This window comes from Gobio gobio (genome assembly GCF_949357685.1).
Source record: "Gobio gobio genome assembly, chromosome: 9".
NCBI classification, from domain to species: domain Eukaryota; kingdom Metazoa; phylum Chordata; class Actinopteri; order Cypriniformes; family Gobionidae; genus Gobio; species Gobio gobio.
In genome coordinates, this window is record NC_137115.1 from 11,429,515 (window position 1) to 11,501,603 (window position 72,089).

At 38.1% G+C, this 72,089-nt stretch overlaps 2 protein-coding genes across 3 annotated transcripts; one reads left to right on the forward strand and one right to left on the reverse strand.

The window, feature by feature from the left end:
- The first annotated feature begins 24,132 nt into the window (after positions 1 to 24,132).
- On the forward strand, positions 24,133 to 29,670 carry ttc36 (tetratricopeptide repeat domain 36). The gene is made up of 3 exons (XM_079824847.1): positions 24,133 to 24,273; positions 24,549 to 24,737; positions 26,785 to 29,670. The coding sequence occupies exons 1-3, from the start codon at positions 24,168 to 24,170 to the stop codon at positions 27,051 to 27,053; spliced, it is 564 nt and encodes a 187-aa protein (XP_079680973.1). The 5' UTR covers positions 24,133 to 24,167; the 3' UTR covers positions 27,054 to 29,670.
- An 846-nt stretch (positions 29,671 to 30,516) lies between these two features.
- On the reverse strand, positions 30,517 to 36,224 carry LOC307131309 (F-box only protein 40). Of its 2 annotated transcripts, XM_079824889.1 has the most exons (4): positions 36,196 to 36,224; positions 35,727 to 35,763; positions 33,388 to 35,232; positions 30,517 to 30,860 (listed from the first exon to the last, which is right to left on the reverse strand). In XM_079824889.1, the coding sequence occupies exons 2-4, from the start codon at positions 35,727 to 35,729 to the stop codon at positions 30,642 to 30,644; spliced, it is 2,067 nt and encodes a 688-aa protein (XP_079681015.1). In that variant the 5' UTR covers positions 35,730 to 35,763; positions 36,196 to 36,224; the 3' UTR covers positions 30,517 to 30,641. The 2 variants fall into 2 exon arrangements, with proteins under 2 accessions (XP_079681015.1, XP_079681016.1); XM_079824890.1 differs by lacking the exon at positions 36,196 to 36,224 and having other exon boundaries at positions 35,727 to 35,767.
- Between the last annotated feature and the right edge of the window lie 35,865 nt (positions 36,225 to 72,089).

Below are 72,089 nucleotides of genomic sequence, written 5' to 3' on the forward strand. Positions count from 1 at the left end.
ATATTTGCGTAGGCCCTGCGGCCAGCTGTGCGCCACTGCATCCGTGCCGGGAATAAATGCGAACCCCGTGCTGCCTGAGTGGCGCAAGGGCTGCCTCGACAATCTTCGTGAAGACGCGAGGGGACAGAGATAGCCCGAATGGGAGGACCGTGTACTGATATGCCCGCCCCTCGAAAGCAAAACATAGGAACGGTTTGTGTCGAGGAAGTAGGAGACATGGAAGTAGGCGTCCTTCAGGTCGATCGCTGCAAACCAATCGGCTGGACGAACGCATTTGAAAAGGTGTTTCGCTGTCAAAATCCTGAACAGAAGCCTGTGAAGGAATCGTTCAGGATGCGCAGGTCCAGGATTGGCCATAACCCACCGGTTTTCTTGGGTACAATGAAGTAGGGGCTGTAGAAGCTGGACTTCATCTCGGCCGGAGGGACAGGCTCAATCGCACCCTTCGCCAGCAGGGAGGCAACCTCCGCACGCATGACGGGGGCGTTGGCCCCGACCATGGTATGGCAGACTCCCCTGAAGCGGGGAGGAGCCTGCGGGAACTGAATCGCATAGCCGAGTCTGATAGTCTTCGCGACCCAGCGGGACAGTCCCGGAAGCTGAAGCCAGGCTCCCAGGAACTGCACCAGCGGGGTCATTCGGACCACAGACGTACACGCGGTGGGGCAGCGAGGCAGTGTTACCGGCCCGGACATGGGAGGCATAGCCTCCCTGTGTGGGGACACGATTAACGGCTGCGTCCTGACAGAGGAGACCAGGGAAGGATGTCCGTTCCACTGGGGTCTGCTCTGAGAGGAGGCTGGCAACAGAGAGGGATGCGAGTGGCGGGACCCGAGGGTGGCGCACACTGTCATCACCGGTCTCTGGGTGCTCAGGGATGGGGGTGTCAGTTCTTTCTTTAACCACATTGGGGTGCTGCTGACCCGGGGGCCAGCAGCTGAACAAAAGATTCTCCCCCGGCCCTCCACCGGGGGAAGGAGTGGCCCTGCTGCCATCTCCTGGAAAGAACTGCCCATCCCTGAGCTGTCCGCATCAGGAGCGCCGCTTGGCCTGGCGTTTTTCGCGGGCTGCGGGGCTGGAGCGGACTGGGACGCCTTCCTGCGGTTTCCCCTGCATGGCCCGGGTGGAGGCTGCTGCTTGGGTGGTGCAGAGGGAGAGGGAACCGCTGGAGGGCGCCCTCGGCGGCAAGCAGACTGAGGCAACTGCGTGGGCGGTGGGGTGGAAGCAGCAGCTGACCGCCGGGGCAGTATGTGTTTGATAGCCTCAGCCTGCTTCTGGGCGGCTGAGAACTGTTGGGCAAAGCTCTCAACCGTGCCACCGAATAGCCCATCCTGGGATATGGGACCGTCGAGGAAACGGGTTTGCACGCCGTCACGTATATCGGCCAGGGTGAGCCATAGGTGTCTCTCCTGGACCACAGCTGTGGACATCACCTGACCCAGGGAGCGTGCGGTCACCTTCGTCGGCCGGAGAGCGAGGTCGGTGGCGGCACGCAACTCTTCTCTGAGTCCTGTATCAGCTCCACCCTCATGCAGGTCACACAGCAACTTGGCTTGGTAAGCCTGAAGAGTTGCCATGGCGTGCAAAGAAGCGGCGGCCTGCCCCGCAGCTCTATAGGTCTTCACCACCACGGATGACGAAAACCTACAGGCTTTGGAGGGGTGCTTTGGGTCACCGCGCCAGGTCGAAGCACTCTGCGGACACAGTTGCATCGCAACAGAGCGTTCGACTGGGGGGACCCCAGTGTACCCTTTAACCACGGCTCCATCGAGGGCGGAGAAGGCGGAGGAGGTCGCCGAACGGTTGCTGGAAGACAACAGGTTCTTCCAGGGCCGCGTAACCTCCTCATGCACTTCCGAGAAGAAAGGAATTGGAGGGGTGGCCAGACGGGTGTCTGGAGGCGCCGCCCCCAAAAACCAATTGTCCAACCGCGAGCGCTCAGGTCGGGGCGGAGGGTTCCACTCCAACCCAAGCGTCGCGGCTGCCCGGGAGAGCATGGTTGTCAACTCTGGGTCCACACCCGAAGGCGGCAGCACAGCTGAATCCTCATCCTCAGATGACTCCAGCCCACCTTGCGATGCGGCGATCAACATTTCCTCATCCTCCGCAGCGCCAAACGCGACAGTTGGGACGGCAGGAGCCGGCCCTGATGTACATGCCTGAACGCTCGGCGGGTTCGGTGCATGAGGGAGGGGTGAGGGCCGAGGCTTGAGCGTCGGAGCTTGATTCCACACCGTCACCCTCAGGTCACCCTGGCCACCAGCCAAAGTGCCGCCTCTCGTGGAGACCGCAGATTGGGGTGTGGCAGAGGGGACTCTCGCTCCGGCATCAGCACGGAGATCACGGAGTCTCGACCGCAACACCGAGATGATCATTTTACCGCAGTGGGAACATGAATCATCCACGAGTGCTGAAAGCCCAAACATGTCACCCAGCATTCATGCCCATCAGAGGGCGAGAGAAACCGACCGCACTCAGAAGTACACAGGCGAGACATCCTGAAAAGGACGTGCCACGTGTAAGCTCTTTTATGAGAGGAAGCTTTGCAGTCGATGCCGAAGCGCCCAGGGAAACACACACCAGCTGGATGCAGACCACTGCACAGATCAGCAGGCAGGAAGTATGCGATCACTGGAACGCGTCGTCGCACCAACTCCGACTGGAAAGCTGCTTGTCTCGAAGAAGCTGACAGAGTCTCAGAAGGCTTGTGAGGAGTGAAGAGGTAGGTACTCTTGGCTCCGAAGCAGAAACGTAATGCTATTTTGCCAGGTACTTCCTTTTATACCCACGCAGTGGGGCGGAGTTCCGTATACAAATTCTGCATGCCCATGGCATTGGCACTGCCATTGGGCGTTTTCTGATATCTCGAAGATGATAGGCTTCTAAGTGAAACCCCCATTCGTTAGTCACTAACGTTATGTCGAAGTGACTGAACAAAAGGGAACTCAATATTTGCACGCTGTGAGACGTGCGCGCTTTCGGATGAGTGCACATTTTTCACAGTGCGCACGACTTCTCATTCGCGTCTTCTGGCACTACACTCGGGTGATGACGGCGAAAATGGCTGGTCATATTCGAACATACGGCAGCACTCGCATGCATTGAACAAAGTTTACAAAGAGAGAATTATTTGAAAATTTTGAAGAAAAAAAATATATATTTGAAGGACTTTTACACAGTACCCCTGCTCTAGTCGGACGGCACCCCAGAGTGCCGCGGCACCTCGGTTGGGAAACACTGCTCTAAAAGTCTATAGCAACCTCTTCCTGAGTCTCTCGTCTGTGTCCGACTCCGGTTCAAACATATAAGGCTGCACTCCACAACTGGTTATTTCTGACTTTTAGGCTGAGTGAGATTTGTTTTGTTGTCGATGTTGTATCCAAAGTTTGTGTAAAGGAGCTACTGGATAGGGGGAGAGGAGCAGCAGCTCATTTGCATTTAAAAGGACAGACAGCTAGCCTATAGTTCAAGATTGTTTTTCTATGTATAATTTCATCATTTATTTTGTCTTTGAAATATGGTTAAAGTGTACTGTTGGATGTACTAACAATTCAGTATGGTAAACAAAAATACTTTACTAATTCTTTAATGTAATTTCTATTGAAACATTTTTTAAACATAGCTATTGTAATTGTGTGTAATTGTGTCGTTGCAATTTAGTACAATTAAAATATGAACTTTAAATGTAATATCAAATAACAGTTAAAATTATAATCAACATGTACCTACATGTGCTTTTGGGCCAGATTTACTAACAGCTTACGCCAACTAAAAACCCTCTTTTGGCATTAAAAAAACTGCTGTCAGGATTTACTAAAAACACGCAGTGATAAATTAGCACTGAAAAGGCGTGGAAACAGTTATTTTTGTGGCTGACCTTATTGCATATGCATTTGTAGGAGTTTTCCTTTCAGGTGCAAATTTCATGAGAGAAGAGTTTTTAAATGAATCATGCGAAGTGATTTACAAAGGTTTGCGCTTTTCAATTTACTGGTGTCTGTGCCATTATTTACCCTCCAGCAAAAGTGTGTCTTAAACCAGACTCTAATAGGTTGATTGCGCAGGTCATTATAGAAATGATCCAGCTATAGTTCATTAATTTGCCCATCGTCAGTAGATCACATGCAGAACTGTCCACTCCCATCTGTGCTTTTATGGAATTACGCTCTCACGCTAAATTGCCCTGTTTAGTAAATCTGGCCCTTAGTTTGTTATTCAACACATCAAAATATGTTTATGTGACAAGCAGGCTGAGCGAGAGCTGCGAGAGAGCGGTGTGAGGCCGGTGCGTGATTGATGATGAGCGCCAGCTGCGCGTCATACCAGTCTTGGATCTCTCACAGAGGAGTGACGAAAGCATAAAATGAGGAGCGACAACAGTGAAGGACGAGAGAGGACCAGGCCTTGCCTGGCTATCACCAGACCAAACACTGGTCTGGGTAGTCTGCTCTGTATTTTCTACTGCACAAGAGGCAGCAATTGAATAGTCCTTCAACCAATCAGACCAATGATCCATCGCTTCTCTATCTGTCATTGTGTTAAACCCGCCAATAGCATGTCAGGTGGATAAGCCGATTTGTGATTGGTCCCCACAAATTTGTAACAGAAGCAGGATAGAAATATGCATTTCCAGCCTGAGCTGCAGGGCGAAATCAAATCGCAGGCAGATCGGGCTGGGTTTACCCATAGACCGGCCTGGACTTTATGTTTTTTTGTTTACATTTTATTGTGTTTGCGCGGCAGTCGTTTGTGAAGAGGCTGCCATTTTTACATTAATTTTGTGTTTAAGTCTTTTGAACGTTCGCCGGTTCCTGTCTCCTTCTTCCTATATCAACAAACCCTGTTGCAGTGTACTTCTGTACGACAAAAGACTAATTTGGGATTTTTACCAAGTGAACTCTGTAAAAGTGTACTTAAGTGTTTTAAGAAACATAGTCATGAAAGTGTGCTCTCTTTAAGTTCACTTAAGTGGCCGTTATTTCATGAATTGTATGTTACCTGCAAGTACAGTTTGTTAAAAAAAATATACTTTTAAGATTTGAAATACACTGCAAGTGCACACTTATTTTCTTCACAATGGTACTGTATGGAAACATCTGAGTAAAGATTTGTCAAAATTCCACAGAGAATAGACATGTATGTATTTTGAACAACTTGAGGTTGGGTAAATAAAGATAGAACTTTATTATTGTATGAATTATTTGTTTAATCAAACCAAATTCTCTAGCTCAAGCTGGCTTTATCAGGGCCAGTACCTGTTTTGTGTAATTAAATCTGAAACTCAAAATTAAATGATTGATGTTCAGTGACTTATCAGTAATAGTTTGGATGCTTCAAGTATTTGATAAAGTAAATTCATTTTTATCTGTGAAACTTTTTGTGGGATAAAAAAAAGAGCCGGAATAAAACCCAATTTGCACTTTTATCTCAAAGGCTTGTTCTGTTGATACGTGAGAGCAAAAATATGCTGTGTTTTTGACTGTTTTCTTCAGATAGTTCCACTTTAATTCAGCCATTTTTTAGGTGAATCACAAATTGTTCATGCTGTGTAATGACACATCGCTCACCATGCACTTTACAAAAAAAAAACTCAGTCATATTTTCTTACAAAGTGTGTCTGTATGTGTTAAGTGTTGTGGCAAGACAGGGTTTGTTTGCATCTTCATACTTTCTTAACACTTTCTTAACTTTAATGCATTGACTTAATTAATGTCACTCTGAATCACTGCAGAATCGCTGTCATCACTCACAGGAGGACTATAGCAAGAGCTTTTAAAATTTCAGTCAAACAGTGTGCTGTCTGTGAAATCCATGGTAGCTCAACCTACACACTGGCTCTGTTCCAGACAGTGAGCTGCCTAGCTAGACAGTATTCATGATGCGAAGGCTGTTCCAAAAAGTAAGCAGAAAATGCTGGCTTTTTTCAGTGATCTGAGAGCAGACTGAATGAATTTTGAAGTATATGTGACTCCTCCAAATGATCTCAGATGCCTTTAAAGCAATCAGAACTGGGAACATCTTGTTTGGTGTGGATACTTCAAAATATCGTGGACTATAACAGTTTATATTACAGATGAGGGGCATAATATAATATAATATAATATAATATAATATAATATAATATAATATAATATAATATAATATAATATAATAAATATAATATAATATAATATAATATAATATAATATAATATAATATAATATAATTAATATAATATAAAATATAATATAATATAATATAATATAATATAATATAATATTAAACTCAAAATGTGTAAATTGTAAATATTGAATTAATATTTAAATATTTAAAGTAGAAAAAGAAGCCTTCATCATTTCATCAGACTGTCTTTCAATGTCACACAAAAGTGAAGAAATATTGAGGAAAAAAAATATTTTAGGAGATATGTATCATTTTAATAAATAAAAAGCCACAAGACCAGTCTAAATGCAAAGCTTTTTGGTCCACCTAAAAGGGGTCTGGATATGGGTATTTTAGGGTGTGTTCTTTTATTACATGCATTTCATGACGGAACTTACCGAACATCCAAAACAATGCAGTGTGCAGTGCATTGTGTTTACATAATATATATGTGTGTGTACTGTGTATAATTATTATGTATATATACATACACACTCCTTAATGTATATATTTAAGAAATCTTTGAATGTATATACTGTATATATATTTATATAATGTATCTTATATATAAATATAAATATTTGATATATGAATATTTTTTTTTCTTAAATATATACATGCATGTGTGTGTATGTATATATACATAATAATTATACACAGTACGCACACATATCTTATGTAAATACAAACTTGTATTTGAGATGTGATTAATCGTGATTAATCGATTGCCCAGCACAATAAAAAAAAGTTTATTATAAATAAACGTATTATAAAGTGTATTCTGAAAAACTGTACTGTTTATCTATGTGTTTGTTATTAAAACTGTATATCTGATTCACTGTATATACATACAGAAAATGAATAAATTAAATGGAAAAAAAGGAATGAAATGAAAATAAAATAAAATAAAGTTGGGGTCAGTGTTTTGTTAAGTGTACGACAGTCACTTGCATGTTTTAATGAACATACATATACAGTACAAGTATAAAATGTGTCAGTATACCGTTCAAAACATTTGCGGTTGGTAAAATGGCATCAGCTGGTTTTAGTTCTAAGTGGAACCATTATTTTTTAAGTGTGTAGGGTTTGGAACAGAGCCAGTGTTTACTGTTTATCAGCTCAACCTCTGTACATGCGTGCGTTGGTGTGTATATATTTCTCACCGCGTCTTCGTTGAGAGGATTACTCCACTCTAATCCCGCTCAAAGTGCCCCTGCATAGCCAAGTGACGGCCACCCCTCTGCTCCGCACTAGTATCTACAGCTCTGCCGCCCAGGTATCCACACTTCCAAACCTCTGTTCAACTCCATGGGGCAGGCATGGATTAGCTAGTCAAGGCTTTGATGTCAGATTCTCACACAGAGTCAATACACAGCAAGAGCCCCTCAGGATTAAAATGATATCCACACTATGACGTAAGCAACAGAAAATAACAAAGAACAGACACTCTCAGAACTGAGAATGTGAGGGAATAGGAGAGAAACCTGTTAATGTGTTGATGAGTGTGATATATATATTTTTTTAAGTGAGAGATGTATTTATATTGATTCCATTCTTTAGTGTCACATGCTCCTTCAGAGATCATTATATGTTGATTTGATGCTCAAAAATTATTATTACCAATGTTAAAAACAGTTATGCTGCTTAATATTTTTGTGAAAACCATGATACATTTTTTGCAGAGTTTTTTTGATGAAAAGAAAGTAAAAAAACAGCATTTGTTTGAAACTTTTCCCCCACTTTTGATCAATTAAATGAATCATTGCTGAATAAAGAAATAATTAAGGTTACACTTTACAATAACATGACAAGAATAACCATGTACCAATACCTGAATTAGTTTCTTCAACATGAACTCATGATTAGTGAAGATATGAACTAATCATGAACCAATGAAGAGCTATCCATAACTACGACAGGATTCATAAGGATTCATGCATGAATAACAGCAGCCTTGACTAAATGTTTGTACAAGTTTGATAATTAATGCATTAATTAACATTTAGGGGTAAATTAAACCAATCGGGCGGGTTCTGTAAGAATAAATCAGAAGTACTCTGAATTTGAATAAAACGTGATTTAATGTTGTCATCATTTAAACTGTAATATCATAATGTGCCATCTGCAGCTATGTGACAAATAATTGAAATGGCACATGATTATTTAATTATTTTATTACACAAATCTGTCTAATCAAACGTGGAAAATAGACTTTTAACTACCACTAATAAATGTAATTTGATTTAAACCATTTTCTGATTTTTAGAATTTATTTATGTTTAGTCATAGCTTTTCTTCCCGGAACTACATTATGTGGTTTTTGTTTCTGTGGTGGGACACTCATTAGTGGCGCACTCAGTGTTCCTGGCATGTTAGTTGTGTTCCTAAGGTAATGCTGGCATTTTAATCGAATAAATGTTGACCGCTTTGGTAAACCAAAATTAATAATTAAAGACATGTTTGGATGTGTGTTGTATTGAGATTTTTCAGGAGGTTGTACAGTAATTAACGGTATTTTTTATTGTTTAAATATATATGCTTCGCTATTTTACATGTAAATATTTTACATGTAAATGTGCCTTATGTGTGTCTTTACAGGTATGGTTTGGCTTTCTTTTAAAGCTATACACTATGTAACTTTTCCTTCCACTAGAGGTCGCATGTTCAAAACAAAGGCGTAGTTTGATGACGCCACGTTTGAGCGCAGAATCTTGGGACATGTGGTCTTCACCTCACAGCCGGTGGAAAAGAGTCAGGATAGGACTCGGGCAGAAATCATGTTCATGGATGCGATTATTAACATTACTGTAGTATGAAGCAGAAGCAGGACCGAGTGTTGTGGAGCTGAGCAAGGCAGCGGGAGCGATTGAAGAGCGGCACTGTTATTATGGCATAGTCGCCGGCGGGACTTTTATTATGACACAGTCGCCGCGGCCACTTCCTCTTTTCCAGTCATGAGTATGAGGTAATGCAACACTGTCTATCGTATTAGATATATCTGAGTGTGTTGAAAAGGAAGTTATGACGTTCGCTCGGCGGCTGCTATGACACTTTTTCACACTGCAGTGAGAGTACAATATTTCTGCTAAATAAAACCGGAAACCGAGGGTAACGCAGATATGACGCAATCGACAGGCGACTCCCTCAAATGCATAGCTCACACGTCCCGGTTCCTTGGTTAAAATAGCAATTTCTCACAATTTACAAATAGTTGGAAACATTTGGGATATTCTAAGTACTCAACTGAACAAAATATATAACACTGGCCTAGTGGTTTTTGGATATTTTACTGCAAAAATCTTACATAGTTCACCTTTAAGTCCGTATATGTTTAAATATATAAATCAAAATAAAAGTACTGTAAAAAAAAATTAAAATAAAGAAATACTACAAAAATGTATCTTTGATTTGTTGTAAGTGTAAAGGAATAAGGATTTTCGTGTGTTCATATTTTAGTTAATGATTTGTAAGTGTAAGTTACTAGAGGGGGCACATCACAATTAACGCATTATTTAAGGCGTCATGAACTGAGAAATACAATTTTCCATGAGCTTTTGACATATAAGAGGTCATCATTCTATAAGAATATCCTGTACGTTTCAGAACTGAAAACTTCCTTGTTAGTCCAATAAAAGCTTTTATTGACACTAGGCCCAGCAAACAGGTTTTCTAAAGTGGGGATCTATGACGTCAAAGGGAGGCAAGCACCGCCTCTGCAGAAGAATATCAACGCCTACTTCATCACTGCCTGTTTAGCCCCGCCCACCGATTTGCGCATGTAGCATAGGCCTAGTGTTAAACCAGATTGAGATAACAAGCAATAAACATGCCGTTGAGGATTACAAAATATGCCTGAGCTCAACAGTAATGCAACATGTAAGTAACTGTGTTCATTCTTATGCCTGATCTGAAATGTGATGATTCATGTAGTCAGAGGTTCTTTGTCTGTGTGTCAGTAAATCAAACCAGTGACTAAACGTCAACTTGTGTTGTTTCTCTTAGTAGGATGAAAATAATCTGTTATTTAACGGTGATTAAATTCTATAAAGAAAGCTATCAAAGAAAGCTCCCTTTGCAATTGTTGGAGCAGCGTGCGCTGGAGCTGTCAATCAAACAGAGAGAGTTTATCAGTGACTCCCGTTTTATTCAACGAATCTCTTAACTATATCATGTTTGCACTGTTAGTGAAGATGAAAGCATTCGCTAGTGTACAGAAACTGAGTTGCAATGATGAGATCACTGCTTTAATGCGCTCTACGTGTGTGTGATCGGCTATAATGATCATCACTGCAACCTTTCATGCCACGATCTTAATATGATGCCATAGATCTAAATATAATGCCATATATCTAAATGTAATGCAACACTTTTCACGATTAGTTAACCATGAGAGCTGTAATAGTATAAACGCACTAAAAGAGAGAGTAATACTATTTCAAATGGAAAGACGTTAGCCAATCACAGCAGTGGGCGTTTACACTGAAGTCTCACAGTAGTCACACCCCTTAAAGCTACACTGTGTAACTTTTTTAGTTTATTCTTAGCTAAAAACACTTAGTTCTTTCAAAAATATATGTGCTCATTAATGTATATTTATTTCTTTCAAGTAATAAAGTATTCTCGTAAGTTTATAATATGCCAATGAAAATACATACGGGTAAGGGGTTCGAATGTGGGTCGCCATGTTGCCCCCCCCATCTTGAAAGCACATTAGCCAAAGAGGGACATACCCGTAAATTCAAACTTCGCCTTTCGCGTTTTAACACTCGATGGCACCGTGTCGAATGTGGACGAGGTCGAACTGGAAGCCATGTTAATCTTGAACTAAATCGGCCACCGTAGGAGTTCAAACGAAATCGGAATTGAGAGGAACAGATACTATTATTCACTGGATGGTCATATACCCTTTCCACCGCTATATTGGGGAAAATATCACACAGTGTAGCTTTAAAACAGAGTGTTCCGAGCAGAGGGCTAAAATCGGGGTTGGAAAAATGCCTTTTGTTTATAAATTATGACAATGATTGATGTAAAAAGCATTCTAACATTGCACCCAGGGAACATCATAAAACAATAAAACAATGCAGTTCATGACCCCTTTAACTAACCATACACTAACATCAACAAATGGCTTGTAAACGCATTCTTTTGTCATGACCTTACTTGAGAGGGCACATCATAATTAATTCACTGTTAACTACTTACCAAATTCAGCTCATGATTTATCATAAACTTACAATCAAATACACATACTAGTAAAACTAGTATTCAGTTAAGTGATGCTGTGTGGTCAGAGAACGGAGATACTGTATCATCATTGCTGGTGTCTGGCTGGAGAGTGAACTGGACTGATCCCAGCAAACGTTCCCTGACCTGGGAACCGAGGTTTTTTGAGAACCGAATCCTCAGGAACTGTTGTTAAGTTACAGTAGGTTCAGTTTGATGGGAAAGAGAATAGCACACCATAGATTGAGACCTTTTAAGTTATATTATTAGTGGATTTATTATTTTCTAAGTTTGATAAGGAGGACCCTGTGCCTTTCAGTAATGTTTATGACGAAGCTGCTGATGTCAATAGTTTAAATTATGACAATAATAAATTGTTTAAAAATGTATTTCAAAGTCAAAATATTTATTATTCCTTCTTACGGCGCCTGATTGATTTAGTTTACCCCTCAAAGTTATTTAATGCATTCATTATCAAATATGTACTGTACATGTTATGGCTGCTGTTATTCAAGCATGCATCCATACTACTCCAGTCGTCGTTAAGGATTGCTCTCATTGGTTCATATCTTCACCAATCATGAGTTCATGTTGAAGTAACGGTATTAGAACATGATTAGTCATGTCCTGTTATTGTAAAGTGTTACCATAATTGAATAACTTACTGACCTCAACATAATGCTTCAAATAAAGTTCTACCACAGCAGCTCTTCAAACAAGTCCGATAGAGACAGTGTGTTCTCAACCTCCTTTCCATATGACAATTTAGACTCAGCATGTGTGAATCCATACTTGTTTTAATGAGATGTGTGTTTTCTTCACTCCCCAGTAAAAAATAAATGTGAAATTTTCGGTTTGACTCTGGTTTGAATGAACACCAAAGCTAGCATCTGTCTCTAAGGTCAACTTTCCTTTATTCCTTCTTAATTTCCCTCTTGTCCTGCAGCCATGTTCAATCTCCTCTGGCTTGGTTTTATTGTCTGTGAATGCACAGATGTCAGCTGGTATTGACAATCAGTTAAAGTGGCACTGATGCAGTGACATTTGCGGTAATAGCATCCTGCTAATATTCACATTCACACAGTACCACATGGGACAAAGGACAAAACGGTACAAATAAGCACACAGACCATGTATTTGCACACACACACACACACACACACACACACACACACACACACACACACACACACACACACACACACACACACACACACACACACACACACACACACACACACACACACACACACACACAAATACAAGCTCTCTGTTGAATGCTGAGGTTTGAGGGACTGTTTTGTGGCAGTAATGCATTATTCGAAAACTAGCATATACGGCACCATCATAAAATGCACAGAGATCTTACTAGATCTTTATTAGGTACACCTTGCTAGTACCTTGCTTTCCTTAATTCTTCATGGCATAGATTCAACAATGTGCTAGAAACATGTATCTGAGATGTTGGTCCATATTGACTTGATAGCATACTGCAGATTGGTCAGCTGAACATTCATAATATGAATCTCCCATTCCCCAACATCCCAAGGTTGCTCTATTGGATTGAGATGTGGTGACTGTGGAGGCCATTTGAACTCACTGTCATGTTCAAGAAACCAGTTTGAGATTTTCTGAGCTTTGTGACATTGCGTGTTATCCTACTGGAAGCAGCCATTAGAAGATGGGTACACTGTGGTCATAAAGGGATGGCCAGTAACAATACTCAGGAAGGCAGTGGTGTTTAAACAATGCTCAGTTGGTACTAAGGGGCACAAAGTGTACCAAGAAAATATCTCACCAGACGCAGTCTGAACCGTTGATACAAGGCAGGATGGATCCTTGCTTTCATGTTGTTTATGCCCAATTATGACCCTACCATCTGAATGTCGCTGCAGAAATCAAGACTCACCAGACCAGGCAACATTTTTCCAGTCTTGCATTGTTCCTTTTTTCTTGAGCCAAACTGTAGCCTCAGTTTGCTGTTCTTAAAGGTCCATGACATGAAAATGTCATTTGATGAGGTTTTTTAACATTAATATGAGTTCCCCTAGCCTGTATATGGTCCCCAAGTGGCTAGAAATTTTGATAGGTGTAAACCGAGTACTGGGTATCCTGCTCTGCCTTCGAGAAAAGGAAAGCTCAGACAAGCCGATCTGGAATTTTCCCTGTATGTCGTCATATGGGGAAAGGTTACCTCCCATTCCTCTGCTTTGCCCGCCCAGAGAATTTGGAGAAAATGGATTGTTTATTTTAATTGCAATGTCAGCACAGGCTTTACAAACATAGTTTACGATATAGATTCGACAGATCCGCCACAAACAGTGAGTAACAGTGTTCATTAATGCCTGATCTGTGATCAGTGATTTCTGATGTGTAGCTAATTCAAGTTCACACAGACTTTATTTCTAAATCGTTTAATACTGTTTATGCATCAGTGAATCAAGCCAGTGACTAAACGATCAACTTCACATTGTTTCTGTTTGTAGCATGAAACAAATCTGTTATTTAAATTGTGATTAGATGCTAGATTAGCGATCAAAGAACACTCTCTTTATAATATTCGGAGCTGTCAATCACACATGTATCTGCACACTTGCCCAAACTCCCGTTATAATGAATGATGCTGTTATGCTGCATAACAAAGCTCTTACTGTGTTCATGTCGATGACGTGTTTGCTGTTAGTTGTGGTGAAAGCATTTTGTCAGAGAAAACGCGTTGCAATTATGAGATCACTGCATTCACGCGATAAACAGACTGTCTGTGTACTCAATGCTCATCACTGCAGCCTTTCATGTGATGGGAAAAGATCTAAAAATAATGCTATAATCAACACTTTCACGATTCGTTCATCTCAACAGCTGTAATGGTAAAAAAAAACTTAGTAAAAGTATTCGAGAGGGGTTCCACATGTTACTAAGTTCGTAGAATAAGGTGGAAGAAGACAGGGTCCGTGTGAATGGGACTCAAAAAAATAAACAAAATAAACTTGGGCTCACAGCGCTCTCAACAACTCAGTACAATATAACTTTCTCAGCAATCTTTCTCCAGCTCTCCGTCTCTCTCTGGTCCACGAGTGCCCAGTCCGTCTCTCTCTGGCAGTGCGTGCAGACCTCGCTAAACTACGCCCCCTCCGCCACATAATCTAATACTCATTTCATATGCAAATACGTCAGCCAATCACAACAGTGGGCGTTTTCACTGAAGTCTCACAGCAGACACGCCCCTTGAAACAGAGCATTCAAGCCAGAGGGCTTCCATCTGAATGGATCATCAGGATAGAAAAAAAATATTTTATTTCTAAATTATGACATTTTATGATGTAAAAATCATACTAACAATATAAGTATACCTCAGGAAACATTATTAAATAATAAAAAGTGATAAAGTCTGGTGATAAAGTTAACGTGGTAACACTACAATCTGTCAGTGAACTAACGTATACATCAGTAAACACATAGCATTCGTATCTCACTACGCTACCCTGCCAGTACAAAGATAGAACGAAGTGACATTACGTTAACCAACCATTCAGAAACGTTTTAAACGTCAGAAACCTTAATTGTCGATCTTCGTTGGGGCCGTCATCTTGTTCCGGGTCCGACTCCGGTTCAAATTGATACGGTTGCACTCAGAGACTCCTGTTGCCATTCTTAATTCAAAATATTCCCTCAACTGTTGTCAAGGCAACACTCCACTCCACGTGTGTTGTGTCAAAGCCCCACAGAACAGAGGGGCGGGATGAGCAAAGCTCATCATCATTTAAAGTCACATGTACTGAAATGGCTTGCTGAAAGCAGAGCTGTTTTTGACCAGGTAAAATTAATGTTTTCTTACAATACTAATGAGAATTTTAGACACTAAAGAATCATATTAACTTGTACAAAAATGGCATTATATGACCCCTTTAACAAATATTATATTTGTATAATAAACTGGGGGGGACCGACTCATCATAGTGGGCTCGTCAGGCCCGCCCGCTGGCTACGCCCCTGCTGTGTACCTAGTAAAGTGGCTGAGATACAGTAGCTCATATGGATCTGAGCATATGTAGTAACCATATAAAAACATAATTCTCACTTGCTAATACACTGGTTTTAAGTTTCAAGTATCATTTTATATTAAATTCCATTACCATCTATTTGAGTCACAGATGTTTCCAGTTTCACAATTTTCCTGGTTTACACTGTGAATTTCACTCTCTTTCATGTAATTACTTTCTGCTATAATAAGATTGTGTCCTGCCACCAAGCTGTGTTGCATGTTTGGTGCTGCTAATATTATGCAAATTTATAAATTAATCGCCAGCTCGTTTGTATTTTCATTGTGTCATGCTGGGCTGAGAAATGCAGGAGATTAAAGACTGACATCTTTAATCATTATGTATATAGGGTATATAGTACAGGGGAGACCAGAGCTAGTTATCACACTTTTTATGTGGACATTTCATAAGCATATATCTTTAAAGTCTTTTACAATTGAAAATTTCCACCATTATTGCAGGAAAAAATATATTTTATTTGAGTTTTTTCAACACACAGCATGTGACATAATTTAGGTTATTATATATGGAGTCATTTAATGCATTTCGATCCTGCCAATAGGCTTTTCGGCTCAATTTCAACAGAAAACTAATTATAGCATTCACAAATGTAAAAGGTAACATAAAAAATACAAAATAAAAATATCAAACAACTTGTATACTTAAATACTTTTGTTCTGAGAACATAAAGTGACAAAAAACTGTTGCATACTTTTAAAACAAATAGGCCTACTTATTTGTTGCATGGCCACATAAGGGGAAGCATATTTATAGTAGATCGACTAATAAGAGTGATTAGTTGGTCATTTGTTTTAAATGCTTTCTCCTGTGATCTGCATTTCTCCCTAATGTGTCTGTGTTGTTGAGCTGTATATCCCATCTCGCGAGATGCATTCGGGGCGGGACTTAGTGTCACGTGATGACACGTCACCCAAACAGGAACTGGGGATGGTGTTTTTAAATATATAGGACCGGTGTCATGAGAAATCCTGTCCCCCTTTGAAATAGTGTCCGCTTAGGATCCCAGAGCAATTCTATTGGCTGAAATAACTTTTAATGGGTAATCTGTTCAGAGCCTGATTACAATTCTTACAAAATCACGTTTTGATTCTTGTCGTTTAAATTGTGTTAAAATAGTCTTTACCGTCTTGCAAATCGTTTCATATACTAGTATATAACCGAAGCTATAAGTTGTGAAATCAAGCATATCTCGTTCTTAATGTTTTTTAGTTAGCGTACGTTCTAGCATAGCATACAGCTACTTGATTAGCTTAGTTTATTCACCACGGTTGCACTTACCCTACATCTTAAAAGTCCCGCTTTAATGTTTATACAATAAAAAAGAAAAATCCTGTTGTATTTATTTTGTGCAGCTGTTCTGTATATTATTGTTTTATTATTTACATTATAGGTACTTTACTATGTTATGATTTTGTATTGGTATTATTACTTAGTTGATCAATTTAAATAATTTACAATATGTTAGGCATGTTATTGCTCCCATTATAGCAATCAATTAAATATTTCAAATAAATGTTGTTTGTGTGTACTTAGTATGACAATGAATTCATAGTTTATTTTTAAACAATTGCTTGACCAGAACCATGTATTATGAATTACTGTATTATATTCTGAATCGATTTCTATTTAAACAAAACATTGCGATAACAGTGTAAGAGTGGACTCCTCCAGGTGTTCAGGCTGGAGGGTTGCCGAACGACTAAAGAAACGTTATCAGAAAGATGGAAGAAAACTGTAAATTTCTCGTCTATTTCCACCAACTGCAATTTATACCAACGACGGAAATAAGTGCAGTTACAATAGCAAAATGTGTGGGAGAACGTTGCTATAATGTGACTATATTGTATTGTCACAGGGAGCAATTCAAAGTCAATACCAAATCAAAACTAGTTAGCACAGTATTTGTAATAGAAATGATTTAATGACAATTTCTAGTTACTAGTTATGTAAGGAATAATTGATGACGGCCCATTCAATTATTAGAATCTCCGCTTTGCGTCGTGACCGCATCACCACCTCGGGTGTGCATTGTTATTCTAATAATTCAACGGCCCGGAGTCAATTATTACGCTTATACTACGGTTACCACACCACAAGACATCGATCCGATTATATATTTAAAGGGATTCGTCCGTTTTTTGTACTTAAATCGCTATTGTGAGTAGGACTATTTCTTCCACATCTCATCCAACGGCTCTTTTGCTAGTTCCGAAACGCCATTTTAAAGCTGTTAACGGAGGCTTGAGCAGTTGATAGCATTGTACTGCAGTTATTAATGAAGTTTTTAGAAAGAGAGCGAGAGCGAAACTTTAGTACAGGATATGGAACTGTAATGCGGTCAAGAGAGCTGCCTGGAACTACGCTCGCTGTGCGTTTCCCAGAAAATAATTGCACACCTCAGAACGTTCATCAGCCAATCAGATTCAAGCATTCAACGGCGTAGTATAATAAAAAATAACTAGTTACACTTTAAATAGTTACAAAATAGATGTATGAGATGATAAAAAATATACCATTAATCATACCCAGCATGAATAGAATGTTACCTGAGGGATAGAGAGATAGAGAGAGAGAGAGAGAGAGAGAGAGAGAGAGGGAGGGAGAGAGAGAGAGAGAGAGAGGGGATGGGAGAAGAAGAGAGCAAGGGAGAAGGCCCAAAGACCTCAAGAGCCAGAGAATAAAAGAGAAAGGGCAACAGTTACAACTTATTTTTATCTCTCCTTGACCATATGACTGAAACCAAATGTGAGACATTCAAAACTGACCAATCAGACCAAACTTCCCCCACTCTAAAGGTTTGACACACATTTGGCCTGCAGGCCTTCAGCATCCTTTGTCTTCAGGAATTCCAAATGGCCCTTCTGATAAGAAAGAGGGGGGTTGACAACAGTAAAGCAAATATCTTTGTTCAATTTCATATATTAAATATCTTTGATTATTTTCAATTCCTTCAACAGCTTTTGATCAGGCATTTAAAACAGCTACCATGTTGGGTCCTAAGCGGCCACTATTTCACAGGGGGACAGGATTTCTCAGGGGGACAGGATTTCCGGCTATCGGAAGCGCGCTCTCTCATTTATATATATATATATATATAGTTTGAGCTGTTTGAGCTCTCACAGACCTGTTAACCTTCTGGGGTACTTCGGGTCAAAAATGACCGAAGCGTTTTATATATTTTTTCTTTAATTGTAGCTTCATCAGAATGGTCCGAAATTTGGTGACTGTATTGGTACTTGGTATATGAACACCCCAAAAAATTGGAGACAGGATTTGAAAAGTCTAAGTGGTCGTAAAAAAAATTGTTACACTCAGGACCTTCGGGTCAAAAATGACCCCCATAGGAAATTAATGGGAAATTGGCAAACATGTGAAAATACAGAGTTTTTTTGTGCATACAATTTACAAATCAGCCCGGATGCAGAAAAAAAGGACTCAAAGGTGAAGGGGTGAATCTCTAAAACATCAAGAGTGCAAAACAGACAAAAAAACTCACACACACACACAACAACACAATTAGCTTTTGGAATGGCACGCGTTCATTTGTGTGTGTGTGTGTGTTTTTGTGTGTATAAGTGTGTGTGTGAGTTTTTTTGTCTGTTTTGCACTCTTGATGTTTTAGAGATTCACCCCTTCACTGTTGAGTCCTTTTTTCTGCATCCTGGCTGATTTTTTGGGTGTTCATATACCAAGTACCAATGAAGTCACCAAGTTTCGGACCATTCCGATGAAGCTACGATTTGAATTTTTTTTTTAATAAAATGCAAGATCCACTATAGTGGTAAAAATGTGCGTGATAAAATGTGCGTGGTAAAAAATTGCATGATAAAAATGCTCAATGTGTCAACCGGATGGCACCGATCTCATTTAAAAAATTGCTTTTGTGAGGCCTAGGCTTGACTCTAAAAAGAAATACAGCTTTAATAAAAAAAAAATTAAAAATTATATATATATATATATATTTTTTTATTATATTCAATGGGAAAAAAGGGGTCATAATTATTGCATAAATATTAATTATAAATCATAAAATTATCTCAAAACACAAAAAAAGAAAAGAAAAAATATTATTGAACAAAAATATATATTTCATTGATTTTACTCAAATCTTTTTTATCTTAATTTTTCTTTATCTTTCTTCCATAAATTGAATTCGGAAGACGATCGGCCGAAACTTTACTTTATAAAGTTTTAAATATGGATATTTTTCTTACACAAACGCATTGATCCGCTTAAGGCCTTTATTAACCCCCAGAGCCACGTGGAGCATGCTATTTGACGGACAGATGCATTTTTATGGACTTCAAAAGCAGAGCAACAATTACTGCTAATTTAAAGCTTGGATTAGCCAGGACTTTTTAAATATAACTCTGATTTTATTTGTCTGAAAGAATAATGTCATATACACCTAGGATGACTTGAGCGTGAGTAAATCATGGGCTAATTTAAATTTTTGGGTGAACTATCCCTTTAAACTGTCATCTTGAGATTTGAATCTGTGGCGGAGAGAAGTAGTTCTGCATATATATATGCTCGCTAAAGATGAAAAATCATATTTTATTTAGCCTATAAGCGCCTCACTGTTGAAAACTGAGGTATGTCATGGACAGTCTCTGCTTCTAATAGGCAGAAGCTAGTCTACTTTGAATAAGAGATTTAATCTACCAGGTTTGCTATGTAAATGCATGCTAATTTATGCGCGAGTGATGTGCAGATGTTGGGCAGATCAGATGTAGAGGGGCAAAGGGACGTGATTTGTGTTCCATGTTCATTTGTCATCATCAGTGTTTTTCACAAGGTGTCCAGGGAGTGATCTGATCCAACGATCCCTTGGAAAGAGAATAGGGGTATAACAGCTTACATATACATGCTGAGCTCAAATATTTCCATTGAACTACACTTGAGAAATCACATTGTGTGTCCTCCAGTGTAAATACTAATTTGGTTGTTGTTAATCGAAGATTTATGACTATATACCTGTATGGAGAGTATAAATACAGAAAAAGTCATGATGATTTAATGTCCATAACACAAATGCTTTCAGATTAGCATGGCTTTTTGCTGACAGTTGCATTTTGTGCTTGACTTATTACCTCAGCTATTTCATATTATTTATTTGTAGGATGCAGCAAATGGTTCGGAAACTCAGGCCTTTTGCAAAGATGCATTTACATAAATAGGATCATGTTTTTTTTATTTTTTTATCTGATGACTAAACTGAAGTGTGCCTTGTGTAATCCTGCTCCTGCAATATGTGTTCATGTTTTTATTTTTAAACACATGGCAAATAGAGTTTAAAAACACTGAAAAATGTCCTTATCAGCAATTTAGTTTATATACTGAAGGCGATTGGCATTTTGAGTTATATGTCAGGAGAGAAGGTAATGCACTATTAGACACTTTACAGCATTGTTTATTAAAATATTCCCCTTTTTCTTGCAGTTCAGTATTTGTATTATTAAAATCAGTCAAACCGTAAAATTTTTTGTATCTATTAAAATATATATCCATATAAAGGAGTATTAATTGTGATAAGGCAATCCCACCAGACTCCTGTGGGAATGTACAGTCCTGTCCAAATATTAAAAGGGCTCTGCTGCCCTCATGTGGCTATGGGAGAAAATGCAGCACTTTCCCACCAGCCACTCCTGGTTAAGGCATTAATCACATACATCGCCAGTGGGCAATGTTTCAAACAAAAAGAGGCAGAATAAGGAATGTAGAATGTTAAACCTTATTATCACATATCATTTTGAAGATAGTAACATAACATTTGAATTATTTGGCAGTCACAATGGCTGTATCTATATCTTATTAACTATGAGGTTTTGTAGTTGCACTTTTTTTTTATTAATCTTTTTTTTAAGTAGTCTATTCTTGTTTTATAGTGTAATCATAAAATGGAATTGCTGCCCTCCAAACTCATGGGCAATGCTAGATGTGTTTTTTTAAACCTATGCTTTAGTCTATTCATTGAATTGGTTTTAGATTCAATTTAGGTCCTCAGTGCCATCAACTGTGCAAAAAAGCTGGAGGGTAAACATGTAAAATATGCATTTGTTCTTTACTTTTGATACAGCTTTTCATTCACAACAGTACAACAAATATTTTCAAGGTAAATGCAAGTCTGAAAATATCAATGCACCATACAATATAGATGAGCAACATAATAAAGCACAATTTGAATACAATAAACTCAAATAAAAATAAAGGTTCTTTATTGGCATTGATGGTGCCCTTGAGAACCTTTAACATCCCTGGAAACTTTCCATTGCATAAAAGTATTTTTCAAAAAGGGTTCGTCAGATTCTAGAATAAGTCATGTAAAAATGTACTTTATATTTTGTGTATGTGCTTCTCTATGTGCTCAGAAAGGGAGGGGTGAGCGTTGGGGGATGCAATTCACAACCTCACCACTAGATGCCGCTAAAATTCACACACTGCACCTTTAAATCAGGATATTTACCAATCTAATACAGATAACCGTTGACAAATATGTGCATATTGTTTATATGTTTGGATGAGGGAAGATATTAATGTTAAATTAAACTGAGAACATAGATTTGTTAGGCTTTGGACCAAGATATTCGGCAGGCCAAAAAAACGTTGGCCCCGAGGAAGCCCAGACGAGGATCGATCAAGCCCCGGCAGAGACAGTGGAAACATGACTGGCCCTGGCACGCACTAGCACGCCCACGTTTAGCCCGACAATGTGCACACGGCTAATTACTCCCACAGACCACATTAAGCAGGTAAATAATCAAAGAATCACTAGTAACAAAAATTTACCCACGTAAATCTGTAGCATGCAAAACTTCATTTATATACCAGTTAATTGTCACTGGCCCACTGGTGGGCCCATTTGCCACTGCATGTTTAAAACAATTATATCCTATATTTAGCCTGATCTAATGTTGACAAACTATATATCATTCGAAAGCTTACGAACTCAAGATTCATCCTGTGAAAACCGTTTTCAAATCGGATTTTGCGTTACCATGGAAACGGTACTCTAAATTCTTCTGGCGGCTTCTCCCCTAGTGGGCGTCGTCATGTTTCATATTAAAACATTTATTTTAAAAACTTTATAATAAAAACCTTTTTTAATCTTGACAAAACACATATCGTCGGAAAGGTCTTAGTCTCACACTCTTAAAAATAAAGGTTCTTAAATGGTTCTTTGGTGGGGTGTATGGTTCTATGAAGAACCTTTATATCCAAAGAACCTTTTCATTTCACATAAGGTTCTTTTTTAGCACGGAAAGGTTCTTTAGACTATAAAATGGTTAGAAAAAAATGGTTCTTTAAAGAACCTTTCAGAAAATGGTTCTTCAGGGAACCAAAAATGGTTCTTCTATGGCATCACTGTGAAAACCCCTTTTTGGTTCTTCCTGGCACCTTTATTTTTAAGGGTGCACTGTTCTATATTTGCCAGCTGTTTTGTGATATTTGGATAAAAATATATACATTTGTTACAAGAGATTGCATTAAAAAAATATATGGAATTTCAATGACACCCAGTGGCTATTTGTGGTACAGCGTCTAAACAAAATCTCATGGGAACTTCAATTTTTTGTGATATCAACTTCAAATTTGGAACACAAATCGGTTAGATATTTGGCATTGATTTGATTGTATTTTTAGAGTACAAATTATTTTGTTACGTATATATATTTTATATAAAATATTTAGTACAGTACATTTGATTTACAGTTAATTTAAACTTTCATAACTTTTTCATACTTTCATTTTTTGAAGTTATTTCACTTGAGCCATAATCTGCATAGTCTTCTTTAAAATGAGACCAAACGTCCCATTATGTCTATATTCCAAAGCATTCTTGAATTGCAACCATTTAAGTTTGGATAGTGCATTTTCATGTATATTTTCAAAAAGGGGAGTGACAGTTAACAGGTTAAAGCAAGCTGTTGTTTGATATTCCCCTCGTATTATTAGTGTTCTCTACAGGACATTGCCTGTACTGTAGAGGTCAATAATCATAAGGAACTTTCTAGAAGTAGCACGGTAAAATAGTAACACATTTTCTGGACTTTTTCTCATCTTAGTGGTAACACTTTATTTTGACGGTCCCTTTTGAACATTTTGTTGACTAGTAACTACATGTCAACTTACTCTCATCAGAGTATTAGTAGACTGTCTGCTTACTATCTGTTAACTCTTTATTGTGATGTCCTCCAACAGACATTCTACTGACTAGTAACTTTGCAACTACATGTCAATTTATTCTAACCCTAACCCTACCAGTCTACTTATACTCTACTAACACTCTAATGAGAGTTAGTAGACGTGTAAGTGCAACGTTACTGATAGTCAACAAGATGTTTTAAACGGACCATCAAAAAAAAAAGCTGTTCACTTAAACGGATAGTTCACCCAAAAATGAAAAGTATGACTTAGTATGGGAAAAAAATACTTTGTAAATCAGTGGGGCCCATCAACTGTTTGGTTACCCATATTCTTCAATATATATATTATTTTGTGTTCAGCAGAAGAAACTCAAACAGGTTTGGAACAATCTGAGGATAAGCCTTTTATAGCCTTAACATCCCACAGACTTAATCAAACACAGACCATCTCAAAGTCCTGCATCCACCCCCTCTTCTGATTGGCTAGTGCGGAGTGCTGGAGAGTGTTTTGCAGGGAACTCCTCTTTTCCTATAAAAATGCAATCCATTTAAAAAACCTCATTTTGGATCTTAGTCCACTCTCCAAGAGGAAATGGCATCAGCTCATGACAGAGCAGTTTTACAGGCCATCTTTAACCCTACCAGCCCGCTTGGAGATATTCCTGGATTAAATCAAGAAGATGATCTGACAGATGATGGTAAGATGAAGATCTGTAAGATAGATAGATAGATAGATAGATAGATAGATAGATAGATAGATAGATAGATAGATAGATAGATAGATAGATAGATAGATAGATAGATAGATAGATAGATAGATAGATAGATAGATAGATAGATAGATAGATAGATAGATAGATAGATAGATAGATAGATAGAGAGTTCATACTTGAGAGTTTCAACAGCTATAAAAATGTGTTCTCAGTGTGAGCACTTCTATGTATGTATTTATTTCATTCCTGTCTATCTCTAGACAGTGCTTTTGACCCAGAGCTAGTGAAACAGGTGAAAGATCTGGAACTACAGGGAATTTCGGCTGCCGAGTCTGGAGACTTGCCTGCTGCTCTTCAGCATTTTAACCAGGCCATCAGGATCCTGCCTCAAAGAGCTTCTGCCTACAACAACCGAGCCCAGACCAAACGCCTGCAGGGAGACACGGAAGGTGATACATCTCGTTCTCTCGTCTAGAATCAGCTGGAAAGTTTCCCATCTTTAATTTCTGCATTCTTTTAAATTCAGAGACCATAGTGGAAACAAATTCTAAGTACACTAGTAGCAGTAAAACAACTTTTATTCTTGTTCACACAAATCATGATTAGCCCACAGGGGCAAATTATCGATAAATTAAGACTTATTTTCATGCAGTTCCATGCACAATACTTGACACAATACTTATGACCTCAAAACACCTTTTTAATAGTGCATGATTCGTAAATGAATATATTATGATGTTCACATCACATAACTAACTCCATATGTATAGCTTTTCTGAGATAGTAAAATTGCTTGAATCCTGTGAAAAGCAAGTCACGATAAAAGAGTTTGGCCATGTATAAACCAGCTAAAATGGCTTGGTTGCTTCAACAAATGTATTTTTATCTCACATTTGACCACTATCGCTTAGAGTAGGGTTTAGTGCACTCTTAAAAATAAAGGTTCTTTATTGACATTAATGGATCCATAAAGAACCTTTAACATCCATGGAAACTTTCAATTCCACAAAAGGTTATTTAGATGTTTAAAATGTTCTTCACACGCACACAAAAAATGGTTCTTTTAAGAACTGTTCACTAAAAGGATATTTGGGGAAGAAAACATGGTTCTTCTATGGCGTTGCTGCGAAACCCCCCTTTAGGAACCTTTATTTTTAACCTTTTAGTGACATTTAGGCATTTTGTTTCAGAACTACGGTTGTACATGCAACTTCCAAAATAATAAAATATTGCCAAATTCACATTGATTCAAGATTTAGGGCTACTCATTGGATATTTCCCTTTGAAAGTGTTACAAAACCCTTTAATATAATTTTACTTAATATAATTTTGCTGAAAAAAAATAATCACAGACAAGTTTGTTTTTTTTCCCAATGCTTTCTTCTACCATATAATAATAAAAAGAAGGTAATTGAATCTTTTTATCCCACAAATGTGACTTTTATTTATAATTGCAATTATATATCACGCAATTGTTAACATCTTGCAATTATCTATTTTTATCTCACAATTTGGAGGGGGAAAAAAGTCAGATTTTCGTGATCTAAAAAAATCTGAATTGTGAGATAACTTATTGGTAACACTTTACAATAAGGTTCATTAGTTAACTACTGTACTTAACATGATCTAATAATGAACTGCACTTATAAAGCATTTCTTTATCTTTGTTAATGTTAATTTCAACATTTACTAATGCATTATTAAAATCTTGTTAACATTAGTTAACGCACTGTGAACTAACATGAACAGCTGTATTTTTATTATCTAACATTAACAAAGATTAACTAATGATGAACAGAATGTGTTGCTCATGGTTAGTTCATGTTAACTAATGAATTATCTAATGTTAACTAATACAACCTTATTGTAAAGTGTTACCAATAAATTAAATAATTATTCTGTGGCAGAAGTGAGCTTCGGTATAAAAGATATAGGCCTGGTTTCACAGACAGGGTTTAGATTAAGCCAGGATTAGGCCTAGTTTAATTAGGACATTTTAAGCGATAGTTCACCCAAAAATACAAATTCTGTCATCATTTACTCAGCCTCAAGTTGTTCCAAACCTGTATAAATGTATTTGTTCTGCTGTACACAAAGGAGGATATTTGGAAGAATGTTAGTAACCAAGCAGATCTCGCCCGCATTGACTACCATAGTAGTGGGGGAAATACTATGGTAATCAATGGGGGGCGTGATCTGCTTGGTTAAAAAATGTAAGTATTTAAATCCCTTTAAGTAGCTTTTATAAACATGCCTTAAAAAAGATTACTGTGGTGCATCTTAAGACAAAACATGGCACTGACATATTTTTAAGATATATATTAAGATAAGTTAAAACAAGCATTTTAGTCTGGGACTAGTAGTTTTAAGTCTAGGCTGTAAAACCGAGAAGTAATTTTGGGTTTCATGGAAGAAAGGAAATTATTCAGTTCGAAGGCAAACGTGGAACTCATGTTTGGGTTATCTCACTTAACTGAAATATACTGTATATCTCAGGTGCAGTTGAAGATCTGGAGCGTGCCATCTCTCTCAGCAGCGGCGTTGGGCGATCAGCCTGCCAGGCTCTGGTCCAGCGTGGGCTCCTTCTCAGGTTGACGGGTCGCAATGAGGAGGCTCGGGTGGACTTTGAGAGAGCGGCAGCTCTAGGCAGTGAGTTTGCCAGACAGCAGGCTGTGATCTTGAACCCCTACGCTGCCCTATGTAACCGCATGCTGTCAGAGGTCATCAATAAACTACGCAACCCAGAATTGTCAGAGATGCAATAGAGATTGAGCAACATACTCATAGATACTGTTTATTCATTGTATTGAAACAAAGGCTTATCAATTTTGTATTTTAACTGGTTTTCATAAGTGAATAAAGTAAAAGCTTTTTCAGGTGATTGTCACTTTGAGCGATGTGGGGAATGCAAAAAATAAAAATATATCTGTGTTTAAAATGCAGCATGTATATGACCAAGAAGAATCTTTCTGGACTTTGCAACACCTAAAATTATGACAGCACTGGAGGAAGAGATTAATAAACTGGTAACACTTATTAGAATAATGGTCCTTTATTAATAGGTATCTATGCAGGAAGTAATGCAGGACTAATGAGTAGTACCACATTAACACTTCAGCTACTACTATTAAAGGGATAGTTCACCCAAAAATGAAAATGCTGTCATTAATTACTCACCCTCATGTCGTTCCAAACCTGTAAGACCTTTGTTCATCTTCAGAACACAAATTAAGTTATTTTTAAAGGGATAGTTCACCCACAAATTTAAACTCTGTCATCATTTACTCACCCTCAAGTTGTTCCAAACCTGTATGAGTTTCTTTGTTCTGCTGAACACAAAAGAAGATATTTTGAAGAATGTGTGTAACCAAGCAGATAGAGCAACCATTGACTACCATAGTAAGGAAAAAAATACTATGGTAGTCAATGGTTGCTCTAGCTGCTTGGTAACAAACATTCTTCAACACATCATCTTTTGTGTTCAGCAGAACAAAGAAACTCATACAGGGTTGGAAGAACATGAGGGTGAGTAAATGATGACAGAATTTTTGGGTGAATTATCCCTTTAATGAAAGCCGAGCTCCCTGACCCCACATAGACAGCAACACAACGACCGCACTTCATGGCTTCATTCAACAATTTCGGTTGAAGTCTTTCGTTTAGTCTGTGCCAGTCTCGTGCGCTGTTTCCGTTGTAAATAGTGCAGCGCTCTCGAGATCTACGGCAGCTGATGTCGTTCACGTGAGCACCACGACGCATGCGCGGGAGCTGCAACGTAAACAGCACCAAAGATTGGCACAGGCCAGAACAAAATTGTTGAATAAAGTCATTATTTTTGTTTGTTTTTGCACACAAATATATTCTCGTCGCTTTAATAAATTAAGGTTGAACCACTGTTAGTAGTCACATGGACTATTTTAACAATTACTACATTTACATGCTCCCTCATGATGCAATTATAAAAGGATTTTGCAATATTGCAATTAAAGTTTACCTCATGTAAATGTAATACTTTGATCAAACTATTGCGATTTAGCTCATAACCGAAATAACCATAGTCGCATTAAACTAGGTGGCGTACGCCAATTTTAATAAACAATTACAGGCGTGTAAACACCTTAATTGCATTATTATCATTCTGACCAAAGTGTGCATGTGCGCGGACGTACTCGGATAGCGTGTTGTTCATCAAACTTAGCGAATGAACTTTGTGACATTATTCTGAAGTTTTCTCTTCTCCAAATCACTAAACACTGTCAACACAACTCACTGCACAGTCTCTTTGCGATGTTCATCATGCCGCCGAATAATATCCAGTAAGCTACGTCCATAAAAATGTATTATGTATGTATTAATGTATTATAACAATGACCGGTAACATGCATACTGTATGCCTATCTGAGTGTGGTATAACCATACTTTTTATTAGCGAATAATCAGAATAATCAAAATTGCATATAAACTGGAATGAAGAGTTCTGCTCATGTCATGTAAATATCTTTCTGCGATTAAGACCTTACTCTGATTATTATAAATAGTCGCATTATTGGTGCACATGTAAACGTAGTCAATGTTTTTACTACCTTTCTTGACCTTGAAAGTGTTCATTAAATAGCTTGTGTTTTGAAAATGAACTAATGTAGCTTTCCTATAGCTCAAACAGTAGAGCATGGCGCTAGCAACGCCAAGGTCATGGGTTCGATTCCCAGGGAAAGCAAGAATTGACCAAATTTAAAATGTGTACCTTGAATGCAATGTAAGTCGCTTTGGATAAAAGCGTCTGCCAAATGCATAAATGTAAATGTAATGTAATGTAATGTCTTACAGCTTTGGAATGACATGAGGGTGAGGAATTATTGACAGAATTGTCATTTTTGGGTGAACTAACCCTTTAACTAATATAGAAACAAGCTTAACTAATCAGTAAGAAATATCAAATGTAGGACTAAGATAGTTCCTTATTAGGTAACCAATACTGAATGATATTGGCATCATTAGGAACTAATAGCTAACTATGAAAGATTATAAAGAATCACAACATTAATGTGTCTAAGATGTGAGCAATTGTCTTTTTTTACTCTCAACATGGTTATAAAAGGCACTAATTACTCAAGTGTTGACTAGTCACTCTGCAGGAAATACTAGGGATCTGGACCATTATTTTAAAGTGAAAAACATCTTTTACCTTTTTACCATTATTTTAAAATGAACAACAACATGTCCTTGTTATGTTACATGCACTTACCATGGTAATAACATGAAAGTATGCATAATTAAACAAATCTTTAAACACATCATCCTGGTTCTAATGCATTGTGTTTTATGGAACCTGTTTCCACCACTAAATATAAAAATAAAAAGGTAATTGACTTTTTATCTCACAATTCTGTCTTTTTTTTTTCTCAGAATTGCGAGATTTAAACTCGCAATTGCGTGTTATTAACTAACACTCAAACAAGCCCTAATCCTACCCTAACCCTATAGTAAGTACATGTTGTTAGTTAATATTACTCAATACTTAAATATATAATTACACTGTAACAATGACACCTTAAAATAAAGTGTAAATTATATAATCAATTATATATATTAAAATAAATTACATTGCCAATATTGAGTTCATGTTAGTTAATATATTAACATTTGAGACCTTATTGTAAAGTGTTGACATTGAATTTTACACACACTCGAGTGCTACTGTCATTAAACTGAAGGTAGGGTAAACCAAAGACATTCTAATTGTCATGGTCATTTTTTTGTAAACTGGCCAATGGCTATATGATGATAGTATAATTTGTAATGAAACAAAGGTATTCAATTCAAAATAAAAGCATTGCCACTATCCCAATATAAATGCATGTATAGTATTACTGTTATTTTGAAGCTTGTATGACAGTGTATATTTTTAGCCAATAGAGGTCAGCAAAGACCTGTCAGGATAGTCCACTGAAAAAAAAAGAAAGAAAAAAGGTACATTCTGCATCATTTACTCACCCTCATGTTGTTCCAGACTTCTATGGCTTTGTTTCTTCTATGGAATACAAAATAAGATATTTTGAAGAGTGCTGGTGACCGAACAGCTTTGTTACTATCGACTTCCATTGTATAGACAATAAATAAATAAATAATATTAATACTAATAATAATAATAATAATTTCTCAAACTACCATCCCCGACATAAGTGTGTGAGTAAATGATGACAGAATGAGAATGATGACCAGTTTTTTTTTTTTTTTTTTGAGTGAACTGTCCATTTAAAAGTTAACATTGACTTTAACAATATTATCTAGAAGATATTTGATGAGGTCAGTGCATGCAGCATGCTTTTATTTTATATGCCCACAGCAATCTCTTATTCTCTGTGTGCCTTGACAGTAGTGAGGACACTATTGAGAAGAGTTTGGAGCTCTCCTCTTCTCTCCTGGAGATCTGTCATGCTGGGTAATGCCACAGGTTCACTTCGAATCTCCTTCTGGTAGAAAGGGCAGACCTTCAGGTGCTCTGCCATAGGCGGCATGTCTTCAAAGACCCATTTATCCACTGGAGAGAATAAACTGCTGAACTCCCATGTCTGCATAGAGATAAGAAAGCTCCAATATAAATCAGTGCAATTTCAGTAAGGCTTTGTAATGACTGAAAACTATGCTCCTAAAAAATATTTGGCCACTTAAAGGGATAGTTTACCCAAAAAAGAAAATTCTGTCATCATTTACTCACCATCAAGTTGTCAGTAACCATTGAAAATTGTCTCTATTGACTTCCATAGTAAGAAAAACAAATACTATAGAAGTCAATGGTGTCCCACAACTGTTTGGTTACCGTCATTCTTCAAAATATATTATTTTATGTTCAGTAGAAGAAAGAAACTCATACAGGTTTAGAACCACTTGAGGGTGAGAAAATGATGACATCATTTTCATTTTTGGGTCGGTATTCCAGAGTGCTATTCTCATTGGCTTTCCTCAGTGCAGGTTACACCCCCTACTGGTTAAACGGTAAGATCAATTGCTTCCCAAACAATGAACTAAGAGAGAGAGAGAGAGAGAGAGAGAGACCACCTATCATCCAAAAGCAAACTTTTAACATTGTATAGCTGACTGGCATGGGGTCAGAGAGGGTAAAATGACCCATGTACAGGACGACTCTGACATCCACATACCTCAGAGAACAGAGCAGCAACGTACTTAGAATGTTTATCATGCCCTGGAACATCACCAATGTTCCTGAAATAAAATTAGACAGGGCTGGAAAGAATTTATTTTTCCATATTGCATTGTGACTCTGCACATGATTTTGAGACTCATGGGAATCTTTCTATTAGTAATTAAATTAATAATACAAAATTAAACAATACTGATAATAATATGTCTTCCTCACATATGCTATAGTATAGCATTCACAAGTATTGAAAATAAGAATTTGAAAATAAAACCATAATATAACCATTAGACATAGTTGGGGAATAGCAAAATACATGTAACTTATTTACGTATTTAAAAAATGTGAGTAACTGTATAGTTACATTTTAAATGGGTGGTAATCAAATTACAGTTACACCCGAAAAGTATTTTAGATTACCAAAGTTATTACTTTGAATTTTAATTTCATTTATTTCATTTAAACATTGATGTACACTGTAACGGGCAATTAATGTAAACAGCGATTGATGAATCCTGCAAAAGCATCCTAAGCTACATTTCTGCTCATAAGTTTCATACCCCTTGCAGAATATGCAAAATGTTAATAATTTTAACAAAATAAGAGGGAACTGGGATCATACAAATTGCATGTTATTTTTATCTAGTAGAGTCCTGAATAAGATATTTCACGTAATAGATGTTTACATATACTCCACAAGACAAAATGACTGAATTTATAAAAATTGCCAGTTTCAAAAATGTACATACCTGTGAATCTTAGGTCCACGACTGTTTTCATGTTTCATGTTAAGTAATTTGTTTAGGTAATTGCGACTTTTTATCTTCCAATTCTGACTTTTTTTCTTGCAATTGCGAGATTAAATGTCACAATTCTGACTTATTTTCTGAGAATTATGATATATAATCTGACAATTGCGAGTTATAATATCCAATTATAAGGGATATTATATATATATATATATATATATATATATATATATATATATATATATATATATATATATATATATATATATATATATATATATATATATATATATATATATATGGGAAGGCAAGGGGGGACTGACATTTTTTCTCAGAAAAGCGACTTAAATAAACAAATAAAAAAGGTAATTATGACTTTTTATCTCAGAATTCTCACTTTATAACACGCAATTGCGAGTTTAAATCTCGCAAATCTAAGAAAAAAAAGAGTCAGAATTGTGAGATAAAAAGTAATTTCCCTTTTTTATTTTTATATTTAGTGAAGGAAGCAAGCTTTATTGTGTGGAAACACAATGCATTAGGAGTGGGGGTGAAAACTTTTGAACAAGATGATGTGTAAATTTGTCTTATTTTGTTTAAAGATTTTTTTTCATTTAGGACTGCCCTTCAGAAGCTAGTAACCAAGTCCTATGTTTTGTGGTCCCTTTGTGTTACATACCTTATTATTATTCTAAAGTATTTAGATTAATTAATCTAACGAAATGTATTACAAATGACTTTTTAAAGCATGTATTTTGTAATCTGTAGTGAAATACATTTAACCTTCCCAACCCTGCCATTAGAGAATGTTGTGTATATGTCCTTATTAGGTTATTGCACAAAAAAAGTCCCGGAAATGTTTTAGTCTAAGGTTATGAAATGAAATCTAAAATGAACGTTCCTAATGTTTTGAACTGATTCCCAAAGAAATAACCAAAGTGGAACTAATGTTTTACTACTAATGTTTGAGGAACATTATCTGTTAACTGGGTTTTAACTGGGTAACTAAATTGCCATTGAATGAGGCAAAAATAGCAGCTTAAAGATTATTTTGTGTTCCACAGGAAAAATAACAGCATACAGGTTTTTTTTTGGGGGGGGGGGGGATCAGAGTTGTTGTTTTTTATGCCTTTAAACTCTTCATAGCATTAGTTGAAGAGTATTGACTGATGCCATGAGCAAGGAATTTACCTTTTTTCGGGCCCTCCATGTGAATCCACCATGAGAATATATCTTTTTCTCCCATTTGAGGTACACCATACCCTTTTGCTGAAGAACAGTGCCGCACACCTCCCTCATTAACTGGGAAACTTGAGATAGACGACCCAAAGACACACTATCCAGAAAACTCACTATGTGTTGTAAAATCTCAAAAGGAAGTCTGCTCAGAGAATCCAAATTCCTTGCTCTTTTGCGTTCACTGTTAGTGATTTTTACTCCTTTGTAAAGTGACGGTGCCACCTCTGGTTGTAAGATGAAAGTGCTAAGATCTGTATCATAGCTCACGGTAGCCTGATATTTAGATGGTCGAAATTGCTTCTGGCTGAAGGTGCAACCAAGGTAAGCCAGCGGGCACCGCTGTAAAAACCAGCCAGTAAGACATGATTGAATGTCTCCATGCACGTTCCTAAAGTGCCAGGGGTATTCATCACGCCTGAAGGCATGACAGCACAGGTAAGTAAAGGCTGAGCAAGATTTGTTGTGTCTCCTAGTCACGCATTCGGTCTGAATCTGCACATGCAGGTTTTGTGGCTGGTCCTCAACAACATTGGCCAAAGATGCACCACTTTTGAATGGAGCAGAATGAAAGTCAAAGGTCTGGGTGCCACAGTCAACATATAGCCCGTCGGTTCCAACAGTCTCACATATCTTATGACCTTTCAGTTCTCTTTCTAGTGCACACAGCAGTGTTGCCTCTACCTCATTCACCTTTGGGAGCTCTTCAATAGCAATGCCTAAATCAGATGTGTCCACATTCTGGTCTGTCTTCTTAACCATTTGTGATGGATCCTTGAGGTGGCTACGCTTGGCTCTGTAGCTGGTTGGAGCGTTGAAAGAGTGTATGGTTTGAACTTCAATTGGCTCTAAATTTCCATAAACAAAATCCTTCTCTCTAGGTGTGCAAGCAGCCAGCTGACCAAAGTTGATAAGCATGCATCCATTGTGCACCAGATACATATTATACTCACCCACGTTGAATTCTTTACCGAGTCTGTCAAGAACGCCATCTTGCCAAGGAGCTAAACCTGTTCTGGCAATGTCATCCTGATAATTCTGAGGGGTCACTCTTGGGTCCTCCTTGTCCTTAATCGGACAACATTTATCCTCTAAATTCTTCACAGTTTGCTTGCATCCTTCCTTCTCCTTTGCAAACATTCTCTCCCACATCCCGTAGTTATCCAAGCAGGCCACATCTTTATTCTTAGCAAGGGCCAGCCTCTCCTCTTGGGTTAGTTCTTGTCCTTCTTCCCCATTAAGACTATTCTCCAACATATCTTCCGGGTTTAAGTTCGGAGACTCCCAGCACTCTGGATCAACGCCTCCTACAGCACCATCTAGTGGAACTTCAGGCTCCTCCATCTTCTCAATCAATTCAGGGAAGAGTGGCTTCATCTGAATTGAGCTAAACAGAAGCTTCTGATCTCTAAGGGCCATAGCAAGGTCCAACTGACTCATGCAGTTTGGATCCTGGGCTGCATTTCTGTAGAAGGTGGTATCGGTCTCGTTCACAGGCCATCGGTTCCATTCCAGGGTACAAGTGATCACACTGGCAGGACACACTTCAAGGTGCTGGGCAAGTCTTTGACGAGTCATGGTCATGGGACAGCCATAGCCAGAGTTGAGGCACGGTACAGTTTCCTTAGAGCAGAGAAGACGATGCTCATGCTCTTTACAAAGATGGAAGGCTGCACCGCAGCTCAGCCGGCAGGAAATGAAGGCACACGACACTGAGATGTCTATGGAAATATTGCAGTGCTGGTTATGACATTTTTCACAGTGTGGATGAAGACCAGAGCTGGTGGTCCTATTCTTTCCCTGAAGGTGACAATCCAAAGATTACTACATTATTGTACTTGCACTGACAAAAATGCTTCTCCTACTTAGTATTTTGTCTTGTTCAAATATATTAAAATTCTTAAGTCAAGATGCATTTACTATAGTAAAATGCCATACAATAGTATGTTTTGTTTTCTCTCTGGATTAAGTAAGTTAGCCAATGGGGTAAGAAAAATAATCCTAAAAATATCTCTGTTTGAATTAAGATTATTTTTCTCACCCCATTGGCAGATAGTTGTGCTTTTTTAAGCATTTTTTTATTTATTTCCCCAGAAAACAAGACACAATATCTTATGTAATTTTACTCATCTAGTAAATGCATCTTGATATAAGAATTTTTAGATATTTGGACTGGAAACAAGACAAAAATACTAAGTAGGAAAAAAAATGTTTTGCCGTGTAAATTGTTTAATACATAACATTTGCTTGTTTAAAAGCAGACCTGCATGGAAACTTTGAAACTCGAAGCTTACCATGTCTGTTGATATTTCTTGTGTGTGAAAATAGAATCTGAAATGAAACATGGGAATAGACACTGAAAGGAAACAAGTGTCTGAAATGTTGCTATTGCCTAGACGATTATTGACTTGTCTTTCGATGCTAGACACAACATAAGACCACATAAAAAGACAATTCTTAGACTACACAGAGTAAATATTTACATATCAGACAATGTTTTCCAAAAGGCTGAACAACACCTAAACATTTGTTTTACTTAGATGAGCTAGTTGACCATAAAAATAGCAGAACTTCTAAGAAAACTGTTTATAATAACTGTACACCTTTAAACACTGCATTAGACAACCTTTGAATTTAAAACAGTAAATAGGTGTAAGCATTTTTATGATAATACATGTGCACAATTAAAGTATTCTTCACTGATAGAGACCAGTAACATACTCCTAGAAGTCTCGAGCATAAATACAGGTCATTCTCACTTACCTGTGGTGAAGCTAGCACAACTTGTGTTTGTTTAAATGGGTCTATGTGGAGGTAAATATACCTCTCCTCTGTTCAGCTGGTATAAATAGACAAACAGGCAAGTCAGGCATTTGAGAAACAAGGTTACATCATCACACACAATCACTGTCATTTGTATACTGTGCTAACTGATTGTCACGAATGATCAATAGCTCTGAACTACCACTTAACAATGAGGACAGGAGCTGTTTATTGAACAATTAAGTTTTGGAATGTATGTACGTAAGTGAATTGATATAGCAATATGTTGTTCCTTAAATAGCAAATCTATTCAGAGAACAATAATATCAATGCCTTTGCCATTATTTTATGCACTCTTCTGAGCAATATGTTGCTGAATTATAAAACACAAAATAATGAGCTTGTTAAACATACTGTCCACTAGGTGTCAGTACAGCCCTTCGATGTAGATTGTGGAACATTACATTATTTTAGCCTGAAGATATTGCTTGTGTTTATACTTATGAACTGATATAGAAATAAACAGGAAGCATAAGAATGTAAGGAATGTAAATCTGACCGCATTATTATTTATGTAACTCGCGTTAGTTTATGCTAATTTGTCCACTTTTTTTAACCTCAAAAATTGGCTTTATTTGCTGTATAATTTCAATGCTTTTAAATATTATGTCCAAAAACTTGTTGTGTCTACAAAACAACAATGACCTTATTAGCATCCTTGGAGTATAAAAACTAATTAATCAGATGTCAGCTCTGAACTGAAGTCAGTCAATAAAATGAAAACTGCTGATGCCTCAATGAAAAATTTGGTCGATGAGTTTCTCACTTTCATTCAACCTGAAGAAGAAAAAAAGGTGATTATGATCATATAAATTTAGCCCATCAACAACAAATCTGCATCCAGTCTCATGCTATTAATGTCAAAAAGTAATTAAAGCCACCTTGCAATGATGTCTTTACTGCTAATACTACTTAATTAGGAAAAGGATTTTATAGGCTCCCCCAGGACATGAAACTTTGTCTAATTTTGCTACATTAATGAAGAAAGTTTTAATCAGGACAAAATGAGTGAAACTGAAAATGAGGCATTATAATAAAGCTGTTTTTACAACCAGACAGACTAATAACAGATTAGAGCACCAGCTACAGCCGCAAGAGGAAAACGTGACCGCAGGTCAGCGCAACAAATGGAAAAACATGAACTCATTAAGGTCGGGATGCGCTGAATGTCAGAGCTCTCTGTCACATTCAGCTCAGTGAAAGATGAGTTTAACAGAAATTGCAGATTTGAAATATCTCTTCTTAAATGTAATATTTTGACAATGATGCACTCATGGGGTCAGTGCTTGACTGGTTTGTTTTGTCAGATAGACCCTGCTAGTAAATGTCATATTAAATGGGCAAAAAGTATCAGTCCCACTTTATATTAGGTGCCATCAAAAAATAAGTACAATATACTTATTGTGTTCATATTGTATTATAAAACACTTTTGCTGATATTGAGGTGGGATATGGGTAAAGTTAGGAACGGGTGTGGTGGTATGGGTAAGTTTAAGGGTAGGGTAAGGTGTAAGGGAAGTGTCAACAGTGTATTACATTGTAAAAACATGTATGTACGCAATAAGTGCATTGTATCAAATTATTAATTTAAATGTTAGTTAAGCAGGTAAACCCAGCCCAATCTGCCGGCGATTTGATTTCGCCCCCTACAGCTCAGGCTGGAAACCTGCAAATTTTTCTATCCTGCTTCCGTTACAAATCTGCGGGGACCAATCACAAACTGGCTTATCCACCTGGCGCGCTATTGGCGGGTTTAACTAGACTGGGTAAACCCAGCCAGATTTGCTGGCGATTTGATTTCGCCCTGCAGCTGTACGTCACCCGGCTCGTTGGTCTGATTGGTTGAAGGACAATCCAACACCTCTTGTGCAGTAGAAAATACAGGGCAGACTCCCCAGACTAATGTTCAATCTTAAAAGATTGAGCTTGGTCTGGTGATAGCCAGACAAGTAGTTAAGGCCACCTAATATAAAATGTGTCCAAACTATCTTTCTGCTTTGATGGTCATTGATAGCTTTGGAATAAAAATGAATGGATACAACATACCGTATGTATCCCAAGAAATACATTATATTACAGTAATTGCTTCAAAGCATTCAGGGAACATCCAGCTCTTGTGCTTTCAGGGCTGATAGCCTTTCAACTGCCATTTGAGATTAATGGAAATTCTACCGTTTTCTCCAGGTTTATTAGAACTCCTTGGGTGCAGCCATATGGTATCCTTTCTGAACTTAAACAATCATATTTTTTTCAGTGGATAATCAGGCCTGTATGGAAAAGTATAATAAAAAAAAAAAAAAAACGTAATAATTAGCATACTGTTTACTAATAAAATCTGACGCATAGCTTTTTGCCTTTGCTTTCAGGCTGCCAATGATATTAACGTTTATAAAAAAAACAAGCAAATGTCACCTAGCTACAAACTGATGAAGATAATTCAGCATCAGCATTGTTGTTAGAACAGTGTGTGTGTTTGTGTTTTTGGAGTGTGTGTACACTTTTTCTTGTGTGAGTGTGTTTGGTGTTATGGAGCTAAGAGATAAGAGGCCTGTTTCTGATAAGAGAACTGAACAGACTTCTGGGAGATGGCACATGCGGTTCACTTTGGCCGACTGATGGAAACATTAACACACCCCATTTATCCTTGCTCCATATTTCACCTTCGGCTTTATGCCAGTCGCAGCAGTGCACCTTGGTAATCTTTTCTTGTTTGGAATGAATTATAGTGTTTGTATGTTTTGAAAAGTGTGGAAGGAAGGCTTCATATACTGTCTTTGCATTCCACCTTGGTTTGGAGACCCGAACGCATTGGATTTGAAAAGGACATACAACATTGCACAGTGTCATTCACACAAACACTAAACACCATCAAGGTAACCAGTACACATAACATAAAAACCCTAATATACATAACAAATTAGAAAAAAAAAAAAACCTGAGAAAAACTAAGAAGAAACATAGTTATTTCAAAGAAATGACATCAAATGTGAAGTATCACACAGGGAATTCTGGGAATGTCAATTTACCTTTTTTTCACTGTGAATTTAAACAATGACTTGTTCTTTTTCACTCGCAAAAACTGTAAACAGTATTTTACTGTAAAATTGCATACAGTTATTTACCGAATATAGACCCTTTATTTCAGTTTAGTGCCAACATCACAATGCCTTTTCCAGAGTTTAGGTGCCAAAAGTGAAAGCGCTCTCCCTCCTTTAGTGGACTTAGGGCGTTTTCACACCTACCTTGTTTGGTCCGGATTTTCGGACTTTTCAGTTTGGTCCGAATCAAAATTGCAGGTGTGAAACCTCCCCCGTACCACGGTCCGGACCAAACAGACGAAATTTGGTCCGACGAAAAGAGGTAGTCTCGGTCCGGATCAAACTGAACAAAGGTTCGGTTCGTTTCTAGTGTGAAAGCATTTTCTGTATGGTTCGGACTTTCAGACCATTTATAGGAAGTTCCTGTTTATGTTTAGATATTATAACGTTATTTTTAAATTCAATCTAGCTACATTGATTATGAAAAGTGAAAATATGCGCAATATGTCAGTAGACAGAAAGTCAGAAATAATTTTGAACGAAATTTTGTATGATTTTGCTTAGAAAGCATTTATTTAATGGGAATTTCGTTTTGTATAAATTGTATCTTAATTGTAATCAACGTTTAATCAGATAATTGCCTGGATTTAATAAATAAGAGGCAAATAGTCTAGAGCAGACAATAATCACGGGAGCGATCACATGCTTTACACATGAACTGGAGCGGGTCTCAAATAAACCGAAACTCAGCAGGCTACTTGCCTCACAAACATGAGAAATACGTGTATATAAAGCTTGAAATGTCCACTTTTAAACGTAACGAATAAAAAAATAGTCAAGCAATGCGCACTGTTCAATAGTGGCAACGATGATATGCGTCCGTTCATTCAACTTGTCAAAGACGCTGACGTCAGACGCACGTCCGTTTACAAACCAATCAATGTCCAGATGCCGCCCACATAGATGATGACGAGTGGACGCAAGTGCGTCATGTAAAGTTCTTTAGTCCGCTCACATAATTGCAATGTGAAACCAAACCAAAACTAACCGAATATATAAAAAGTATCAAAACATGAACTTTGGTTCGGACCTTGGTGCGGACTTTCAGGTGTGAAAACGCCCTTAGATATCCTAGGTACAACCAGAAGCCCAGAGTTTTGGGATCTCAAAGAATGTGAGGAATTGTAGAGCAATAGAAGATCAGCTAAATACATAGGCGCTAAACCGTTTTTTGGGCTTTATAGGTCAGTAGCAATAATTTATAATTGATACGGAAATTAATGGGTAGCCAGATGAAATTGGTGTGACCTAGTAGGAACTCTAGCAGCTGCATTTTGGACTAAGCTTGTTAATTGAGGATGCAGGACAACCAGCTAGTAATACATTACAGTAATCTAGTCTAAAGGTAATGAATGCATGAACTACACTATGTTGCCAAAGGTTTTGGGACGCCTGCTTTTACATGCGCATGAACTTTAATGACATCCCATTCTTAATTTGTAGGGTTTTTGGTCTTCTTGGGAAGGCTTTCCACAAGGTTTAGGAGTGTGTTTATAGGATTTTTGACAATTTTTCAAGAAACACATTTGTGAGGTCAGGCACTAATGTTGGATGAGGGCTCGCAGTCTCCCATCCCAAAGGTGTTCTATCAGGTTGAGGTCAGGGCTCTGCAAGCTAGTCAAGTTCCTCCACACCAAACTCGCTCATCCATGTCTTTATGGACCTTGCTTTGTGCACTGGTTTGCAGTCATGTTGGAACAGGAAGGGGCCATCCCCAAACTGTTCCCACAAAGTTGGGAGCATGAAATTGTCCACAATGTCTTGGTATGCTGAAGCATTAAGTGTGCCTTTCACTGGAACTAAGGGGCCAAGCCCAACCCCTGAAAAACAACCCAACTTTATACTTGGCACAATGCAGTCAGGCAAGTACTGTTTTCCTGGCAACCGCCAAACCCAGACTCGTCCATCGGATTGCCAGACAGAGAAGTGTGATTGGTCACTCCAGAGAATACTCCACTCATCTAGAGTCCAGTGGCAGCATGCTTTACACCACTGTATCTGACACTTTGCATCGCACTTGGTGATGTAAGGCTTGGATGCAGCTGCTCGGCCATTGTAACCCATTCCATGAAGCTCTCTACACACTGTTCTTGAGCTAATCTGAAGGCCACATGACGTTTGGATGTCTGTATTGACTATGCAGAAAGTTGACCCCGCTCTGTGATTTTACATGACCTACCACTTTGTGGCTGAGTTTCACTTTGTTATAATACCACTAACAGTTGACCGTGGAATATTTAGAAGTGAAGAAATTTCACAAATGGACTTATTGCACAGATGGCAACCTATCACAGTACCACTCTTGAATTCACTGAGCTCCTGGGAGTGACCCATTCTTTCACAAATGTTTGTAGAAGCGTCTGCATGCCTAGGTGCTTGATGTTATACTCCTGTGGACATGGAAGTGATTGGAACACCTGAATTCAATGATTTGGAGGGGTGTCCCAATACTTTTGTCAATATAGTGTAACTTTTCTGTATCAGAAACAAATAACAGGTGAGGTGGAAGAAGGCTGTTTTTGTAACATATAAAATATGAAGTTGCTGTCTAATATAACACCTCTGTATTTTACTGTAGATGATGCAGTAACAGTACATTATTTTAATTTAAAATTGTATTCCAATAGATTCTGTGTACAGGTTTTTGGTCCAATAAGTAATACCTCAGCCTTATCTGAATTTAATAGAGGAAAATTACAGGTCATCCAAGATTTTATATCTTTAACACATTCTGTCAGCCTGGATAATTTAGAGATTTAATCTGGTCGTGGGTAAATAACTGAGTATCATCTGCATAACAGTGGTAACTTATTCCATGTTTTCTTAAAATATTACTTATAATATTATAAGTGGCAGTATATATTTTGAGAATAACAGAGGGCCTAGGACAGATCCTTGTGGTACTCCATGAGTCACTGATGTTATTTTCCACTTTTAAATAGACAAAATGGTAAAAAAAAATAACAAAAAAATAACAACAAAATAGACAAAATGGTAATGGTCTGATAGATACCATCTAAACCACCTTAATGCCCATCCCTGAATACCAGTGTAATTTTGTAGTCGATCTAAGAGTATTTTATGATCAGCACTAAGAGAAAGTAAAACTAGTATTGAGATACAGCCTTAATCAGCAGCTAAAAGCTAGTCATTTGTAATTTTAACGAGCACAGTTTCTGTGATATGATAGGATCTGAATCCAGACTGGTAAGACTGGTAGGTGAGTATGACATATTCCTTTAACAACAGACTAAAATATCCCCTTTAAATCTAATCTGTGTCATTTCGCATTGAGTGAGTGAGTGACTGTATTGCTTCTGATGACAAACTGTGAGCACTAACCATGTCTCTTATTAAAGCACTTCCTCTACTCACGATTCAAAAAGAGCCCTGACATTTTTTGCATTAGATGTCAAAGCCTGAACAATTGATATTAGCCTGAAGTCTCTTGCAATATACAATTACAGACTTTTACATTTCTCTCACCAGTTAGTCTAACGCTCTGAGAGGAATGTCCCTGTGTAGCTATACCACACAGCAAGAACCTAAATGCTTGAATAAATAAACAAACAACCAACCTGTGGCAACATAATATGCTTCTTAGACGTTTTACACAACATTCAAACTGAAATATCCAGGGAGTGGCGCTAAAAGCACATTCAGTTGTGTCCTAAACAGTCAGATGAACATGAATATCATGTTGGTTGTTGTGTGTATCTGGTGAGTGCTGCTAAAATGATCAATATTTAACAAAATAACCATGTAGCCTACACTAAACCAAACCGATAGTGTTCACGAAAGCAGGCTGAAGCAACAATGCCATTTTACGTCTTTGAATTATTTTATCGAGACTCACAAGACTAGAGCAGGTTTACTATGTCAGAAAAGCTATAAATATGGAGTTGGTTATGTGATTCAAAGGTCAAAATGTATTAGTTTACAAATTATGCACCATCATAAAAGTGTTTTGAGGTCATATTGTACAAGAAAATATGTGAAAATAAGTCTTTATTATTCAAAAACCTTCCCCAGTATGAGTAAAGAGGAATAAAATATATTTTTTCTGTCATTAATGTTAATTTCAGCCACTTCTGGCTTGATTCTGGTGTTGTTTTTTAACAGTCTTGTGTCAAACAGCATTAGGCTGAATTCTGGTGTTAGTGGCCAAACAAAAGTAACACAAAGCAAAAGATTTCCTGGCTTGAGTTTGGCCAGCAAAAAGTTATCTGGCATGAATTAAGTTAACAGTTTAATTCCTATGTTATACATGATTAAAAAGTTGATTCTGTCACAATACATTTTAAAAATTAAAATCACTTTAAGATATTCATTCAAATAGAATACACTTTTTATTAAAAGCGACAGCAACCATGCTGTATAATGTTCTCACTTTCCTTGGAAATGTATTCTTATACACCCTTAACATCACATTTTAGATACAGTGTAGATATTATGTTATGATACCAAAGCTTATTACGTATGAAAAAAAGCAAATATGTGGGCGACTGTATCTTTATTATGTCTCTCTAGATAAAGAAAGCGACTCCTACAGACTCTAATTTGCTTCGTCTGGTTTTTGATCTCTTAGTAATAAAACTTATTTCACTGGAAATATGTGCAGTCTTTTTCTGTGGTCAACTCTTTTTTGTTATTTTAGAGATAAGTATATTTCAAGTATAATACAATATAATAGGCTAATATGTTATTATACTAATTTCTTAATTTCACGCTTTTTCTTCATTAAAAATAAATATTATTATAGGCCTATTCATTTCCAGTGTTGGGCAAGTTACTGAAAATTAGTAATTAGTTACTGTTACTAGTTACTTCTTTTAAAAGTAATTTACTTACTTTACCAATTATTGTATATCAAAAGTAATTAGTTACTAGGGAAAGTAACTTTTGTGTAGCCCGTTTCATTTGAAAGTAACTTTGAAGTTACTTTTATGTCTGCTTTTTAAATGTAAATTTGAACAGTACTGACCAGTTAGTGAACCAAACATGTAGTTTTAAGTACTTATTTTAATTATATCTTGGTTTAAGAGGCAAATAATATGGCTTACTAAACAAAAAAAAGTGCTATACACTATACTTATCTAGTGGGCGGAGCTAGGGGTGGTGGCCACCAGTGACAAATGTTTTTGCATTTTGCATATGTTGGATGGAAATGGCAATGGATCGCATTTAAATGTGTTGTTTCAGTGTATTTTGATGGTCCCTTTAACACATTCTTTTGACTATAACCGACATGTGTACTAACTCTCATTAGAGTGCGGTAGGATCAGGGTTAGAATAAGTTGACTTGTACTGGCAAAGTTACTGAGAAAAATGTCTGTTGGAGGACCAACACAATAAAGATTTAGCGGATATTAAGCACAGTCTACTAATACTCTAATGAGAGTTAGTTGGCATGTAGTTGCAAAGTTACTTATAGTCAACAGAATGTTAAAAAGGCACCATCAAAATAAAGTGTTACCAAATGTGTAGTAACTAATTACTTTTGATATACAATAATTGGTAAAGTAAGTAAATTACTTTTAAAAGAAGTAACTAGTAACAGTAACTAATTACACATATTAAATTCTGCCACATTTATCATATTCATGTTGTTGCACATGAGAATTAAAAATAACGTATTTTTTTTCCCTTTGCAACGAGTTTAATTTTATTTTTTAAAAACTAATTAAACTAATTTTATTTTATTTTGACAACTAATTGAATGTTAAACATTTATTGTTTTATTTATTTTTTTCAGTTGCAAGTTTTTGAAACAGATCTTACACTCAAAATTGGCAAATTCACTCAGCATTACTTGAACTATTCCACCAATTACAAGTACAATTAATTGTATTCAGTTGTGTTGTAGGCACTAAAAAAATCCAGTACTTTATAGTCTAACTCATTTGTTATGTTTGAATAATTAAGATTTCGGTGCCACCCCAGACTGTTTGCTGGCCCCTGCCTGACCTGGACATACCCTATGAAAGTACCCTGGTTCCGCCATTGGCAATGCATCTCTCGTTTTGAGTTCAAGTATACAGTAGAGTTAACCCTTTATCTTTCAAAAGACTTTTCATGTGTCAAATCCTTCTGACAAGATCGCAGAGCTGTCATTTTATGTATGCTGGGATTGTGTCTGGTCTTGAATCCGCAGGGTGTTTTGTGGGTGTATGGTGTCTGGTGTCTGCTCCGGGTTCTGGAGGGTAGTTTGTCAGCAGCTAGCACAGAAGGGCACACCAGCATCCAGATGGCTACAGTGAGTAAACTCTTCTGCTCTCACACTTAAACTAGATGAAAGTTGAATTTGACAGGATTTAAAGTTTTTCTTCTTTTTTTCAGTGTGTTTGTTGAGAACTGACACTTTTATACAGTTTTAAACATAGATATTTTTATAGAATTTTTTGGGGAAACAAGGGTTGCAATTTATTTTAAGGTGTCGTTGTTACACGTGCAATTATATATTTAAGTACTGAGTAATATTTATTAACAACATGTACTCACTATAGGGTTAGTGTAGGATTAGGGTTTGGTTGAGGGTTAGTTGCATGTAATTATACATAATTCACTGCTATTCTATGGTAAGTACATGTAACATATGTAACAATGACACTGTTAAATAGTGTTTTACACTTTAGTCCCATACATGTATAAGTACACATCTATTACATTAGTTTAAATGTAAAGAATAGGGATGAAACGGTATTGAAATTTCACATCACGATCATAGTGACCCAAATTATCACGGTTATCAATATTATCACGGTTTTCTTCCAATGAGATGAAAGTGTTCAAAAAGAACAGATGCACACACTTAAAACATTTCAACAAGTTTTATATTTGAAAAACAACAAACAACAAATAAATCAAGCAGCTCTATGCACTTTTTAAAGCAGCACTAGGTAACTTTTCAACCTTTATAATATATTTTCAAGACTCTTGTGATGATACATCGACTTACAATAGGTTGAATGACACGTCTGCCATAGCCTGACGGGGTCTGTATCGTTTTTAATCGTACTTTTAAACTTCGGGTTTCGGGTAGTAACCCGAGAAAAAAAAGAACTACAAAATTCGACTGCTTTACGGCATATACGTCACTTCCACCACCACCCCCACTTCCTTAAATTCGGATGTGCGAGCCTAACTATCATTTGTTTGCTGAATGTTATAGTCATGGCCGAAGCAGCACAGAAAAATAAGAAAGCAAAGGTTTTGTCGGAGGAAAGCAAAAAGAGGAAATGAGAAAGTGATCGTATTAAAGGCAGGACGAGGATCAACATTGGGCCAGCATTTGCTCATTGGCGTGAGCTGAAGGAGGAGAGGCTACAATCTTGCAAGTAAATACGTAAGACGTACAAAATCATATTTTAGGATAGCTAACATGTCTGTGATATTTGTTTATTTGTCTTGCCTCAAGCTATAATGCAAATCGATTTTTCAAATTTGCAGATTCATCTATGGTAGCTTGATATTATAATATTGACGATATATGGTTATTACCTACCACTCAAACATTGAATTGAAGTATCATATAGATTCTGTAAAACGGTAACCAATAGACTAGGCTACTATAATGACGCTGGCTTGTAAACGTGAGCATCGCGATCATTTGGCGTTTGAAAAAAAATAAAACCCATGAAATTATATTCATATGACATGCTGAAACATATGCCACTGTACCTGGGATGAAGACATTTCACACGCGACGCAAGCAGAACACCTGCATGTGAACTCCTGCAGTGTTCAGGGCTATCATAGTTGTCATGTCAATAAATGCACGTGCGATGCATCCGCTGATGTAGGATGACAGTTTACGACAGTAGTAGAGGACAATACTGTTTCCCAACTGTAGGGGGACCCCGAGAGCAAAACCTACCTAATGCTGCTTTAAAGCTAGATTCTATTCGGTGGGATTTCCTTCTTAATGACCGTTGTCAATAGCAACGCATAAATAATAATAATTTGGTGTAAATATAATCTCGAATATTATCTCTGTAAATATATTCTCAAGCATTATTCTCATGAGTGTTCTATCAGCTGTGATGCATTTAAATCAGCATATTTTGTGTAAGAGCCCAAACACTATCCTAGTGAAAAAGTGCATATCTATATTTTCATATGATTTGACAGTTTATTTTGTTAAATATCAAAAATCCAAAAGGTGTGCATCATACCTGACACCTAGATAAACACTTTACAGTCAGATTTATGACTGCAAGTCATTCTCTTCAAATGCTATTGAAGTTCGAAACGTGTATACAAATCTTGTATGTAACTTTAGAGACGGTCCCTAAATTCGCAAACGTCAAGCCAACTTTATGCCAGTCATATCAGATGCGCTGTGGTTCTGCTGTGTTTGTTTGAAACTATTTTCGCTGCTGCAATAGAACAAAAACCAACCTGGTCTCATTGTGAAAATGTACCTCTGGCAACGTTTTTGCAAACCGCCAAAATACGTACCAATATGTACATATCTCTGCAGTTTCAAAGTGAAATGAACACTAGAGGCAGTAAAACAGCAAGCACTTTTTATCGGGTTTTTTTTTCCATGTAAATGAATAAATTTTGGAGTTTGCGTCACTTAATCTGCTCCATATGCTCGGCTTTTTTTATATAATAAGTTTGCTCAGTAGCTCAGCTGGTACAGATTTGTACTTGTAATAATGAAAGCTCAGGTACGAATCCCGTGAAAGACAAGTCATGATAAAAGAGCTCAAAGATGAGTTCACAGAAGCTAAATAGACATGGTTACTATTGTATTTTTGTCACATTTGCTTTTGTTAACACTATCGGTTAGGTTTAGGGTTTAGTGTAGGTGTACGTTAAAAAAACAATGTCACAAAACGTCAGATTGACGCTCATCTGTTCCGGGAAAAAATGAAGCTTTTGGCGGCACCCAGTGGACATATCACTTTGAAACTGCAGTGATATGTACATATTGGTACGTATTTTGGGGTTTGCAAAAACGTTGCCAGAGGTACATTTTCGCAATGAGACCAGGCTGACAAAAACAGTCAACCACTGTATGATGAATGAATCTCCTGCGTACATCGCACGTTTTGAGTGCAGATTTCAGCGAGTGAGAGCGCGCTCTGAAAAAAACTCTGGCTAATCTGAACGCCTCTGATTATTAGAAACACGTGTGGTTGGTTATAATGCGCAACACGATTATAACAGATGGCTTTTGAGAAAACTATAATAAGTTCAACCGCCAAACTGGCTAGTGTGAGTGACCTCAATACCAAAACTACGTCTGGTATTACTACCAAAGTCCACTTGCCTTGCGTTTGCAGATTTGACGTGTTTCCCCGTATTACAGTGACTTTCTTCTGACTTGTTCTGCAGACAGGATGACCATCTTCGATTAAGTTTCCCTCAGGACTTATGTAAAAGCCAAAATATGACCACACCTCAGATTTTGGTCCTTCAATCCCCCGAGTGCTGTCACTGCCTACTGCCATTTCTTCTCATTCAAAAAACAGCGTTGCACTGTGCCTGCACCGCAAGTTTTCAAAATCGTGATAATCACGCACGGTTTTAATGATAATTAATTTTTAAACGATACTAACCGTCAGTACATTTCATCGTGGTTTATCGTGAAACTGGTAATCGTTCCATCCCTAATTAAGGATAGATAGATAGATAGATAGATAGATAGATAGATAGATAGATAGATAGATAGATAGATAGATAGATAGATAGATAGATAGATAGATAGATAGATAGATAGATAGATAGATAGATAGATAGATAGATAGATAGATAGATGTGTGAGTGACTCTTCAAGTAACTGAGTATGAATTGTATTTTTAATGCATTTTTAAATAAATTAATAAATCCAGAAAATAATGTGAATTCACATATAGGACCTAGTGCATAAAACATAAAAACAGCTCCGTTTTAAGAGCCGACAGATGCTCAAATGGATTTCCAAGCTCTCTGTTCGCACAATCACACCAGCTATGAAGTGAACAGAGAGTGATTTTCTTTCCACATAAGAACCTCAAAGAGCCGAATAGACGGCTTCCAGTCTTTTCTAGCCTCTGTGATATGAGATCATCAAAGGTGTTTGTTTCCCATATGTGTTTTGAGGAATTGCATCGGTCTTGTGTGATGTTTTGTTTAAGCCAGAATAATGAAAACCTTTTTATATTTGAAAGAATTTCATTCTGGGACATTTGTATTTTATTTGCAATGATAAAAAAAAATAATGCATGGACATATGTGCTGACACGTACACTATATCTATATAGTCCAAATGCAGTATTCTCTGTACTATTGTGAATTGAGGAAGTATCTGCATTTATTCTACTGTTAAGCATCTGTTCATGACATACACTTCATTTTGTTTTTCATACAGAACAGAAATGAATGACAATTAACTGACTTTGACATCAAGTCATTTTTTCATAAAAAATCTTGCAGTACTATTCAAAATTACCAAGCCATAAGCAAAACACTTTTAAGCTGTAGTTTATACAAATGTGTCTTGTGTGCAGCATGTTGTTTATATGCTGTGAATTAGATTATCCCAGAATGGATTACATGTTCAAGGCAATCAGAACAGTTAGAACAATATTTTATTCAGGACTGAAATATTATTAAAATAGTTTATATCATTAAAAATTTAAATGTTCTCCCAATATTTACATGTGTTGAGCTAGCTTGCAGGGCAGGAACAAACAGGAGACCCAACAAACACAAGACAAGGCAGATAGCAGAAACAAATGCTTGGTAGTAACTAGAGAAACTACTAGATAGGGATGGCTAATGCGAAACTGACGTTTCGGTGCTTTGTCGAGATCCCGAAGCGCAGATGTTTCGAAACACTGCTCCGAACTGTGATTCGAAACACCCATGTCACGTGACTATGGCTAAATGAAGCTTCAAAGTGTTTCATCAGGTGGCGCCTGTCAAAACTGCATTTGATTGAAAGGGATGGGAAGTTAATCAATCTTCACCTCGTGGGTTTTTGTGAGAGGAGAGAGATTTTGCGATAGCAGTGATTTTGTGATAGCAGTAATTTTCCCTCATTTGTATGTACTTGGATACAAATCCAAAAGCGAAAGATACAAATATTCTGCCTTCAAAAATCGATCAGATGAAGGTATCTCAGGAGACAGGAAGTGAAGCTAACATTAGATTCGGACAGTGCCTTGGTGCCTTCCTGCCTTGAAATGTGTCCTCCGAAGGCAGCATTTTCCAGGTTTCGGACACAACCAGCATGATCAGGAACAGGTGAGCACACAATTAGAGAAACGAGCGCTAATCGACTAATGTTAAAACATGTTAACATTGTTAAATCATGATAGTATCAAGCTAAATCATTGTAGTAATCTGTTAAAAGATGCTAGAAAAATGCTAGCAAACAACATAAATATATAGACAATGTTAATCATGTTAACAATGTGTTAAATCATCTTGGCATCATGCTAGTAAGATTTCAGCAAAGTGCTAAAAACTTTGTGTAAGTGTCTTAAAACTTACCAACACCATTGTATTAACTTGCTATGACTTTTATGAGTAAAACTGTGAAACTTAAAATTTTAGAAAAGGCTTTGTCAAGCCCATATCAAGTTTGTCAGCAAATTACTCATCTAGTTTAGATTTGAGGTTTGTTCATGTGTGTTAAGCCATGTGCATTACTCGATGTTTATGAATAAAAGCCAAAATCTATAAAGTGAGTCTCTTTGGAAAATTAAACTGGCCTATTTATATGGATTCACTGCAAAAAAAAAAAAAAACTCACTGCAAAATTCACTGTTTCTGTTTGGGACAGAAATGAGAAACAATATTTCAAACAGAAACAAGATTATTTTTCTAACCCCATTGTCAGATAACTTTGCTTGTTTTAAGCAACAACTCGCTTCATTTTGATTTTATTCTCCAGAAAACAAGAAAATGTTTCTTATGTCATTTTATTTATCTAGTAAATCTTGATTAAAGAATTAATTTTTGCAGTGTTACTTTTAATGTCTTTATGAACTTTGAAGCATCATAGTTGAGATGGACTTTCATAGGAGGGACAGCAATCTCTCAGGTATCATTAAAATATCTTAAAGGGGTGATGGATTGAGAAATCAACTTTCCTTTGAGCCTTTGGTATTTAAAAGTTAATCGTGATAGAAGAATATCCTGTAAGTTTCAGAGCTGAAAACGTCCTTGTTAGTCAAAGCAAAGCTTTTATAGACACCAGGCCCAGAAAACGAGAGCTCTCAGAATATGTTGACAGAAGCACCGCCTCAAGCCCGCCCACCGACTCGTGGAGCTAAACGGGTCGAGTAATAAACATGACGGTTCCAGCTCACGTGCGTAAGACATTGCGTTTGGTCGTTTCATTTCACTGCGGAATCGATTGTAAACAAGATACAGGTCGTGACTGGATTTGCAGACATATTGATATTAAAACACAATCTGTGCCTTCTATATTGGATCCGACAGGAACGGTGCAACACACTTATGTGAGTAAAACGTGTTTTTATATGTGTTAGTATTGCATTGTTACAGATCGTTTGATATATATTGATTACATACCTTAACACGCTGTCACAGGCTGGATAAAGTGTTATTGGTTCATTCATGATCAGACTCGGACTTGTAACGCAAAGTCCAAAGTCCCGGGCTGTGTGTTTTTCAGACGGGCTATCACCTTTCTTGCGCGCGCATGCGTGTGTGTATGTGTGTGTACGGTTTGCGGTTATATTCACTGATGATCAGGCGAAATGATACAGAAATAACATCCCAATCAATCGCAGGTGGATGAGAGATGAGCAGTGCTTTAAGTGGGCCGGTACGCGCCGGTACTCAGTACCGCCACTTCCAAATATAGCTCTTGAGCGTACCGCCACCTCTCCGTGCGCCCAGAACGTGCTTTTAGCGTACCGGTACGCTCATTTGCGAGCAGAGACTACATTACCCATACACCCTTGAGTTTTACAAGTGAAAAGCGCATGCGTCAGCCGCTGTCAGCGTCAACAACTCAAAGTGGTCCGGAGAGGGTGTGTGAAACGCGCAACCATAGCTGCTCGTTTAAAATCTATGGTTAAAATACAAAGCACTTGTGTCGCAGTCACAAGTGGTGACGAGAACGAGAGTGGCACCATTTCTACCGATGACAACAGCCGCATGTTGTAGCTGGGTCGTTCCTGTTATACAGTGACTTTTCTGTCTTTATGATTTACTTACTCATATTTTCTATAAAATGAGTCACATAAGAAATGGCTTAAATTATAAATGTAGGTCTTCTTTATCACTTAAACAGATATAATAGGTATTAAAAATACTATTTTGTATTTTACACACCTTTTTATTGATATATGCATTCAATTTTATCATGTCCTCAGTGCAAAGTAATCAACTTCCACAAGAACTATACACTATGAAATGATAAAAATCTCAAAATATTTTTATATTATGTTATAGAATAGGCTAAACTACCTCTAGTTATACATATAAATCATGTGAAACTTTTTTTTACAATTGTCTTCATTTACTGTGTCCCTGAAGTCATCTTCCACCCTTTTAATATGTATTTCTCGACTTCCAAAAAAGACCACAATTTCAATGAGACAATTTTCAGGAAATTACATAATTAGTTTTTCTCGCGGGAATTCAACCGTACAAAATTAAGTAAGCTTCAACTCTCACCTCTACTTTTTTTTAGTTTTTGAAATGTTATCCTGCTTGTCCCACTCTTAAAGTTCCACCCTGTTAGGCTCTTTACGAAGAATGTTTGTCCGGCCAAAAATATGTTAAAACAAATCTGACATAGTTATAAAAGTTTTGTTTATCTGTAGAAGGTTAGCTAGCTAAACGTTTATCCCTCAAAGAGCTACGGCTAACTTATCTTAAAATTTTCCACCCTGTTGATTCCGCCCTTAGATCTATAAACCTAACAGGGTGGAAATTCGAATAGAATAAATCGTATTTAGTGTATAGTGCAAATTCTATAAACACATATATGCATATATAAATATTATATATAAAACCATGTTATATAGGTGCAGTGCCACACGTTACTGATGGCAAATCATGCAAGGACAATGACGGAAAACTCATCCACTGTTATGGTCTTCCACCCTGTTAGGCGAGTCCTTTTTAAATAATAATTTGACAGCAACGTTAAATGTTTTGCATACTTAGCCTATGTTTTATTTTGGAAGGTGAGGATCATTAACAGCATATACAATATATGTTTTTGAACACATTTATTTTTATTATTTACCATCCTGTTGGCAAAAATGGGTACAAAAAGTACCTGTTCTTAATAATCAAGACATTCTATTCATCAATAATAGTTTTGTTATTGTTTCAAGAATTTAAAAAAATACCATGATGGCATAAGGGACATATACTATCCAAGAAAAACTTGTTATTGTTTAACATTTACATTATTAACATTTTGTGATAACTATGTATATGTCCCTAACAGGGTGGAACACCTTCACGGCCCGTGTCTGAACAATGAATCTACCCATAATTATTATTTTTTTTAGTCCCTGAGCTTGACCAATATGTATTCCGACTAGTTAAACATGTCACCATTTTGGTAGAATGCTAAAAACATGAAAATCATGTACTTTTTTTTCAAACATTTTTGAAGCCAAAATGTTACCGCATACCAGGAATGACCCAGCTGTTTCTAACTGTGTTGCTATTTGATTCGAAAAAAGAAAGACAAAAGTGAACATTGGCCTGCATGGTAGCCTAATGAGGTGCCATCAATGGTCTTGCTTTGTAAATAAACCCTTATTGTAACAAATGATATAGTTAAACAATTACAAGAACTATATGTTAGTTCTAAGGCTGAGAACAAGTTAGGAAGAGCATTAAAATACGGACCTTCTTGAATTATTGACTAAACAATCCCCCCATAACCACGCCCCCAACAAAGCCCCGCCCCCTCTGGTGAGTACCGGCACTTTATTTTTTCCACTTCAAGCACTGGAGATGAGAGTCCTGTAAGCGTTTCGCCATACGCTTTCAAAACAATCCCCACATGAAGGCTACTTAGGGGAGCTGAAGCTCATTTAATATGCAAATGTTATCCAATCATAGCCGTGGACGTTTACTTCCAAGTCTTCAGTGCGGCACGCCCATCAAAACTGATCGTTTTTCAGAGAGCCTCAAAACTAAGGCAGAAAATTGCCTATTACTTATTCATTATGATGTATTTGAATGTAAAAACCATGCAAACGTCATAAGTTGACGTCAGACAACATAAAAAAATACAAAAAGCCAGTTCATGACACCTTTAATTTGTATTTAGATGAATGAAAGTACTGACTTGAGAGTGAGTCATTTATGGCAGAATTTTCATTTTTGGATGAACTATTCTTTTAATATGCAAAGCTTTATTTGTTAACCAGCTTCATCAGAAAGATCATGCTGGTCAATATACTTACTCAGCTATCAGCCTAAACCAGCAGAAACCAGTCTGGGAATTCTAAGATGGATGTTTCAGCATTTATATTAAGATACTGTCTTAAAAGGTAGCTGTGGGTGAAGAAACTAGCAAGGTAGCTTACTATGGTCATTCTTTTTTATTTTTAGTAACAGAAGACCCATGTTTCCTCTTCCAAGTTGAAGACCCCCCTCCATTATGGCACCATGGGGCCTTGACTCAACCATACCCCATTACTCTCAGTCTCCCGCATGAAACGTATTCACTGAGCAGCCACAGCATGGATGCCGCTTCAATTGTTTGTTGCACCTTCAACCACGTGGAGCAGGATCTACCGGTCGGGAGTCTGCAGGTTTGGGTTCACCTCAGGTGGCACAAAAAAACTGCAGAAGAGATATGAGGGTCCCTGCAAGATAGATTTTACCTGAAGTTCTATGGGATGCCATGCTTAATTTCAACAACCTGCGGTCCAAGGGCATCCGCCACAATAATGAGCGAGTACACAGCCTACATCAGCCACCCTCAGCATAAGTGCCTGTGACACTATATCAGACCGACACAAATGGTTTCCTGGTTTGCTGATCTTTCCGCAAACTACAGCTAAACCAGACCTGGAGAGGCATATTGAAAGTGACGCATCCACAATTCAAATGAGCTTTGTTTCACCTTGCATCGGTTTCCTTGAATTTAGATGCGTTTCAAAATAGGAACTCTTGAGTTGCTATAGATAAAGGGGATTGCACTCCAGTGCTGTGAGGTATTGAGCCCTTCTGGGCTCAGCTGTAGGTTATTTTATTCCAAAATCAACTTATTTCAAAGTCATCTCAAGTTAGAAACTAGCAAAAAGTGACTGTGCAGCCCACAAACACAATTTCACAGCACACACTGAAAAAGAAAAGAGGAAATGGTAAGCGCCACAGGCCAAAAGCATTGCTTCCGTCTGAACAGAGCGGAGCATATAAAATGCTCCGTAGCATAACTTCGGCAGCTATGATGACTGTTCATTATGCAGCATGTCTGGGTATGCACCAACATGGTTTATAATACCTGAAGAGAGCTACTGTATCTGTTAGCATTCCCATTCAACAACAACCGCTCGGATGGCCCCTAGAAGGACCTGATTTGCATGCTACCAGATGTGCTTGTATTTTGGAGCCACTGGGAAATTAATATCTCAAAAAAACATTTATTACCATAGATTATCATGCATATTTCTTTCTTTTAATAATAAATATTTATGTTCTATAAAAAAAAAACACTTAAATATCTGTTTATATATAAAAATTATAATTTAGAAATGTGGGAAAAGGCTCCGTTAACTTTATCTATTAAAATATGTTTATCTTATTTTTTCATGTTGAAGGTGGCAAGAGCACTCCTAAGATAATCGGTCACTGGTAAAACATCTACAATTGTACAATAAAAGAAGAAAATAAAAATAAATATATTACTATGTCTTCATACTGTATTTGTGATACTTCTCAAATGCCTGTCTTGTGTGCATATACAGTTTATACAGTACGTACATATTGTCAGGGTGAAAGTGATTTCACCAAGTGCAATATGTTCCTGGAACAACATTCCAATCAACCAATCAGATTTGAAGAACAAGTTTACAGTGCATGTCAAGTTTAGGCTTACAACCAGGGTTAGGTACTTCTACATCAGTGTTATTTACCTATAATTTCCCTCTGACTTTGGGAATAACTTATGGGTATAGGGTAAGGTTTAGAGGTAAGGATAGGACTACATTTTCAGACAGGAATGTTGTTCCAGGATCAACAAAATATGTCTTATTTGGCAAACTCATGGTGACCGAAAACCAGACTGGAGACAGAAATTACTGAACCAAACAGGTATTTATTGAACTAGAGATGGGAAATTGTAATACAGGTGAGTATAGAGAAGATAACTAATACTTGACTGGAGTAGATGGCATGGAGTACATGGTAGATTCTGGGAAGCAGGTGGATATTGGGTACTTGCAAGTATATTGACCTCTGTGATATTCTCTAGTGCATGAAACGTTGGAGGCACAATAGGGAATTTCTGGAGATTCACAAGTAAGATTATCAGGTAAGGATCTGTGTTTCTAGTCAAAGATATACTGAGTTGATAAGAGATGATGGGGAATAGGTTTGGGTGATAGCCAAGAGAGTGCAGGTGAGGGACAGGAGGAATGCTGGGAAATGTAATCACTGACTACAACCCCAAATCAGAAAAATTTGGGACAGTATGGAAAACGCAAAAAAAAAAAAAAGAAGTGATTTCTAAATTTACTTTGACTTGTATTTCATTGCAGACAATATGAACACAAAATATTTCATGTTTTATCTGGTCAACTTCATGTCATTTGTAAATATGCATCCTTTCCTGTCATTCAGACCTGCAACACATCTAAAAAAAAAGTTGGGACAGTAAAGTATTTACCACTTTGTAATGTTGCCATTCCTTTTCACAACACTTAAAAGACGTTTAGGGACTGAAGACACCAAGTGATGAAGTGTTTCAGGTGTAATTTTGTCCCATTCTTCTTGCAAACAAGTCTCAAGGTGGGCAACAGTACGGGGTCTTCGTTGTCACATTTTGCGCTTCAAATTGCTCCACACATTCTCTATTGGAGACAGGTCGGGACTGCAGGCAGGCCAGTCAAGTACCCGTACCCTCTTCCTCCGCAGCCAGGACTTTGTAATGTGTGCAGAATGTGGTTTTGCATTGACTTGTTGAAATATGAATGGACGTCCCTGGAAAAGATGTCTTCTTGAAGGCAGCATATTATGCTCCAAAATCTCTATGTATTTTTCAGCATTAATAGTGCCTTCACAGAAGTGCAAGTTACCTTTGCCAAGGGCACTGACACAACCCCATACCATGACAGACCCTGGCTTTTGGACTTGTTGCTGGTAACAGTCTGGATGATCCTTTTCTTCTTTGGTCCGGAGCACACGGCGTCCATTCCTCCCAAAAAATACCTGAAATACTGATTCATCGGACCACAGTACACGTTTCCACTGTGTGATGGTCCATCCCAGATGCCTCCGAGCCCAGAGAAGTCGACGGCGCTTCTGGACACTGTTAACATAGGGCTTCCTTTTGGCACAGTACAGTTTTAACTGGCATTTGTGGATGTAACTACGTATTGTGGTACTTGACAAAGGTTTGCCAAAGTAGTCCTGAGCCCATGTGGTGATATTGCTTATAAATGAATGACGATTCTTGATGTAGTGCCGTCTGAGGGATCGGAGATCACGGTTGTTCAGTTTAGGCTTGCGCCCTTGTCCTTTACGCACTGAATTTCCTCCAGATTCCTTGAATCTTTTAATTATGTTATGCACAGTTGAATGTGAAATATCCAAATCTCTTCCTATCTTTCTTTGAGGAACATTGTTTTTAAACATTTCAATAATTTTTTCACATATTTGTTGGCAAACTGGCGATCCTCGGCCCATCTTTGCTCCTAAAGGATTAGACCTTTCTTGGATGCTGCTTTTGTACCAAATCATAATCACATGGTTGCCTTAAAAGAGGTGTGGTTTGTAAATAAAAACATACAATGTGCAAGAAGCATGGTGTGGCTGTGAGTCTGTCTGCAGTAAATCCACATTGGTAAAGTAAGTCTGTGTTTGTTTGGAGAAGGATAAATGGGCTAAATGGACCAATTTAAGGGAAAAAAATATTTGTATTGTATATGACGGTGACTGGGGCTGAAGAAAAAGACGAGAATGTTAAAATAGTGATTTTACTTCACACAATTGGTGAAGAGGCACTGGAAGTTTATATGATGATGAAGAAAATCATACCATGAAATAGATTTTGCAAGCTTTCAAACAGTACTGCAGCCCACAGAAAAATATTGTCTTTCAATATTTCAGTTTTGGTCGCATAAGATGTGGGAAAGTTTGTTACAGAGCTGCATCAGAAGTGAAAAGACAGTGAGTTGGGCCAAAGTGAAAATGATATGATAAGAGACAAACTGGTGTTTAGTCTAACAGACACTGGAATGAAAGAAAGACTGCTCAGAGAAACGGTGCTGACACTAGTGAAAGCATTAGACATCTGTAGAGCCGCCGAAGCAGCAACACATTATGGCAATGCAGACAGGACAAATGGATTCAGAAGCAGCAATTGTTCAGAAAGTTAAAAAGAAAGAAATGACAATGAATTACAAAAGTAAAGAGAAAAATAAGAGTCAACCTGTAAATAAATGTAGGAGATGTAGACGGCTGTATGAATTAAGACAATGTCCAGTTTATGGGGTAGAATGTCATAGATAAATGTGGAAAGAAATACTTTTGCAAATATTTGCATGATGAAAGGCCTGATAAAAACAAGAGCATCAAGAAGTGTTGACAACCTTGAGAATGATATTGTGGTTGATATGCTCCATATTGGCACAATCCGGTGTATAAATTCATATGCAACAGTAGAACAAAATGATAAGGCATGGTAGGTTAATGGTCATTTGAATGGAGTGGATGTCAAGTTTAAACTCGACACAGGGACCAAAGCAAATGTGTTGCCAATGGAGATGTATGAAAAGATTTCTGCTGTATAACTGATGAAATCTACAAATACTGTGCTTGTGGCTTTTGGAAGAAACAGAATAAAGCCAGAAGGGACCATGTCAGTTATGTGTCAACCATCTAAAGCTAAATCTTTACTGCAATTCTTTATTTCCTCTCAATCCAGTACTTATCTAATTTTAGACAGAGAAGTCCGTGAAGCCGTACAGTTGGTGAAGAGAACAGAAGCAATTGGAGTGAGATGGAATGATTCAAGAATATTGATCTGTCTACACAGGGATTGATGAGTTTCCTGGTGTTCACCACATACATGTTGATCCAAATATAACTCCAACAGTACATGGATGCATAACAATGATTCTACCCATAATCGACAGATTAAAATCTACTTTACATTAGCTAGTGAGAGCATGGTAAGCAAATGTAACATGTCTTTGACATGTATCATGTCAAAAGTTCCAACCTCAAAATCAATGAGAACCTCTTCAGTCACATGACATCCCAGATGTTCCCTGGTTGAAGCTTGGAGCAGACATTCGAATTGTAAGGTCAGTCTTTTCTGGTGTAAATTGAATATATGACAAAATATCCAGAAGTGTTACATTTGAGAGACAAATCTGCCCGTTCAGTCATGCAAGTTATGAAAACAACGTTTGCAAGATATGGCATACCAAAATAAATTGTGAGTGACTATGTACCATTTGCAAGTGAAAATGTGCTAATATGTGGGGAATAAAGCTTTTGTTTTCCAATCCAGGACATCCACAATCAAATGGTCTTGCTGAGCGATCAGTGCAAACTGTGAAACATGTCCTGAAAAAGGCCCTGTGTTCTGGTGAGGATATACATCTGGCTTTGTTGTCACTACGGAATACACCTGTCACAGGATTGAGTATATCTCCAGCACAAATGTTGACGAATTCTTCGCAGTACTATACCATGTTCACCAAGATGTTGCAACAAAGATCTTTTGTGCAGAAACACAGTCGACTGGCAGATTTACAAGCTTGTCAGAAAAAGTACTATGATGTCAGATCTAGAATATGACTAACATATGGAAATTCGAGAAGGATGGAAACCAGCAACAGTACTATCTAAGAGAGAGGAACCACATTCTTATAATACACAGTCACCAACTGGTCAGATCTTCAGAAGAAATAGACATAATTTGAAAACGATGCAACCAGAGTTATTCAGAGCTGTTGAATCAAATCCAAGCAGTAATGATGATATATGATACAGAGGTACCAGAACGATCTGATCCAGTGACAAAAAATTTAAAGGGCACCTATTATGCCTTTTTTTACTAAATGTAAAATATGTCACTGATATCCCCAAAGTGTGTATGTGAAGTTTTAGCTCAAAATACCCCACAGATAATTTTTTACAGCATGTTAAAAAAAATGCAAAAGTGGGCTGTTTTTGTGTGTATCCCTTTAAATGAAAAAGAGCTGGTGCCTCCGGTCCCCTTTCAAGAAAAGGGTGGAGCTTCAAGAGCTTGTGCTGTGGTGTCAGAACAATCTCATCTCATGGAATGAAAATGTCAGAACAGAAACTGTCAGTAGCGGTGTTCAGTTCGAACCAGAGTCTGACAATAATGCCTACAGAGCCAGAGAATAAATACTGCATGGAGATAGAACAGGTATAGTTTTGTTTAATTACAGTTAAAATGTATTTGTCATCTTGCCTTTATCCACTATAAAGTATACAAGCCTGTTCTAGAGGACCTCATCCGAATGATGGCCAGAACTTTACTGATGAGTTTTATAAAGTTTATTGTTCATCACACAAAAGATGAAGCGTCCGCTTTACTCCAGAAAATCACCATAAGAGCTGAATAAAACACAGTACAAGAAGTGCGCTTTAAAGTCTTGTCCATAAAAACTCTCTCTCCCTTGCATTATCATCAACATACACAGCAAATTACACAAAACACTCGTTACTAACAGTAAACAAACTATATTGCCAAAAGTTTTGTAATGCCTGCCTTTACATGCACATTAACTTTAATTACATCCCATTCTTAATCCGTAGGGTTTAATATGGAGTTGGCCCACTCTTTGCAGCTATAACAGCTTCAACTCTTCTGGGAAGGCTTTCCACAAGGTTTAGGAGTGTGTTTATGGGAATTTTTGACCATTCTTATAGGTCCATTCTGTGAGGTCAGGCATTGATGTTGGACAAGAAGGCCTGGCTCACAGTCTTTGTTCTAATTCATTCCAAAGGTGTTCTATCAGGTTGAGGTCACAAGTCTGTGCAGGCCAGTCAAGTTCCTCCATACCATCCTCGCTCATCCATGTCTTTATGGACCTTGCTTTGTACACGGGTGCACAGCCATGTTAGAACAGGAAAGGGCCAGCCCCAAACTGTTCCCATAAAGTTGGGAGCATGAAATTGTCCAAAATGTCTTGGTATGCTGAAGCCTTAAGAGTTTCTCTCACTGGACCTAAGGGGCCAAGCCCAACCCCTGAAAAACAACCCTACTGACCCTGGATGAGTCCGGCCGGCCCTTCGCCTTTGCGCACCAGCTCCGGGACTCCTGCCGCAAGTGGCTGATGGCTGACGGAAGCGACGTCGAGGTCATCATCGATTGTGTGGTACTGGAGCAGTTCGTCGCGCGGCTTCCCAGAAAGACCGCGCAGTGGGTCCAGTGCCACCGCCCGACGTCGCTGAGCCAGGCCATCCAGTTGGCGGAGGATCAGATTGTGGCGTGCTACGGGGTCGGCGAACCCCTTCCTTCTGCCTCTCTCTCTCTCTCTCTCTCTCTACCCTCTTCTCTCCCCACCCCCTCTGTCTCCAGACCTGTCCCCTTTCCCAGGACCCGGGGCGTCTCAGCATCCAGGCCGGCCCGCGATGGAGGATGGGCGGAGCCAGTGACCAACCGGCACCTCCCCAGCCGGCGCCGAGGGGAAGCGCTAAACCGCCGGATCCCTACCCCTCTTCCTCCATCCCCGCGCTCTCCATGCCATGCAGCCGACCTACTTCCGGCCACTAGGGCAGCGGGAAGGTCTGGGCTGGCTTGTTGGCGCTGTGGGGATCCGGGCCATTTTATTGATCGCTGTCCGGTCATGGAGGTCGGGACGCTGGTCCGGGTTCCCGACGCTCCACAAGCCGCTCCTGATAAAGCTGGACTGTACCTTATACCTGTGAGTATCAAGGGGGGTACTTATCAGGCCTTGGTGGATTCCGGTTGCAACCAGACCTCTATCCACCAAAGCCTGATTCAGCCTAAGGTGTTGGGTAACAGCCGCATGGTTACGGTGCGGTGTGTGCACGGGGAAGTGGTGAACTATCCGTTAGTGCCCGTCACTATTCAGTTTAGGGGACAAACGCATAGTGTCAGGGTTGCAGTTAACCCGCCCCTCCGGCATCCGCTAATTCTGGGAACCAATTGGCCAGCTTTTAACAAATTATTGGGGCGCGGATGCTTCTTGGGGAAAACGCTCGGAAGGGAAGATGGCGGTTGCTCAGTTGGGGGAGGCGGAACCGGGACCTCTGGCGGCGGTTTCAGGGGAAACAAGCGAGCTGGAGACACCGGTGCTCACAGAGCGCGATGACTTTCCCCTGGAAGAGTCCCAGGATGACATGCTTAAAAATGCGTTTAATCAGGTCCGTTCCATCGACGGCCACCTCGTCCATCCTGATCAACCACTCTCCTTTCCCTATTTTGCGATTATAAAAGACAGGTTGTATTGGGTGACCCAAGACACCCAGTCAAAGCAGGATACAACCCAGTTATTGATTCCTAAATTCATTCTAACCCGATGGCCGGGCATTTAGGGCACACAGCTACGTTAAACCGTCTCATGGCCCAGTTCTTCTGGCCGGGCATTCACGAGAATGTACGCAAGTGGTGTGCTTTGTGTCGTGAATGTCAGTTGGTGAATCCACCGGCCACCCCAAAAGCACCATTGTGCCCACTTCCTCTGATGCAGGTCCCCTTCGAGCGAATTGGTATGGACCTCATCGGGCCATTAGAACGGTCAGCACGGGGGCATCGCTTTGCATTAGTCCTGGTGGATTATGCAACGCGATACCCGGAAGCAGTTCCACTCCGCACTACTTCGGCGAAAAGTGTTGCGAGTGCACTGTTTTCATTAATCTCCCGGGTGGGAATCCCGAAAGAGATTCTCACAGATCAAGGCACGGCGTTCATGTCACGGACAATCCGCAAACTGTACGAATTATTGGGCATTAAATCCGTTCGCACCAGCGTCTATCAACCACAAACAGATGGTCTGGTGGAACGTTTTAATCGCACGTTGAAAACCATGATTCGGAAGTTTGTTCATGAGGACGCCAAAAATTGGGATAAATGGCTAGAACCTCTCTTGTTTGCTGTTTGCGAGGTCCCGCAAGCCTCCACGGGGTTTTCCCCCTTCGAGCTTCTCTATGGGTGCCAGCCTCGGGGGGTGCTGGATGTCCTTAGGGAGACTTGGGAGGACGGACCGTCCGCGAGTAAAAACGAAATTCAGTATGTCCTGGACCTGAGAACAAAACTCCACACTTTGGGACGGCTGTCAATGGAGAATTTGTTACAGGCCCAGGACAGACAAAAACAGCTGTACAACAGAGGGGCTAGGTTACGTCAATTTGCACAGGGAGATAAAGTGCTTGTGTTACTCCCTACCTCTAGCTCGAAATTGCTCGCAAAGTGGCAAGGGCCCTTCGTGGTCACTGAAAAACTTGAGTATTAAAGTCGCGAGTCCCAGTCATGCCGGCCCCGTCTTCTTCCTTCCCACACCCACACGAACCTCTACTACAGTGATGTAAGGCTTGGGTGCAGCTGCTTGGCCATGGAAACCCATTCCATGAAGCTCTCTACACACTGTTCTTGAGCTAATCTGAATGCCGCACAAAGTTTGGAGGTCTGTAGCTATAAACTGCAGAAAGTTTGCGACTTTCTGTGCACCTCAGCATGGACTTACACATCATGGCTGAGTTACTGTTGTTCCCAATTGCTTTCACTTTGTTATAATACCACTAACAGTTGACTGTGAAATATTTAGTAGTGATGAAATTTCACGAATGGACTGATTGCACAGGTGGCAACCTATCACGGTACCATGCTTGAATTCACTGAGCTCCTGAGAGCGACCCATTCATTTACAAATGTTTGTAGAAGCGTCTGCATGTCTAGGTGCTTGATTGTATACATATGTGGTCATGGAAGTGATTGGAACACCTGAATTGAAGGATTTGGAGGGGTGTCTCAATACTTTGGGCAATATAGTGTATATGCCATGACCAGTATCGCTCTGGAGACTGTAGGCTGGATCACGAACAGTTGGTACAGATCCTTCCTTGACTAACGACTTTTTAGCAAAGCCTGCCTTGTATTGCCCCTCGTTCACAAATCGGTCTGGAGTGAAATGATTTGTGCAGACACAAACGAACCTAAACCTGGTCTGGCATTGAAACAATGGCGGACTGTATACAGCTCATTCTGGGCGGGGTCTATGCTAAAACGACAGTGTCCATACACAATCATGGGAGGGGCCTGTGCAAAGTGTTCTGAGACAGTAATTATGATTTATGTGTATGATCACACAGTTGTCATAGAGGTGTGGTTTGTAAATAAAGACACACAATAAGCAAGCTGCATGGTGAGTCTGTCTGCAGTAAACCCAGTAGCCCGCAAACACAGAAAGAAACCCACATAAACAACAGACACGACACACACAGTGCTCAGCCAAAAAAAAAAAAGAAAGTTGTTTGGATAAATGCTTAAAAGTCTATGATTGAAGAATCATTGCTGTGATTATTATGTTTCTAGCATTTTATGTTTTTGGCAGCAGTTCTGACCCTTATTGAGTGTGTAGCTTTTAATATCTTAAACAAACTTGTAGGAAGACACACCATGGCCATATTCCTGGATGACAATGTCAAGATTCATCAGGCTCAAATTGTGAAAGAATGGTCGGGAGGGAGCATGAAGAATCATTTTCACACATGAACTGGCAGTCCAGACCTTAAATTAATTGAAAGTCTTTTGGATGTGCTGGAGTAGACTTTACAGAGTGCTTGACTCTTGCATTTTCAATACAAAATCTTGACAAAAAATGTATACACCTCTTGATGGAAATAAATATTGTGATATTGTTATTTCCATCAAGAGGTGCATCAATTTTTGGTCAAGACCTTGCAAGAGTAAGACATCAATATTTGTGTAATAATTATGTATTTTGATTTGTACATAAATTGTATACATTTTACATATGTAACAGTGCCACTGAAGAGTTTAATATAAACTATTAGATGCTATTAGTGACGTGTGAAGAAAAGAGAATATACAGTATATATAATATTCAATCAAGCTGTAATTTTATTCAGAAAGCATGAAAATATTTATTAAATAATTATATTTAGAACACAAACAAAATATGCTTTGCAATACATTTTCATAATGTTGTTTTACAAAAATATAAAACTAGGCAAAAAGAGACATAATGTTTTAAATTAGTTGAAGAAAAGCCCTACTTCAGAAGGGTTAAATTCTGAAGTGATGCTCTTGTTTACCCAGTCAGACGGTCCGAACCTGCAGCTCCAAATGAGATAAACGAGGGAGCAAACACTTAGGTCACCGCTGTGGTATTGATTACCTATTGCACCCCGCTATCAGTCTCAACCTCTATCTCTTTCTCCTGCACTCTCTTTCGCAAAACACTCTCTCCATCACTCTCTCCTTGGTTTGTTCTCATAACATCTTCTTAGACACAAATTCAGACGAATAAAAACAAACAGAGGACGAGACGTCAAAATCTACACAAGAACGAATATTTGTTTTGAGTCGCTTGTTAAATCAGGCTTTGACAACAAGCTGAATTGGATCCTTTGGAAGGAAGATGCATTGTGGTGTCAGTTATCTGTGAAGTGAAGCTTGGTCTTAAATATGGTGTGTTTTGATAGAGCGAGGCAACTGTGACAAGCAGGGCTGGATGAATTACACAAATCCTGTACCTGATGAAATATTACTCCATTAAAAGTACTAGTTTCACATTTCTGCTTGCGTAAAACTACAGTAATACATACTTCTGCTTCAATGGGTTTAATGACAAATACCATGGCATTATTATGAGATGATATGTGTAGTCAACAGTCAGCAATAATCAATTAGGGAGATTTGAATGCAGACACACATGTGCAACCAACTCTGCTTACTCCACTCAAAAAAGGGCTTGCATGTCAATCCAAACCTGTATGACTTTATTTCTTCTGTGTAGCACAAAATATTTTGAAGATTGTTGGTAACAGTACACTACTGGCCATAAATGTAGGTAGGGCAGATTCTGGGTGCTAGTTTATGATAAACATTTTTTAAGCATTATATCCTAACTGCTGAATATATCAGACACACTTTTGGCAGAATTATAATGTCCTTGCGTTATTCAGACTGGTTATTCAGAGGGTGGCACTCTAAAGATGATTGACAGACATTAAAGGATTAGTTCACTTTTAAATAAACTTTTGCTGATAATTTACTCACCACCATGTCATCCAAGATGTCCATGTCTTTCTTTCTGCAGTCAAAAAGAAATTAAGGTTTTTGATGGAAACATTCCAGGATTTTTCTCCATATAATGGACTTAAATCAGTTTCAGTACAGCTTCAAAGGGCTTTAAACGATGCCGATGAATAAATGTCTTAGCTAAACGATCAGTTTCTGCGAGAAACCGAGCAGTATTTATGCTATTATTTTACCTCTTATCAGACAAATGTGGTCATAGATGCATACGTAGATGCCTCATTAGCACCTGCACGGATCAGAAGAATAAGGCATCTACAGTTGATATACTATGACCACGCTCGTATTTTGACCTCACTTAGCGGAAGTTATGGCTAATTCGTATGAATTCGTACGACCTCACTTATACGCTTCATTTTAATATATCCTGCTCACTTCACAACTTAAAATAGTCTAGAAAATTCGAAAAAAAATATTTGTTGCAGAATGCTGAACACATTTATAATTTATTATTAACAATTATTAGTGTCTAGTGTCTATAAGAGGTCTATGTTTAGATTAATATCTAGTTCCCATTGACTTACATTGTACGGTTAAAAAAAAAATTGACAGACTCAAGTCAATGACAACGGAAACTGTTATGAATGTTTTTTCAAAATATATGTTTTTTTTGTGTTCAGCATAAGAAAGTAATGTGTACAAGATTGGGACAACATCAGGGTGAGAAATTATGATATTTTGTTTTCATTTTTGGGCGGACTATCCCTTTAACATTAGACATTTTTATCATTCTAAAATGTTATTGGGTAGACTTTTTGTGAATTAATTTGAAATAAGTGTAAACTGTGGAAAAGTTATTGAAACTTCTGGAATTGTGACATTTTATGATTTGAATTATTTTATTTTATGAATTTAAATTATTATATTTATTATTATATTATATTATATTATATTATATTATATTATATTATATTATATTATATTATATTATATTTATAATACGCCAGGGGCGTAGCCCGTGAGAGGGGCTGGGTGGGCCTAAGCCCACTCATTTACATGCCTGCGTAAGTAAAAACATGAACTGTTACATGATTTATGTATAATGAGTGGTCCCCTACATTATTACAGGAAGGCGGTACAGTAATCAAATTATGTTTTCAAGAAGTTTTTCGTGCGCAAACACCCGAAGTACATGCCCTGAGCTGCCTCAGACAGCGCGCGAATAGCCTATTGAATTGAGTTCTCTCTCTGTCTTCTTGAGCTTTAGGACAAATTCCCACAAAATTATGTCAAAATGCCTGTATAGGCAAGTATCCTTGTGAAATAGTCGGTTATTACTAATTTATATTACTTAATATTACATAATTTATTTATTAAGTGAACTTAAACAGTTGAATATAATAACTGCTGTATTTTTCCTCAATGTTAATCTACCACAAAATGTTAATCACTTGACTGGTTGAGCTTGCTGGAGCAGCTCTAAATATTCACTTGCTATTAAATTAAAAATAAAACATGATGGAGTAATAATATGAACAGTAAAAAGTAACAGTAGCTCCTCTATACTTTAACAGTACTTTTAATATACTTTAATATATATTTGCTAAGCCAACGCATTTGATTCATATTCTTTTGGTTCCTCTGCCAAATATTAGTAATAAATTAAAAATGAAAATGAAAATACAGTTATAGGTACTAAAAGTAAAAGCAGTGATATTGGACTTGTTCAGGAAAAAGTGGTAATGGAACATCCCTAATATACTGGCTATGCCACTGTATTACACTCTTAAAATTGAAAATGAGCAACTTTGTCATCACAGTAGATGTATCAGAAATATTTTGGTGGGCCTTCAAGTTAAAAATGTGGAAATAAGCGATCAATCCATCTTTTCCAAACTGCTTGTCCTCCCACCTTTGCCTGAATGAGCCAGACAAAAGAAATCCCAAAATTACAAAAGAAATCCAGCTGCAGTGGTGTGGAGTGTAATGCAAGAAGTGTTAGCATTTGATGCTACTGACAAATCCGCCTTTTTCTGAAATCATTCTTCTACCTTTTCCCATCGCATATCAGCTCGGAGAAGCGTTAATTTTAAATAATAATTAAGGAAATATTTGAAAAGTGGAAATAAAGTGCCAAACGGGTATTAATAGTAGGATTAAATTGTTTGGGTTTGGAGTAGGAGATAAGGGCTTTAGGGGAAGGAAAAAGTAATGTCACAATAAGGCATCATTTATTTATGATTTTAATAAATGTAATCATACACTCAATATGTTGCATACTACAATACACTCAGTTGCAAATAGTATCTGCCACTATTTACAATAAGTATTTAATAGAATCTAACAGCTATTTGCACCTAAGTGCAAATAAATAATTTTTGTTGCTTACACTTAGTGTAAATAGCATCTATCGCTATTTGCACTTAGTGCCCATTCATGGCCCATTATAAATACATTATAAATAATATTATATGAGTGTCCAACACTGGTAACATGTAAGGTATAAAAAAACGCAATATAAAGTCACAGTTATATTACAGATTCTGTGTATTATAGTCTTCTTAGGCATCAACTCTACTTTGACCCAGCCTGGTAAAGGAGAATGACATCATGACTGGCAGTTTAGATTGATTCAAAACCACTAAAGTATGGAGTGAGGAAAGATCTGACCAAAAGAGTTGACATAGATGTCAAAGAGTGCTATATAAATAATATGTTTTCTGGCACTGGGTAAAGCTACTGATGTTGACACAATTTGTACTGCTGACCTGACAGAACCTTCGCTTCCGTTTTTTCATTTTAAACCTAACAGATGCTTTCAAGAATGTCTGTATCACTTAAGTAGCAATTCCAGGACAGATATTTAAGAATGCTCAGCACATACCATAAAAAGGAAGGCCATACAAATAAATAATGCAAAATCATTCAAAATACATAAAAAGCATTCAGGAAAGTATAGACTACACAACCGGTCAAGAGTTTGTGATATTTACAACATTTTTGAAAGAGTCACTTACAGTCGTGCTCAAAAGTTGACATTCACATTGCAGAATCGGCAAAAGGTTAATTATTTTAACAAAATAAGAAGGATCATACAAAATGCATGTTATTTTTTTTTTATTTAGTACTGTCCTGAATAAGATATTTTACATAAAAGAAAGTTACATTCCCTTTAATTCTTAATACTGTGTGTCGTTACCTGGCTGATCCATGTTTTTATTTTATTTTTTATTAGGGCCCAAGCCCAAAGGGCGCAGAGCCCTATTGTTCTTCCTCTGTTTCTTATTATTAGGGCCCAAGCCCAAAGGGCGCAGAGCCCTATTGTTCTTCCTCAGATTATTCTTTGTTTTTTTTTTTTTTTTTTTTTTTTTTTTCGACTTCTCGGGTACTTTTGGGGCACTTAACATGCTCGAAAACTCTTGAAACTTCGCACAGGCGTCGGAATGCGCGGCCATCAGAGCCGGGCTGAAGCTGGTACCCGGGCGTGGCAGGGGGGCTCGACAGCGCCCCCTTAAGTGGGGTCTGAAAACTTGGTCCATATATCAAACACACTTGCACGTACATGTATGAAACTTGGTACACATTTAGATCTCATCGGGCCGAACAACTTTCGTGCTCATAGTTATGTGTCAGCCCAACAGGAAGTGAGCTATTATGGGTTGTTCGGAAAACGCATGCTCTGGAATTTAATATACTCCTCCGAGGCCATTGTTTCGATCATTGCCAAACTCGGTCAGCATTAAGTGAACATATCCAGGATGCTAAATTGCGAGCGGATTTTTGATATCTCGAAAAGTCTGGCCGTGGCGATGCAACGAATTTATGGCGAGAAAAGGGAAACAGGAAGTGTGTTATAACTTGTGCAAACATTGACTGGTTTGGATGAAACTTCAGCTGTGTGTTCGTTGTAAGAAGCCGATCACATGGATATGACTTTTGTGAGTCAAAGTTATAGCGCCACCAACTGGCAGCAGGAAGTGTGTCACTTTCAAAAATGCTTTGAATCACCATCTTATTTTCACCAGATTTATTTCAAACTTCATCAGTATAATGTGAAAACATGACAGATAGAGACGTATGAAATGGATTCCTGAAATTTCAAATACTGTTGCCATGGCAACGTGTCAAAGTTTAATAATCTTTTGGCTGTTCTGAGGCTCTTAGCATGCTTGAAATAGCTTGAAACTGCTTGAAACTCAACACACACATCAGAGATGTCAGTCAGTACACATGGGCAAAGCCTCAGAAACGGGCGGGGATGAGGGGCTCTCTAGCGCCACCTTTTGACAAAAGTGAAGGGCTTCGTTTCATCTACAATCACCAAACTCAGTATATATATTGACCTCATCGAGCCGGACAACTTTCTAATTTACAGTCATTAGCTCCGACCAACAGGAAGTCAGATATTTTGGTTTGAAGGTAAATTTTTGGTTAAATCGGGGTCTGAGTTTTTACGTTCTCCTCGTAGGCGATTTATTCAATCTCCACCAAACTCGGTCAACATGAAACAAAGATACTCAAGATGCTAAAATGTGAACGGATATTGGATATCTCAAACGGTGTTTCCATGGCAAGGGATTAAATAAGGACAAAAAAGGGGAACAGAAATTCTCTGTGTCTGCTGCTCTCCCCTCAATGAACACAAGATGGCAGCATTGTATTAGTTTTGAAGCAGGATAAAAAAAAAACTTGTTTCTCTCTCTCTCTCTCTCTCTCTCTCTCTCTCTTGTTTATGTGATTTATGAGGACACAAATTTGTATAATGACATGGGTATTACACTGGTATTACAACGTGTATGTGTGTGTGTTTAAAAACATACTAAAACAATGTTTTATTAAAATGTAACCAAATAGCTTTAAAATAATCATACTATTTTTCAGATCAATATATTTATTTTATTTAATATATTTCTTCTGAATATTTATTCTCTGTCTGCCCTCCCCTCACTAAAGGGTGGCAGTGTTGTGTTATTTTTTAAACTCTCTTTCTGTGTGTGTGTGTGTGTGTGTGTGTGTGTGTGTGTGTGTGTGTGTGTGTGTGTGTGTGTGTGTGTGTGTGTGTGTGTGTGTGTGTGTGTGTGTGTGTGTGTGTGTGTGTGTGTGTGTGTGTGCAGGCCCGTCGCGACAAGGCAGGCAAACCAAGCAATTGCTTGGGGCCTCGAGCTGGCCTGGGGCCCCAAGACAGCGACAGGTTAAGAATAAAATGAAACGACAAACTGTGTGAGCGCCCCATTGATAGTCAATGCAGTAAAGTGCAATGACACTGTTATCGGGATCCCCCTTAAGGGCCCCCTCTCAGTAGTCGCTGACAGCAGTCAGCCAACCACACGATCTCTGCTGCGGCA

What these genes read in the sequence shown, in the direction of transcription:
- ttc36 (XM_079824847.1), top strand. Translation starts at nt 24,168, where the DNA reads ATGGCATCAGCTCATGACAGAGCAGTTTTACAGGCCATCTTTAACCCT. An exon ending in AGATGATCTGACAGATGATG is followed by an intron (nt 24,274 to 24,548) that starts GTAAGATGAAGA and finishes GTCTATCTCTAG; the next exon opens with ACAGTGCTTTTGACCCAGAG. An exon ending in CCTGCAGGGAGACACGGAAG is followed by an intron (nt 24,738 to 26,784) that starts GTGATACATCTC and finishes TGTATATCTCAG; the next exon opens with GTGCAGTTGAAGATCTGGAG.
- LOC307131309 (XM_079824889.1), bottom strand. An exon ending in CATGGAGGGCCCGAAAAAAG is followed by an intron (nt 30,861 to 33,387) that starts GTAAATTCCTTG and finishes ATCTCTATGCAG; the next exon opens with ACATGGGAGTTCAGCAGTTT.